At 39.1% G+C, this 69465-nt stretch overlaps 3 protein-coding genes across 3 annotated transcripts; 2 read left to right on the forward strand and 1 right to left on the reverse strand.

Moving 5' to 3' along the window:
- The first annotated feature begins 9993 nt into the window (after window positions 1-9993).
- Window positions 9994-16489, forward strand: AGR3 (anterior gradient 3, protein disulphide isomerase family member). The gene is made up of 7 exons (XM_008920366.3): window positions 9994-10099; window positions 12214-12277; window positions 13436-13488; window positions 14139-14215; window positions 14473-14536; window positions 15533-15616; window positions 16396-16489. Exons 1-7 carry the CDS (start codon window positions 9994-9996, stop codon window positions 16443-16445), a joined length of 498 nt encoding a protein of 165 aa, XP_008918614.2. The 3' UTR covers window positions 16446-16489.
- Window positions 16490-42613: 26124 nt separating this feature from the next.
- On the forward strand, window positions 42614-47780 carry AGR2 (anterior gradient 2, protein disulphide isomerase family member). The gene is made up of 8 exons (XM_008920365.2): window positions 42614-42667; window positions 44290-44427; window positions 44706-44769; window positions 44852-44904; window positions 45837-45910; window positions 46292-46355; window positions 46763-46846; window positions 47453-47780. The coding sequence occupies exons 2-8, from the start codon at window positions 44298-44300 to the stop codon at window positions 47500-47502; spliced, it is 519 nt and encodes a 172-aa protein (XP_008918613.1). The 5' UTR covers window positions 42614-42667; window positions 44290-44297; the 3' UTR covers window positions 47503-47780.
- Window positions 47781-52113: 4333 nt separating this feature from the next.
- Window positions 52114-56893, reverse strand: TSPAN13 (tetraspanin 13). The gene is made up of 5 exons (XM_025895388.1): window positions 56726-56893; window positions 55636-55716; window positions 54686-54799; window positions 54274-54384; window positions 52114-53125 (listed from the first exon to the last, which is right to left on the reverse strand). Exons 2-5 carry the CDS (start codon window positions 55711-55713, stop codon window positions 53051-53053), a joined length of 378 nt encoding a protein of 125 aa, XP_025751173.1. The 5' UTR covers window positions 55714-55716; window positions 56726-56893; the 3' UTR covers window positions 52114-53050.
- Between the last annotated feature and the right edge of the window lie 12572 nt (window positions 56894-69465).

A 69465-nucleotide genomic window follows, 5' to 3' on the forward strand; every position in this document is an offset into this window, starting at 1 on the left:
GTTCTTATTCAAGAAAGGGAAAAAGATAAAGTCACTGGAATCTCTAACATTTTTTGTGCAGCATCGCCATCACAAATAACAAAGAACTGTCAGGTTATAGCTGTCTACTGAGACTCCTCACTAATTCAAGTAAAAATCATCCTTTATTCTGAAAAAACATATACGGAATGTGCCACAGCTGGAAGCTATTATGCAGGCCTTGGAAATGCTTGTCAGCAGGATATCAGTTAAACAGGTGTATGGTGATGGCTAGGGCATATAATAGACTCATTAAGGTTAGTTTCAGTATCAGTAATACAGAGTTTAGTGTTTCAGATATCTAGATCTTTGGGCTTGAAATCTGTTAAGAATTTTTTCTTTTTTTTTGGTACATCTATTGTGATGTACTTGCTAAAGAAGAACCCAGATATGATGCGATCTTCCAGAGATGTGACTGGAAAGATATCTAAAAAGACTAACATCAGCTGATAGGAGCCAGTCTCCTAGGGTGTCTTTATCTGGTGCCTCCCATCCGGGTCCCATCTGGCTTCTCCAGATGGTGATTTAGAGTAGACTTAATCCATATGCTTGCAGTCATCTCTGTTCATCTCCATTGCCTAAAGTAGTGGCTTTAGGGAGACTAACTGCTTTAGGCTAGGCATGGAGAGGAAAATGCAGGATGTTTCAGTTTTCCTCAGTGGCCTCAAGGCCAGTTCATCCACATCTTATAAAGATTGTTAAAGATGGAAAAGGCACTTATATAAAACATTCTCTTTACAGAGACTACTGGCAGATATTTCTGCTCAAAGTTTGAGCCCTGTCAGTTGGAAAAAATCCTGGAAGAAAAAAGATGTGGGTGTACATATGGTGAGATCATATTATAGATTGGTCATTAGTAACTAGTATATTAAAAAGAACCTGTAAGAGAAGCAAATGGGACACGAGGGGGTGTAAGACAACATATTTTCAGAGAGACAATAGTTGCACAGGCCCATGTAGGACCATATCTGGAACACAGTGGTACATCTCTGTTCAGGAACTCTGAACTCCTGCTCGTGTAGATGAAGAAAAGGGTAAATAGATGTGGTAAATGAAGGAACTCGAAATTTTTTCTTTTTTCCAACCAGAAGAAAGACCAAGCTGAGATGTGATTTCTCTGAAGAAATGCGAGAGAGAGAGAGAGAGAGAGAGAAACAGCATTTGGGGTAATGCTGGCAGAAGAACAGTTGATCAGAAGTTGTTAAGTGTAAGTTCAGGCTAATTAAATCAGAGTTTCTCCAAAGAAGTGAGTTTCAAAGGCAGGCTTGAAAAAGAAGAGTGGCAAAATTCCTAAGTAATTTTAACGTATATATAAGCAGGATATTATGGTGTGGCTGCCTCCAGTGGAAGACAGCACTCGATGACTCAGTCTTGTGTTTCTGTCTCCTATTAATCCTTGGCTTTAAAAAAGCAACAACAAGAAAATACTGTAGCTAGAAGCTAATCTGAAGCAAAAAAATTTTCTGCATCAATTATGTGGGCTATAAATGTAACAACCAAATAACAAAAGGTTATGCTTGGCCAGGCTAAAAATATATTCCAACACTAAAAGCAAACTGTCACTCATTGGAAGCCAGACTGTGATAATTAACAGTTTTTAATGGCCATGGAGATAAAGAAAAGCTAGACCCAGGATACCTCTCAACATTTCAAGGTACTCCCATGTACTTTTACGTGTTTCCCATCTCCATCTCTGCCACTCAAAGTGACATTGTTTTCAGTCAGGTAATGTTAAATTCATTCTGCTTCTCAGATGTGAATTGTGATAACAAGAGGCCATAACAAGCCATAAAGGTTTTGTTTGTTTTGTGTTTTTAAAAAAATCTGATTAAAGTGTTCCGAATATACTAAATATTCTCATATATTCTGGAGAATAATATATGTGAAAGCAGCATGACATTTCAGGAATATGGAAGTCTGTTGTCACTTGCCTTTTTCAGACTGAAAGAAAAGCGCTCAGTGTGACAACAGGTTCCAGATGAAGGGATGACGGCTCCAGGGATCAGCTGCACTGAACGAGCTCCGACTTAGGGTAATGGGTGAGTGCCACCGAAGGGGTTAGTGCAGGGACTTCAGGTTGCAGCTCTATGAGCTGCTCAGGTGAGCAGTTCTGCATTGTGATGGCCAAAGCTGAAACCTTTCTGTTGGTAAAGAGTATGGTCTGCTCAGTCAGTGAGAAATGATCTGCTAGAGACCCTTTCCAGCAACTGGCTGCTGGGGATAAACCTGGCTGCACCAGGACAGGTCTGCATCAGAAGAGAGGCTTGTCTGTCTTCTTCAGGAGAAGCCTGCCTAGAGATTTGCCAGAGACCTCAATCCCATATTCTCTGATCCAGTGTAGACACTCGAGAACATGTTTAACTTTAAGCATATGAGTGATCCTATGGACATCAATGGGGTTGCTAATGTGCCTAAAGTTAAATATGTATCAAGCACTGTTCTGGAAAGGAACCAAGGACTCAAAAATTTACAGGATCAAGGTTTGGCTGAAGAACAGAGAGTAAAAGAGGAGACAAAAGTTCAGAGATACTGAGTTGCTCTCATGCCCTCTTGCGTCAGTCCTTCACGGAAGTAAGCCCTAAGATAAACTTCTCATTATAGTAAAAGTTAAAGGAATACCTGTGCAGAAAGCTGAAACACTAAAAGATACTGTAAACACTCACTTTACAGCACACAATGTCTTTTGATTTTTAGATGGCAGTACATTTTAAAGCAGATACAGTGATGTCACTGCAGGAAAACATCACAAAAACATTGCAGCAACAGGATCTCTTTCAACAGAGGCCTGGTTGACTCACTCTCACAGCTGCAGCAAAGTAGTCCAATGTGTTTCTGGAGAGCATTCTTGCTTGTGAAGTCTTTATTGGGACACTCTGACTGCAGGGAAATGCAGCCGCTTTTCATTTCTTGTGGCAGTCAGAAAGTTTCATTGAATATTTCTGAGCTCTCAATCTCTTCCAAAACACATGCTGAATTTCCTGGCTCTCCTCCTTAAAATCTGGTCTGGGTTTCTACCCCTGTCACCTCTCAAATTACTTTATGTGCACATAAATTAAAAACAAACAAAAAAAACCAAAATAAAAAGCATTTTGATTTTTCAAAATGAATTTTCAACTGTTTTTCACAACTTCACGAATTTTTATATGCAGTCACTTTTATGTTTAAATTATCCGTATTATGAATTTATAACTGGAATCCAGCAAAGTTGAAACAGAAAGATTTGTTCTTTTGCTATTAGTAATGCAACACTGCCAACTAGAGGCATTGGTAACAATCAAATTTTTGTCTTACTGGCCACATCAATAAAGAGATGCATAACCTATAAATACTAAAAGATCATATTTGTGCCAGAGAAATCCCACCCAAGTCCTCCAGCTACAGCAGTACTTGCATTTCATTTTCTTTAGATATTGATGTTTCAGTATACCATTTATTGAATCCAAACACCTCATCACATCATCCAGAAACTCAAATATAATCATGTCAGATATCAAACTCTTTGGCTTCCTCAAAGAGTTACTGAGCCATTCTAACAGCTTTTGGAAATATGCCTCCAAAACACACTGTGAATGTTAAAAAAAAAATTAAAAATTATAACTTTGAGGGCAAAGTAAATTCTAGATATCATTTTCTCAGCCCACAATTTCAGTAAGACTTCATAATTTGTTGGAAGAAACCATAGTCTATTCAGGTGGTCTAAAAGGCAATTTCTGTATAAGCTTTCAGCTCTGTCAGATGACGTACATTTTGAGGAAGGTGTTTGTTCACAGCTGAAGCAGTGAAAGATTGAAACACAGAGAGAAAGACTGAAACACTGAAAATAGAGAAAACATGCCCTTGACCAGAAAGGCTCAGCCACAGCCTGCTGCATGTGGTACCCTGACATATATGTGCTTGTTAGTTCCCTGTATGAGAGGAAACTTGATGTAAAGCCATCGATGTTCATTTACCGTGCAGAGACTGGAGCTGCCTGGGCTCCACACCACTGCCCTTGCCCCTCTTCCCTGCCATGCCCATGATGGTGGGGAACACCAGCCCACAGCTACCCAGGATGCAGCAAGAGGAAGCTGGAATAGAGGAGGACAGGCACGTTCTGCAGGTCCTCATGCCAATCAAGGTCCAATGAAGCCTTGGGGAAACAGCCATTCCAGCTGCCCCCATCCCTCTGCTGCCATATGACCAAGTCAAATGCAACCCTGTGTGTAGGTGGAGTCTGCTGGAAGGGAGAGAACTGAGAGCCTTGAGCATGCAACAGTCTCATTGCCACTCTCCAGACTTACAGCGTGCAGGACATGCAACTCTCCCCTTTTCTAATTTAGGATTGCAAAAGGTGGCAAGCCTTCACACCCCTTTTCAGCAGCCATGGGCATGGAGTGCACTGTACCCCTCCTCTGGGCTGGCAGTGTGTGCCCTGAGGTGCACCAGCAGCTTGGGAGGCCAGAATGGCTTCCAAGGCTTCCCCTGGCATGACTAGAACCACACTGTAAGAGGAAGATCCACTGGTAGAAGGGCAAGCTCTGCCTGCCAGGGCTCACACAACGTTAAATAAACAGTCCAGAACAGTTTGTACTTTTGGACTGAAGGGAGGAACCAACATCTAGCACTGGTTTCCTTTTATTTACCAAAACACATTTATTCCGTAAATCTCAGCAAAATTTATGAAAAATAATAAATTACATTTTTCCCCTTGAAGTCTTCAAAGCTTTGTATCTATAAAAAGTTCTGGGAAATCTGAGAAGCCTAGAGGGCAGGAAAATAATCTTGTTGGGAAGTGGAAGCCAATGGACGGTAGTGACTCACAGAGGCACAGAACTGCAGACAGCTGAAGTAAGGCACCAATTAAGCCTGAAACCAAGTTTTCCAGGTGCTGTGCCACAGGGTGGTGTAAGGATGGAGGGGTTAGTTTCCAAAAAAATGCAGAGTAACCTCTGGAGGAGGTTGGAGGTTACAATACTGGAATAAGACGTAGACTTAGAAGTGAAAGCCTGGACATTGGCCTGGGAAGTAGAGAATAAGGGTTGCAGCCAGCATTAACCACTGTAAAAACTACTTCAGTAAGTGTTTTTCCACTTATATTATTATGCTTGTGTTCCATAACAGTGTCTTTATAGGAATACAAAGCTACAAAAGTACAGTGGTCCAGTGAAAGCAAACTGTTGGGGCACAGATAACACTGGAGTAGTTTGTTCACTTGAGCAGTACCTGGAGCTTTCCTTTTAGGAAAGGGGGCTGAGGGGAAGTACATCTGTTGTGAATCAGCTTGTAATACCAGAAGCCCTATTTCCACAATTGTGACTATTTAGAAAGACACACTCAGAAACAAACCAGCATGTCATATCTAGATTTCTCTAAATGACTTTGTTGAAATTATTCAGAAATTTTCTAATAATGGTTTTTGGCTGTCTGTCAAAACTTGAGTCCAATAGACTTTTGTAGGGTTTTTCCACTTATTCCTTTTTGGCAGTGAAAGCTAATGCTCAGCAGCCTAAGCTTGCAGTTCTCTGCTCTGGTACCATGTGCTGCTTGAACGCACCCTGAGGTCCAGACCCACTCCACACCAAATACCTGTGTTAGGAGCCAGAAGTACCTCTCATCCATGAAAATATGTGTTCTGTGAAGCTTTCTCCTACTGTTTAGTGTAAAAATTTTGGGCATTTGTGGTGGTGCATCTCCAGGCCACACTACAATCTCCCTGTGTAATCTCCTAATTAATTTTGTATTGATTTACAGAGACAAATTGATCATATAAAAGCCTTTTGCAGAGTTATCAACAGAGGTTGCAGGAATGACTCTGAATTACACCTGTCACAGGAGCTGTGATCTTATCCCTTGCTCACACATGAACTAAGGCAGAGTTGGACAGAGTAAGAACTTCATCAGCAATGTCATATGTGCAGTACTGTGTAAATTAAAATTTAAAAGTCAGCTTCACTTTTCATAAATGGGCTATCCAATGTATGGATACGTACCTAAATCTGCTGCTGCATGACTCACATGGAAGCAGTAGCGTGTGATTTCAAGTGTCAGTTATTCTGCAACATTTTTCTCTTTCTAAAAGTCTGTCCTCTTCACATTCTTTATTGCTGTTTTGCTCTGCCCTATATTTAGCCAATTGTTACATTTCCTAATTTTGATCTGGATAGAAATGTATATACACAGTTAATCCATAATTACTTGTACCTCCAAAATTACTCTTTTAGACTAGAGAAGAAAAATGCAAACACCTTCCACCCACATTCCCCTGGAGACTAAGTTGGCCAAGTTCAATGAGCAAGAGACACTAGTTTAATGAAGGAGTATGGAAGCATGTGCTCTACATTTCAGAGGTTCAGTATTTGGCTGGTAACTGCTGCTGCACAGGTCGGCCTTTTGAGTGTCAGGTAGGACAGTTTTGGCTGGGATGGAGCTCTGGCTTCACACTCTGGTCATGTATGGATGCTGAACACATGCAGAAGAAATTAAGGACAGGGAGCTGATAAGATCCCACTTAACAAGCAGTGACTGAATAGGTTTACTGAAGGCATCCAGCTTGGATTTATAAATTATTACAGTCATTCTCTTTCAGCATTAAATCTTGACAAGGTCTTTTTCACCAGGGCTGCCAATCTCTCTGGTGCAAGACTGACAAAGGCTGAAATTGTGACCTTCAAATACAGAGACAAATAGCTGATCATCCTGCCAAAGGGCACTCGCAGGTAGCTCAGCACTAATTTTAGGCTGATTGAATATCTACCCCTTTACTTCTAACAGTAAGAAACCTGTGCCATGTAAAACACAATATCTCAGGGATGAATAACACAATATGTCAGGGATGAGAAACAATACACTTCGGTAATTTTGGAAAATTTCTGTATTTCTAACTATAAGAAGTGTAACCATACAGTCCATATTAACAAATGCCTGGGAGATCAAGAATCAAAAGGGGATTGCTTCTGATTCCCTTGCAAAAGCTATCCAAGGAGGAAGGAAAAGATGATCCAGCTCATTCTTTCTTTGTGCAAAAATGGTGAATAAAGGACTTTTCCTGTATTTGTCAAGTTCAGTAAAATTATATCAAGCATCATTTTCAAAGAATCAGACAGTTTTAAACTACAACTCCCAGGAGCAATGATCAGGATAATCAGGTACTTCGAACCATATTCTTTAAATAAGTAATTTTATTTCTGTCTCAAAAAAAAAAAAGTTTGTTTTATTTGTTAATTACACTTCTCTACACAAAGTAACCCTTGTGTCTTCCTATTAGGTTCATACCTGTCTTCAAGCACCAGTGAACCCTGCCATTCACTGGGAACAAAAGCACCTACAGTTCCCGCTTTCGTTGGCAGTTTCTTTTTACACTGGCTATAAGCCAGAGTCAAACTGTTTGAGGGGGGAAGTAGCAGACACACATAAGCCACTATTTATTTCCAATCCTCATAACAAGACACCTGATACAAGCAAGATGAAGAGAAATGCAAGGATTCAGTGTATAAGCATGGGAACTCACAAGGATGAAAGTTGGAAGGATGGCAGAAAAGGAAGGGGGAGGGTGGAAACACACTAATTTGGTTTTCAGCTCAAAGGTTCCTCTCATTTTTTCCCAGGTGAATGCACTGTTGCTGTGACACAGAGACCTGGACAGCTCAGGTGTGCTTAAGTCACAGTGTGCTTAAATCACACTGATTTTTAACTAACCAGTTCCAGGAAGAGGACCTTCAATCAGGAGAATTGATCGCTGCTGGTGAGCAAATATTTCTCATTCTTAAGTCTCCTTTAGTACAGCAATGAGGTTTGGTTCACAAATACTTTACAAAGTTAGTTATACAAAAAGACAGTTGATAGATGCATAGAGATTAGCTAGCAAATGTTTGTTCTGGCAGAGAGTTGAAGGTAATCTATATGGTGTTATCTGTCATTGTTTTCTCTAAGTCAATTAATTAATGTTGTATCATGTAGTATCAAAAATTCAGATTATTAAATTTAAACTATCTCCAGCTGCAGCTTGATAAATTATCCTTCCAAAACCCTACTGATTTTCAATAGAATGATAATCAAATATTAAGCTTCAGATAAATATACTTGTGATTTGAAGAGATCTACACTTTGATTTTTTCTGAATACATAATGAAAGAAAGAACTGATTTGCACATTCCATGTCTGCTTTAGAAAGACATTATCTGGTGTGATTTCAAGCCATATCTATTCATGTTTAAATATAATTTTAACATGTTAATAGAAATGATAATTTGGTCAACAGCTAATTAGTAAACTGATACTAAAGATAGTTGCTGATTTTCACATAGAGTTGCTACAAATACTCATTTTTCAAGACTATAGTAGTATGGTGTAATGACCGGCTTTAGCTGACTGAAGTTAGTGGTTTGCACAAACATGGGGAAAACTTGAATGGAATTTTTGTTGAGGATTTATTCAAAAATTCTCATCCCCCAGACTTAACCAAAAATTACAGTCTCCCCTTAGGAAACACTGGAAAACTTCTCATTTTCTCATTAAACATCAATAATCTCCAATCATCATGTTACTGAGCATAATAAGTAAGCTCCAAAGGAGACTCCTTTCTAAAACTCAATCAAGAGTAGCCAACATGAATGAGCCTAGGGGAGTATGTAAAACAAAGAACAACTCTACAGTTGTGATGCCGTGTGTGGGTAAAGGGAATTGTTTTGGGACAAGACTGAAGAGAAAAATATTATAATGAATATACTGATTATTTTACCAACATAGGGAAATTTTTCAGAAATATAAGATTCTTACTACAAGATGATATTTTTTCCTAAATTTTTGCATATTTTAATATACAAATTTTTCTCCACATGAATAGAATTCTTTTCTCGGATTGAGATTGCCAGTTATTGGAAACAGAGTTTTAACTTGTTCACAAGAAACTTAACTGCTAACAATGATTCTGCAATGTTAAGAGATTCATTAAAGCATCACTTTTCTTGCTTTTCAGTCCTAAAAAACATGACGCGTTTTCTTTTGCCAGTGCTCAGAGTCATAATTCTGCACTGAGTATCATTCCTCCAAAAAACGGAGTCTCTAGTGAAAACTGATAAAACTGGGTAGTATTCTGGGCTATATGCATTACATTTTTTAACTCAGTTGAAACCATCAGGTATCCACCTGAATATCAGAGTTTTCATGCCTAAATATGATTGCACTGGACTGAAAGACCTATTAATTAAAAAAAAAAAATTGGATTTTTAATGCCTTTCTTCAACTCTTCCTTCTGTTCTCTGACTTTTATCAAGGACAGATGTTACTGAATTTCTTATAATGATCTTTGTCAGGAAGAGAATACTAAAGCAGCCAGGAGCACAGATGAATTGTTTTATTCAGAAGGACTTCAGCTGAAAGTCAGTGTAAGAAAAGCTGTGAAGAATAGGGAAATTTTTCATTGTGAGAAACTGATGAAAATTTCTTTGACATTTATCTCACAGTCCCTAACATCCTAGTTCACAGAGTGCAGACTTTAAAAATTATGGCAATTTCAACATTTTGGATGGATTTGCCAATTTAAAATGTATTATACTTGGAGGCAAATATTTGCCAATTTTCCTATTTGATTAATGAGGATATCATGAGACATCTTTTGCCAAAAAAACCCTAATATAAAACAAAAAAAAAATCCCATGCTCTTATGTTCCACTGAAATTAAGAAACCTATAGCACTGTCTTGGAATTGTCATGATCCAGCATTACAATATTTGCTAGTTCATAAGAATCAAATGAGAACAGTCTCCTGCAACCTAATTTTGACAACTGATAGCAGTGTTTCACCGTAAAATTAAGTATTTCCATTTTGCATTTTTCTCACAAAAGCAGGCATTTCTAGAACTAACCAAAGCTGTCTCTGAAGTATAGATTGTTAGAATGCCACTAACACATTGATTTACACTGTGTGAGGTGACAAAAGCATGTGACTAAAGTTGTTGCTTTGTTTTCCAGTTTCCTTGCTGCATTGAAAGGGAAATAATGCTCCATTCAACATTGGCCTTGTCCCTTCTGTTAATTGCAGTTACTTCCAACCTTGCAATGGCAATTAAAAAGGAAAAACGAGCACCTCAGACACTGTCAAGAGGTATTGTATATTTATTGTATGTAGTTACGTCCTTACCTCGCCATATGGGCCAGCAAATATTTTTCTTTTAAATGTACATTCACACTTACCAAGGTGTGTTTCTCTAGTGTTAAGTGACACTCTGAGTAATGCATGTTCGTATTTTATGTCATTTCACTCCACCACTTTACTCTTAAGGATATGACTGAGAGCCTCATATAAACTGCATAATTTATGTAACTCACATTGACCCAGCAGAAGCAAATAACCCAAAGTGAGTCTCTCAAATCAGGATGTATTTTGTAGGACTATCAGTGAAAAAATATTCTTTCATGTGCCATTTGAAAGATATTTTATTATGGCAACTTACCAACTGCTGAAACAGTTTCATAACTTCAGTTGCTATGGGACAATTTTTCTACAGACCTATTTTTGTACACAAAACCATTTGAACCATTGGTGTGGTTTTCTGCGTGACTTTTTTTTTCCTTTTAATTTTTATCAGATATCCACTGCAAAGCGTGACTGTGAGTAATTCACTTCCTCCTGGCGCATAATTTTCAACCTGATTGTTAAAATAAAGACCCTGTTTTAAGTAATTTAAGTCTGACCAATCCTTAGAAATACAAGCAGAAAAAAAGCTCAGCAAGCTCTTTTCCCCTTCTCCATATTCCATCTCCTTTTGGAACTATTAAGCACAAAATATCTCCATCTCCCTCCCTGACCTCTTCTACAAACTGTGCAAAGCTTGCAGATCCCACAGCTCACCTCTGAGGTTTCCCTATTCTAGCAAAGTTGCACATGTCACAGAGGTTCCATCTGAGCCTAATTGCTCCAAGACCACTTAACAAAATCATGCAACACCTGGACTATCCAAAGAGAAATTTCAAATCACTTTTTGTAAGCAGTATCCTGGGGGAAAGTTTATAATCAACCTGGTATGTAGATTAGGATTTATTGTTCCCACTAAGCCTGAATGCACAGGAAGATAGAAAAAACTCTTACATTCTGGTGGTTTTGAAAAAAAAAAAGCAGTGACAGAAAGCAGGTGTTGCTTTTCTAATTCTGATTTCAGGCCCTTCGGGATGCCTTGCACACTTTACAAGTAATTTTCACAGATCAAAGGGGAATACTTAAACCTGCTCGAAAATGACTCCTACTCCTCTATGTAGATGCCTTCAGCAGCATCTGACTGCGGCCAGGGTTGGGAAGGCACTGGTCAGCATGCCAGAATCCCATCATCAGCCAGAAAGATCTGTCTACTGAAGGAAGAGGTGATCCAGTAGAATCACAAGCAATTGTCCTGTGAGAAATCTAACAGCAAATCTGGGCTGGTTCAAGCACTGTCCAGACCACACAGAAGAAACAGAGCTCTAACCTGATCCAGATCCAGAAATTGTCTACAATTCCCATGAGGGCTGTCATGAATGGAGCCACACTGCCTAGGATGCAGGGATTTACTACAGAGGGGTTGAGACCTTTGGGAGCTGAAGGCGTAAAACCAACTAGACAATTTGCTTTTTGAGATCTCTGCTACAGATGAGCTATGAAGCTGATGATCTATTGGGATTTTGTTTTGGTGGAGACTTTTATTTAACAGTCATTCTTTTATGAAATTATTTAATTAAATTACATACTTGCAACTCCAGGGATTGAAGTTCATTACTTTGGAGTGAAATTTATAACCCAAGACTGTTCTAATGACATTCATATTAAAGCTGATCTTATTCGAGCTGTCATATTTTATTTTTCTCTTTTATATGCCAGCTTCTCTTTAAGTCCCAGGGTCAACATGAAATATGGAGCAGATAACAAAAAGATATAAAGGATTTGGGTGCTCATTTAGGGACTTCTGAGCATTTAGAAAGATAGCCAGCTAGTCTGTCAAAGAACCTGAGCTGGATACACAACCAGCTGAGATTTTTTGGGGGGTTGGTTGTTTGGTTGGGGTTTTTTAATCTTTCAGTGTACCTATCAGGAGATGTAGAATTAGTATATCCATAATGTTAGAGAACCTTTGACTAAAAAACCCAAATCTTATTTGTGTACAAGTGTTGATAAATATTAAAAAAATAAAGGAATTTGTTATTAGTTACTTTCCTGGCCACCAGCTAATCTACTTGTTATACTTCTAGGGTGGGGAGATGAAATTACCTGGGTACAAACTTATGAAGAAGGGCTTTATCAAGCAAAAAAAAGGTAAGAGATTAAAAAGTAGTATGAAGACAAAGTTGTTACTCTGACGTGCTGGAATACACTATAGTAAAACAGAACAAAGAAACACCGTGGCAGCTGATCTGCAGACCACCCAGTTAAATAAAACAGACTGTGTCTATAAATAAAAGCCCTTGTAGGGATGACTCTGAAGTAACATTATGGGCTGACAATGTAATGCTGTTATTTCTTTGTCACAAGAGCAGTGTTGTCATTTGAATTAACAATGATAAATAGATACCATAATTCTTGCAATTACATCTGTTGTGTTTTAATATCATGTACCTTTGATTACTTCCTTGAAATCAGTTGCGTTTGTTCTTGCGTGGAGATATGCTGCCTCTGATGTTTTCCCCAACACTTTATTAGTTGGAATATGTCCATGATATACTCACAGTTTCTCACTGTCTTGGTAGAAATGGAAGTTCCAATCTGAATTTTCTCTGGAACTCTGCTGAAAATATATTTGAGAATTCATAACGACACCTATTCAAATATATTTTACAGTTCATTTTAAATCACAATAGTGTAGCATCAGCTATTGCTAAATTAAAGGCAAATTATTTTTAAAATAAAAGACAATTGATATCATGTATCATAGGTGAAAATGGCTAGAAACTAGCAACTCTTGACAGTGATAGCAGATCAAGGATTAGTAACTGATTTGCTGAACAGTAAATATAGTTTAAAAAAATACAGGAGAAAATGCAGAGATTTTTTTTTTTACATCCAAAATATAAATCTTATAAAAATTATTTTATTCCTGTTCATACAGATTATTTTTATTTTCTTAATCATGGAGAACTTCATACCCAAGCAACATTAAATGGCTCTTCAGTTTGATTATTTATTATCTGGGAATGAAATTATGGAGGAACTGTTGTTTCTTTCTTCTAGAATCTCTTACTATAGACAACCTATTTAGATGTAGAAATTCTATTTCTCTGTTTCTCTTTTATGAAGTATTTATGCTCCCTTCCCTTGCTCAAAAATATCTGTAATACTTTACTGAATGTCTGTATGGTTTTACAGTGGGGTAACATGGGATTAAACACAACTTGCCTTTTTCAGTCTGCTAGTAAAATCATCTGTTTGCCTACTCGTCAAATCATCTAACTACATCTTTTATTCTTATTAACAAAGTAACAAGCCACTGATGGTAATTCATCATTTGGAAGACTGTCAATACTGCCAAGGTAATTTTGATTTTTTGTGTGTTAAAATGTTGTGAATATTTTTATAAGAAATTGAACCTATCTATATATTTACCTTACACTTAGGAAAATTTTTTAAAGAAACAGGCAAATGAAAATGTATCTGAAAATTGAAGAATTTATTACCGTTATCTACAAAAACTCCACTATGAAACTAGCCAATAAAGAACATGAAAAATACTCAGCGCTGCTGCACTGCTATCCCAAATGCAGCACTCATCAGTTTAAATTAGGAGGCACAGATTTGCTACTGACTCATTAAACAGATTTAATATTGTTTGGGTCTCCTGAACTGGTAACTAAAGAAGGAGGCGAGGATAGGGCTGCTGAAATTGATCTAACAAGAATTTTCTGAGAATAATGCACTTTTGTCAAGCCAAGACATGGTATCCATTGAGATGACAGGCTTCATAAATAACAGAAGAGAGCTTCCATTTTCACAGCTGGGACGTTGTACTGCCATGGGTCAAAAAACCCCCAAAAGCAGTCATAGAGCCCTTAAGTGTCTCCTCAGGAATGTGAATCAGCAGAGTCAGGAACAATGTGGCCAGTCTCTGGCCAATATGATGCCCAAACGCAGATGGAAAGGCAGAGTTTGAGATGGACTTCAAAGTTTATCCTGTCTTTTCTAGCGCTGAAGAAAGCTTTTGCAGAAAATGAAGAAATACAGGAAATGGCCCAAAATAACTTTGTTATGCTGAATCTCATGGTATGAAGGGTTTGGGGCGATTTGACTGGTATCTTTTTATGGTCTGTGTTTTCTCTTTCTTTGTCTTGTTTTTTCATGTCATTTTAGCTAATATCTCTGGCATTTTAGTTATATAAGTAGAGGCATTTGTGCATGCGTATTTACATACAAGTAATGCCTATCCAGTTTTGTCCTCTGGTACAGGGTTATTCACAGGTGGTACTACTCAGGAAAATATACAGAAGTATTTTAATAACTAGCTTTCATTTTTCTGCCAGCATGAAACCACAGATAAAAACCTGTCACCTGATGGACAATACGTGCCTCGAATCATGTTTGTAGGTATGTACATTTATGTATCTTCAAGGATGTGATATCTGAATTATGCCAGTGTTCTTTGGGGACATCAGAATCATTAATTTTGCAAGAGGTAAACAGATCGCTGCCTCTGTTGCATACTTTGACCCTTGTAAACTTCCTTAAATTAGAGATGTGTTCTGGAGGGTACCTAATTTTGACCTGGGGACAAGATGCTTAAAAATCTATTAACATCTGGGCTTTTGCTCTTCGTGCTTCTTCCTAGTGCTGTTACAAGACAAAGTTCACTGAAAAAGTCAAATATCTGACTGAATGTAGATGTCTATAGTGTGGATATTACCACAGAATAAATCAATAGTCAGTGCCATCTAAGGAACGATTTATCCCATTGTAAAGCAGACTTCTGGAATGGATCAAATTAATTATGCCCCAGAGTGCCTGTTCATTTTCACTGATTGAACAGGAAGCCTAGAGTGACTAGCTCTTTGGTGGCGGCCAAAGTTCAGTGAGATGAAGCCCACACTCAGACAGAGAGCAGTGCAGTTACAGGAGTCAGTTAATTACCAAAAATCTTGTAAGGGAAACTGGAAGAAGATATGTCCATGATAACCTGTTCCCATGCTGGGAACATTAAGAATCATGAGATTTTGGTTCTGAAGTCTCTAGGTAGGTCATGCTAATATTGCTGTAGGGATGCATGACCCTCACTGTGTATGCATCCAGCCAAATTAGCTTCTCCTGATGTAAACCCAGAACTTGTAAAACAGGATATTTTCCTTTAAATATGGATGAAATGCATGTGTAACCTAGCACTTAAAAATAGCTGCATAATATAAAAATGAGCATAAGCTTTTGTTCAGGATTTCTCCAAGTAAAGAGCAGTTGGCTGGAACAGAGCGTAACGGCCTCGTAATTGCCTCATTGATGAAATCAGAAACAGAGCTGACAAAGCAGTGCCTCACAGTCACCCACAGCTGTTGTGGGAATGGAAGGCAGTGCTTAATACAATTACTTTTTCAGACCCATCTCTCACAGTACGAGCTGATATCACAGGAAGATACTCCAACCGGCTTTACACGTATGAACCACAAGACATACCATTCTGTAAGTGCCCCCTTTGTTGAGTTTGCATTTCACATTGTAAGCAGCCAGGTACCCCATCCCAATCATGTGTGCGTGAGAATCCATTAGGATCTCAAAGTAAAGAATAAATACTGTGGGTGAGCATTTGCAATAAATTATAATGGTCTAACCTGTTCCAGCAAAACAATCACACCTATTGTCCCACGGAATTTATTGGGGCTACTCAGGCAAGAAAAATTGAAAGATCGTGGGTGAGAACTTTCAGGATCGAGATCTGAGCAGTTTGCTGAAGAACAGCGAAAGTTATACTTATGCAAGTCATACTTGGACATTCAAAAGTATCCAACTGCACAATATAAATAGCCAGTGGTGGGAGGGAATCAGTAAAGAAATGCTGGTGCTTACCTCGGTATCACCTAACACACATATTTCAGGAAGGAATGTGATTTTTCAGGTTCAGCCAGTCCTCGCTCTATATCATCTATCTGACACCAGTGCAATATCTCACCACAAATATGCACATCACATCTGATTACCAGGCTTGCTGTTGAGAAATGAGGGAGTTGAAAGGGGCCTTGTCAAATCCCTTTAAGTTAAACATTCTAATGCATTAAACTTTTTACCTTCTGCTTTAGGAACAATGCCAGGATTTTCACAATAGAAAGCTCTAAAATATAATGTGTGACCATGAATTAATTTCAATGTGAACAATTTACTAAATCAAAGTAGGAAGGGGTTTTTTTAATTGTACAAATGCACTTTTAATATATTTTTACAGTTCTTATTTATTTTTCTTTCAGTAATAGAGAACATGAAGAAAGCACTACACCTCATTCAGACTGAACTGTAACCAGCAACAGTGACATTACCATAACCTTTACGAGGTGAAGCTGCACCTCTGTCTCTACTAGAGTTTTGAACTCTTACCAAGCAGTTTGGTATATCAGATTTCTTAAGAACAATCTGGAGAACAAATACAGAAAGACTATCACATCCATTTGCAAAACAAGAAGATAAATACATTAAACACTTTGAAATTAGTTATCTGAATAACTGGAAGTGATGGTTTAAGGTGCGGCAACTTTGAGCTGTATTTTATCAATCCAACTCTGACCCTATTAAGTCAGCTATGACTTCTGACCAGGAATTATAAACAATCTTTTGGATCTCTATTTGCAATTTATTACATAAGTGAATAGCTGCATGTTGGCTCTCCATTTTAATTTTTATTGCAAGAAGCTTGTTAGTTGTTAGTTTACCTCTGCTTTATACACTTATTTCTTGTTAAAAGAAAATAAACTTTGGTGTCAAATCAGACAAGAAAGCTCTCCTGATAGATTTTGGAATAGCTTATACAGAAAAAAAACAGTGATCTGGGCTTAGCTTTCCCCTGTGTAATCCTTTAACTATTGTTCCGATAGCTGAAAACAGGACAGACATTCCAGACTGAGCATGTGGTCTCAGTGAGGTGATAACCATCAAAGAGCAACTACAGGTTTTGCTATGATGAAGATACAGTGAAGCAAGAGAGATGGAAGGAAATAGTCCCAGAACCCCACTCTTAAGTGAGGATAAGTGATGCTTGTAAAGTCTCATATAGGAAAAATGAGGAGGCTTTTCCTAGCTCTTTTCATTTAAACGGTGCACTTGAGTCATGGGAAACCCATCCCAGGTCGTTCCCTCTTTCTGTAGCATTCCACCATGAAGGTGGCAGCTTATTGAGAGAATCTGTAAATACAAGGCCTTTGGAAAATTTCCCTAGGATCACTGTATGCAAGGGTGAACACTTGTTTGAGTAAAAAGCTGAAGTAGTTTATTATCCCAGCAATGTAATTTTTTGTTAGAGCAAAATAGTCATCAATTCACCTGCAGCAGGACCGTGTATATTGTGTGACATGCAAAACACCAGCGTTATTTGTGCTACCTACCATTTCCTATGGTGCTGCCTGAATACACACATAAAAGATGAAGGAAGGACTTCTGCAGCACAGCCTTGCTAATTTATAATACCTAGGAGTTATTTGTCATAAATTAGTTATATTGCACCTATCTATGTCTCCAGAATTACTTAAAATTTGGATATAAGTGTATATTCCAACAGAGTGGTGATAAATTACCTGTACACGAAGAGGAAAAATTATTGTATGAGTCATTAATAATAACAATATCTTAATAATCAGTTAAATGATTTTTTTAACCTATAGGGAAAATGCTAGAAGTAAAATTAAACTGGAAATCACATTTCTTCGATTTGTGTTTAGCTCTACTCATTTTTGTCTTTATCTATTCCAGATTTGGCAACATTTCCCAGTCTGTAGGCATTGCTCTTGCAGGCATGCCAGTGATGTTCAGGAGAAAGGGATGTGAGCTAGCTGCCAGAGATGACACAGGGTAGCCGTGACAGCCACTCAGCCTCCTTTTCTCCAGGCTAAACAACCCAGTACCCCCAGCTGCTCCTCATGACACTCGTGCTCCATATCCTTCACCAGTTTCGTTGCCCTTCTCTGGACACGCATCTGCCCTGCTGGCCTTCCTCTCAATTCTCACCAATAAATACTCAACCCTATCATCAACATCATCAAGCTCTAGACAATCAAAAAACTCCCCAAAAAATAGGGCTGCCCCACCACCTCTCCTTCCTTGCCTGTCCCTTTTGAAGAGCTTATAGCCATGCATTGCAGCACTCCAGTTATGCAAGTCCTCCCACCATGTTTCCATGGTGGCAACCTACACCACAGTTTCCAGCTTCACAGTCTTCCAGCTCTTTCTATTTGTTGCCCATGCTGCGTGTGTTGTGTAGACACACCTCAGTTGGGCTATTGATCCTGCCACATTTTTAGGGGAGAAGCCCTGATCCCTACATGACCATTCTCAGGCACTCCCATATTTTCTAAGACATCAATAACCCTTGTGTCTTTGCTGCTGTATGGATCTCCATCCCCTATCTCCACTGAGACCAAAGGACCTCTCTAGCACACCATCCCTCAAGTATTTGTGTGCCACTACCAGGCTTATCTCTAGCGAACATGGTTTTATCCTCTTCAAATCTAATTTAAAATTCTTTATTCCTTTAGTGGATTCACTCATAAGCAAAGAGATGTCTGGAATCCCAAAAGATTTGTGATACAGAACCACAGTCCAGAACTTGCTTGGGCTCAGGAAAGCTAAACTCCATAGTCTGTCTTACCTCAGTGCTGCAAGAGAAAATAAATTGTAGAATTACCACTTATTTGGATTGTGGAAGAAACAAGCAATGAAACGTCTGGGCCTAGAAGGCTACTGTTGTTTTGCTAATTTTTGACATTTAATATTGAGTCAGCAGACAGGAAATAAACTGTGTGAATTAAATAAAATAAATAACCAAATTTTCAGAATAATACATTGATTACCTACTTCATTGTTGAACAAAAGTTAGTCTTTAGATCTACACTGCAATGCATGTTATTTTAACACTTGAAGAAAATCTGGATGAATTTCCAAAGGTATTATTGATACTGATTACACCTATAATCTAGAACAATATTATCTAATGTTTGTAACAGTTTTAACAAACCACTCATTCAAGCAGAGAGCAGCCACTTTCCAGATGTCACAGGCACATAAGTACCACTGTGTCAGATGAAATCTCTTTGGTGAGTGGCTAAAGGGGATTTCACTCTCTTCTTTCCTTTCTAAAATCCCTGTAGGTAGCTGGCTGAAATCTGTTCTCAGCCTTCCAAAATGAGACTAAATTTTTGTGATGTAGATCCAGTCCTTTTGGTGGAGCTAGATATTCAGGTAAAAAAAAACCCTGTATGTTGCACACGTACTTTTTATTCACAGCTTCATTCAACAATCATCCTTAATTTTAGAGCTGTGACTGTATTTCTGTCTTCTCCTCTTTGAAGACTGTTTTGCCAGGTAATATTTCTCCTGATGGAACAGACACTCAGATCTCAGATTAAAGTCCCATTGCTCCAGGAGAAGATAATAAGACTGTAACCTGTGCAGTAACCTGTGCAATAACCTGTGCAATTCTTTCTCCTTTTTTCCTCTGAAATAAACAGCATAACAAATGGCATGATACACTAGTCTCCCTTTTCTTCCTTTTCTGTCTGCTCGGATGCCACACAGATTTATTCACAATATTAGTGGGCAGAGTTTTATTCATATTCTTTACTTCTCTTTTTCTTAAGAGAGTTGGAAACTGTTCCTTTTGTTCCTTGGTTATCTGGAACTAAACCAACTGGGTTTGTTTAACCTCCATTGTTTGTGTTAGAGCTGAAGGAGGAGAAAACAAGACGGAAAATGTTCTGTGAGAGCAGAAGTTGTTTTACACTGAATAAATTCAGTCACAGTATAAGGACCAATAGCTGAGAAAACCTACCTATGTAGACTGTGTGCTTTTACAGAATTCATATCCTGTATGCTATATGTTGGATGTTAATATCAACATGAGTGTAATATAGCATCACCTGTGGATGTACATGTTTTACACAAAAAGACTTCTCTGAGTTCTGCCTTCACTATGAACACCACACATTCTGGGAAACAAACTTTATTGCCACTTGTTCACATATCCGTGTCTATTTTACTGTCTGAACTTATCTGTTGTAATCAGACCAAGAGTAGTCAAACAAACGTGGACTTAACGTCAGTGAGGTGAGGCACAGGAATCTGAGAACTGACAGAACAGGATCCTCCCCTATGTATCCGTCTCAGAGCAGAAAGGCGTTGCCTTTTCCAGACAGATGGCTGATCTATTGGTCTGCAGAGCTAAAACATTTTCCCGTGTGCAAATATTTGCGCTTGACCAGAACAAAAGGAAAGGCACCATACCTTTGTGTACCATGGAGGTGAGAAACTGTGGGACACCTCAGCACTTAAAATGCAAAAGTGACTTGATCCTGCAGAATAAGTCTGATATAATTTGGCTTGTTTCATGTACTACACGTGTTCTTGCCAAAAGCTGACACAGAGAAATTTCCAAATGCTGAGGTGTCCTCCACAGGGTCAGCCAAGTCATTGATCTGCTTCCTTTTATTTGTTCCTTTGTTCAAACGGATGTACAGATCTACAGTATGATTCAGGTGGAAATAAATAGTCTGTGGCAATTAAAAAGCCCAAAACCACCAATCAGAAGGGGAGGAATATTTACTTTTTCATCAGAAAATCTACAGAATTTGCACTCTATATAGTTATTACCTTTCTTTGATGTTCAAGGTTCTCATGTTCATCACTTGCCATCTTTGGTTGTTACCTTGTGTTGTAAAGTCACTGACACACTAGTCAGTAAAAGTGATTCTTTCAGCAGACTGTTTTCACTGAAGAAGTATCGGATATTTTCTATCTCTTCAGAATAAGAAAAGACACACAAAAACAACAGCTTCTCCTATCATTGTATAATACCAAAGAACCCAAATATAGCAGAGTGTATGCTGTCATACTGCATTTTGACATTTCCCAATAATTTCAACTACAGCTGTTCTTAAGTAGACATTTATCAAGTCACCCTTTGTACATGTCTGACTTGTGAGAAAAAATACCATATGCAATAATTTTTCAAGGTCATAACATTCATGTGAGAACACTCCTCATGGGGTGTTTTGGTGCTTATACTTGGTCATTGCTTCAGGAAAGAGCCTAAAAGTACTTTAAAAAGATCTACTGTGTCTTCTGTTACCTTTCTGAAGTATCACTTTGCAAACCCTGGCTACATGTCCTCAAGTGAGTGTTTGTAAAAGGTTGGCACACATGAACCCCCTCTGTTATTTAGGGTTCAGCCAGCTGCAGAGAAACAAGTTCACAGATATATACAAACCACTGGCTTCATTGCTTATGTTCACATACAGGGAAGAGGACAGGGACTGCAGGGAGAAGAAGTTACACCCTAAGGTGAGAATTATTGTACAGGATGAAAAGAACAGGAGCCTTGCTCTGCTAAGGGGTTTTTTTTTGCTCCAAGCCTACAAGCAGGTGCGTGTGTGATTTTAAACAGCTCTTGAGCATTTGTAACAGAGGACCATAAGAGCAGAACAGAAGTTCACATCTTCAAGACCTTCACTGCTTCACTTGGAAGACAACTCCACATCCAACAGACGTTACAAATTACTTTCACATATCCGTTTCCACTGAGAAGGATTCTTGCCCTAATTGAAAAAAATATTCCCTCATGGCCTCAATGGCTTGATTCTCGTTAATTCATATAATCTCAACCTTGACAGAAGAAAAGACAAAAATTCCCAAATCCCATAATGAATTCCAAAAAGGGAATTCAAAGATTCAGAGCAGCAGTTACCCTGGGCTTGGAGACTTAATCTTTCCTTCCTTGGAAAAACGCCCTTTCTTATTTACCTACCAAACAAATGAATACACAGGGAGTCATACTCCAGTGAAAATGTATTATGGGCTGTCCTGCATTCTTTGACTAAAGATATGGGATGTGGAACAATTCCATTAAAGAGAAAGAAACCTTTAGTGTTTGTTTGGTTGTTGTTTATAAAAGCCAAGAAACGTCTTTGTTGATATCTCACAGAGAATTTTAAATGAATAAATATTATTTCATATGCTATTTCTAGAAGGCAACAGTGCAAATGTTGCACTTAAGAACCTCTCTCAAGTGTTTATGTGGTATCCACTATATTAAGACCAGTGACTATGACAACAGGGGACACATTGAGGCTGCCCTTCCTGACCAAATGTGTTGTCTACACAGATGGTGAGCTGAGCTCGTACAGCCCTAGGTACAGCTATAGGGCTTTTCTGGAGCACAAAGGACCAAACATCCTAAGCATTAGGCAAAGCTGTATCCACTGGCAGGTGTGCTGCCTGAAGGTTCCCTATGATACGGAAGTAGCATTAACGAGATTGATAGTTCCTTTGGTTACTTACCCTAAAGAGAGCATACAGAATAAACTAAAACATAGGCAGGTTAAGAACACACAAAAAGCATATGGCCAGACAAGGAACTGAAGGTGCATTTATCCAGCTAATATAAATTAAAATAAGCAGAAACTAATTAGCATTACCTCTTCCTGACTGTTAAATGTGTTCAATTCGTCATTTGAATTCTTGAAATTAAGAGGGAAAAGGCATTGTGCTGAGAAAAATAAAAGAGAGCATCCACAATCTTGTATCCAACACATAAACCTTAAAGCCTTTCCTTCCTGCAGTGAAACAAATCAAAGGATACGTGTCCTTCAAGAGAGAGGATGACTCACCAAGAAAGTTAAAGAAAATTCTTCCTGCTATATAGTTTCATAACATGGCCTGCTGAGCCATAAAACCAGTAGTATCTTTGAGAAAGAGTAGATTCCCAAAATATTTGTGGTAAACATAATTCCACAGAATGGTAGAGGTTTTTTAGTAGCTACCACGTCTCCAGGTAAAGTTAAAATTCATTTGAAGAAGAAACTGTGGTTCCAAGTTTGACAATAGCAAGTATTGCTGGTGCCAGTAAATACTCTAGCATTATACAATGTGTATATTTCAGTCATATAGACTTAATACATTTGTGGTGCTATGCTGATATATCATAGAAATATTCAAACTACATAGGGATTACAGGGACAACTTGCCAAAAAGATGTGAGGCTGGTAGCCACATTTTGAAACAGTAAAGTTGAAAACCAAGTAAAATCTATCATAAAAGTAACTATAATCTAAAACAGTGCAGGAAAAAATAAAAAAACTCATCTATTTGTATGTACAGTTTCTGAATGTATTGGATACACTTGCAAAATCTGGAATAAAATGTGTACTCCTAAGGGTATTTCATTTATGGAAGTGTAGATTGCTTTTCCTGCTGATGCAGGGGTGGGGGAAAGACAGGTGGCATGATTTTGGCTTCCATGCCTTTTGCAGATAACCGGAACAACTGAGTGCCTCTCTGAAAATGCCTCTCCGCTGATGCACGTGGTATGAGGAACAAACAGGAGGAATCAGAGATCTGCATGCAGTTGCTGGGCTTACTAGGACTCCAGTGGAAGTGTTCAAGGCCAGGTTGGCTGGGCCCCTGGGCAACCTGGTCTAGTGGAAAGTGTCCCTGTCCACGGCAGGGGACTTGGGACTGGATGATCTTTAACATCCCTTCCAATCAAAACTATTCTATGATTCCATGGTGGGAAGTGGGGTGAGGAGGGGGAACAGTACTTGGCCCCAGTAGCAGAAATTACAGCTGACATGAACACATTTCCCCTTTTTGGCCATTATACCTCTCACATGGTAATTCAGGTAAGTGATTAATGCACAAGTGAAATGCACTTTTCCCAGTAGACAATACTGGCTCTGCCTTGATGAAGGGAAGCTATGGTAGCTGCTATTATTGTTCTTCTTGGTTCATTTTTACACATGATTAAACAATAATCATAATCCTTATCTGAGGTTTAACAAGTAGCTAAACGCTATTTGGGCTTGTCCAAATTAAGCAGCGAGGCTTATGTTTTGAAGGCAGAGTATCCACTACAGCCCAAGGCAAGCTGCAGGAGGACTGAAGGGTTGGCACTGTATCTACCAAATATGAAGCTAACTTCTATTGAGAGATCAACAATTACCTCAGAGCAGAGCCTTGGCCTTCAGTGTGCAGCTAGTTTCCAACCAAGTCTTGAAATTTCCTTACAAGTTCTTTTCTCTTATATTGGCAATATTACTGCAAAATCAGAGTAAGTGTTAGCATGAAGTGTTTGGATTAGAACAGATTCCTAAATTCCTCATTTTTACCCAAAGGTGGATGTGCACAAGCACCATGAAGACCTATCACTCTCTGTGTGATTTACCTATACATCAAGTGCTTTCATACAATTTAGGTGCATACTTGTAACATATTATCTCTTCTTTAATGGGTGGTAGTATTTTTAATGAGTAATTTTATAATGTAAGAAGGATATAAACTTACTGTATGAAACATCAAACACATTGTCATGTGTTTCATCAGAGTGGTTATAATCTCCTTATAAAATCTTGATATAGAAAGGCTGCCTCCTCCTGGTATATGTTAGCTTTAATCACTCCTCCACACACCTCTTCAGGCAATGAAACATATCTCTAATTATCCACATAGTTACTAAGGCCTTATGTGCAATGATTACAAAAAATTTTCAAATTTATCTCCTATATAAGCTAGACTTTGTGAAACCAAAGTAGAAGAGAAGATAGAAATTAGCTTGTTTAAAATAAAAAGGACAGCTTTTACACAGTTGAGGTCAATGCTAGGCAAGAGCAGATGCTGAATGAAAGCACAAGTTTCTTTGTTAATTTTAGGTTCAAATTCATGAAAATAAGTAGTGACTTGTATAAGTAACTTACATAAGTGTAGCCATTCGACATATTAAACTTGAAAAATATATTCTCTTTCTACAGCTAAAATTCTACCTAAAATTCTTCTTTATATTTCAACTCATTATTTGGATAAGATAGCAGGAGAGAATATAGTTGGGTGTGATAATTTAAACGTGCTACTAAACCATTGGTTAATTTACTGCAAAACATTTCATACTAAGCAACATGACAGTGATAAATTTTCTTAATTTGTTTTTAAAAAGCATACATGCATCTCAATTCACCTGGTCATTATTACCTTGTCTGCACAAAATTTTTATCCTCCCTTGATTTAAGAGGAAAAACATGAAAGAAAGCAAGTCAAAAAGTAAGGCTAAATTTGAACAACAGTGGAGAAAGAAAGGATAAGCTATTCACTGAAATATTCCTCTATATATCTTATATTTTCCTGAACTTGAGCCAAAATGAAGCCAGGAATTAAAGCCTTGAGGCTGTTGTTCTCTAGGAGAGAAGCATGAGCCAGCTGTCAGTGGCTCCCCAGGGGAGGGAGGGTCATCATTAACAGATATTTAAAAGAAATACCGTAACCTATAGTCTTGTCCTACTCAACAGAAGATGGAGTGACAGGGGGAAAAATTTATCATGGGTAGTAAAGAACAATATGCAAAACATGGCTTTTTAGGTTCTTTTCTCCATGCAGTCTATACCTGGGAAGTAAAAAAATAATTCTTTGCATCAAAGACACTGGTCTGAGTTATTTTAAGCTGCCATTTTCCAGCACAGGTTTGCTAAGGAAGGAGCTCAAGAATCTGGCCTCCCCATTTACAGTGATTACACATTTCTCTCTCTCTCATATCACCAGACCATGCAGCTTCCTTATGTAAGCAGGTTGTACCTATGACTTGGTCCTTCCCAGAGTGAAGAAGAAAAGGAATTATAAGCATGACCAAAGGAAGGACATCTGGATTAATTGAGCTGGTAAATTAATCAAAGAAGGTAAGAGTGGCAGCTTCTACAGCAAGGGATATAGATAAGGAAATACTTCTGCAGCTGATTTTTCTCAAAAGTTACTAGAAAATTATTTTGTATCATCTAAGTAATATTCATAAGTCAAAAGAATTTTCACAGTCATAGAATAACTGCTATAACTAACACATTTATTTTTAGATAAAACAATAGGTATGATGGGGGGGTTCCACTAAAACATACTTTGTCTTTTTCTGAATTATAAATCAGCTGCACAATTAAAATAACCCAGAAATGGGCATGTATCCATGACAGCAAACTTCCAGTCCCTGCATAGAGTTTTGACTGCTGCTCAACTCTTCTTTGTCATTGTCTGGTTTATTATATTACTGATTCTATTTATCTTCATTTAGAGATTCTTCTTTCTGAAACACCTGGCAGAACAGAAGTGAGCCAAACCCGTCACAATGCAGCTATTCACCGTGGACTGCACTAAGCAGTCACTCAAGGTTACTCAAGTAAGGAGTGGCTGCAATTGTTCCCACTGGGTTTGTGGGAGGCCTTGTCAGAGATAACAGCATCCTTTCCTATGCTACAGGAAGTTCACACCATGAGAGTGTGTATCACCACCCGGATTCTTCGCTTCCTCCTCCAGTGCAGAGGTGCAACTAGCCAGGAAGAGCTATCAGTGAGCATCACACCCTCCCTTTTTGTCACAGAAAGCACAGGGCAGGTTTCTCCCCTTTTCACAGCATGATGACTCCTGTGTTTCATCGAGGATCCTGTCCATGGCAGGCAAATCAGTCCAAGCGCCTATCCACTTTCCCCACGTCTCCAGCATCCACCCAGCTAGGCAAACAGGGCAAGGCAAAACTGTGTTCAGCTGCAGCGGCAGCCAGTCTGCACAGCGATGCCACTCCCTCTGCAGAGGCACAGCTTGAACTTAATTCCAGAACACATCTATCCTCCCAGGTTGGTTTGCACAAAGCAGTCTGTGTCCCTTAATTCTTTTCCACAGATACAAAAACTTCACTGAATGCACAGCAGGGCCTCACCCTGAGCAGTGAACTTAATGTGACCAGCTCAGGGATCAAAGGTCTTAGTGCACATTTGCAACACAAAAAGAGTGGTCAAACAGTATGACAAGAATGATCAAGCATTCAAGAATCATTCCCTGCCACTTTATTTGATAGGATATGCTGTTTCCTATGCTCCTTCAAGCCCAGAATATTACAAGGGCAAGAAGGCAGAATATTAATCTTCAATAATCAGGCAAGAAGGAAACAAATAGCCTGGGTCAGAATGACAGCCATCCCCCTGCGTGGGTCTGTTTAGGGGCATTGTTGAACAGGCTACCACATGAAAAACCTCCTGATACTCCCCCCAGTGAGGCAGCTTAGTGCAGTTGTTTCGTGTCTCATTTCTGAGCTCCTCACCACAGGAATACAATTAGAGCCAGCATTGAGGCACTCCTCAGCCTGGGTTGGCAGAGCCAACCCCCTGCCCTCTGCTTCATCAGAGAAGCAGTGATCTCACGGAGCACGAACATGGACATCACGCTAGGCACCGTAACGAGACAGTGTGTCCTTTGTCAGTGGGCAGATTCATCCAACTTGACAGTCCCCATTACCAGGCATGACTTACTAGTTTGGAATAGATTCACCTTTAGAGGAGCAGGGTTGCCTGTTGACCATGATGGAAAGATCCTCTGACGGATACTCTTAATGTCACACTGCACAAAACAAGCAGAAAAATACAGGGGCTTTTAAATTTTGCAGCAGCAAGCAGCAGTCTTAATAGATATCGAATGTTTTAAATGGCCATGCAAAAAAGCTTGTTTCCTCTTCCCAAATATTAAGTGAAAAAGAGGCCTTCTGCATCACTGCTTCAGCAAGACCCCTTGTCCTTTCTGGAATCTACATGTGTATAGTCATACATAGACAGATGTTTTAAAAATGTAGATTTAACAGACAGACACAGCAATTTGAAATCCGATCTGAATGATATACAGAGATTTGTATTTTTAGAAACAGGAAAGAAGAGGAATGAAAGTACACAAGATCTAGGATAGGTCTGAGATCTAGGACAAATTATTTAAAACTATCCAACCTATAAATAATTCCTTAATAGTAAAGGAAGTTCTTGAATTAGCAGCAGCTTGAGAAATGGAAACCATCATGGATAAATATAGCATGGGTATATTTAACCCCTGAAACTGTTCTTGAAATCATCAAGTCAGTAAGGAGTAGGGTGGTGGCCATTCACAATCTGACACGTTTTCTCACTATCAGTAAAAGTGTTTTGAAAAGGATTTGCATTACAAGAATTCTCAAGAGATTTGCTGTTGCTTAGCACAACCTGCTGCAAGTAGAACAGCATTTGCAGCAGACCTATTATCTGACCTAGGTCATCTCCTGATTAAACATATATAGATTGGAAGAGATTAGTCATTAAACAAAGTAGAAATGCAAGCCAAGCTACTGCTTACATGAAGAAACTATATCCAATTAGCTTTGCAAGTGAGCTAAATGCAGGAATTAAGAGAAAGGTAGTTCCAGGACACTTCTGCCAGTATATCCTGTTCAGGATGCCTGAACACATGCCTGCTCCACCCTTGCATTATATGGAGTTATATTTCTGTCCTACAGGAGCAGTGTTTCAAAGATTATTAAATCTTGACATCAGTATAATTGGGAAAAATGAAACATGAAGGAATTAATTAAAAAAACTTGAGTCAGGTAACAAAAAAGTTACCCTGCCATGTTATTTTAAACCAGAAGTTATAATCACATATATATATATATGCATTATCATGCCCACAGGTCAGGGGCATGATAATTCAGGGATCAGGCTGAGATCTCACTCTAAGCTGGTGCTTCAGTTCAAAGCCAGTCTCCAGGAACTGGGCAGGAACCAGGACACAACTGAGCATTAACACACGACACACAGGCCATACCTCAGACAGCTTAACCTGAAAACCATGTCCGGCAGGAGTGAAACTCCTTATATAGTCCTGGCAAAGGAAGGGCTAATATAGCAAAGCTCACCCAAGGAGAAAGGGGAAGTTCTCCACTGACTGAAAGGGACAGTGTGGAAATGAAGGCACCTGGCTAAGCAGTTAACTGATCACCCATAATGATGAGGCCAGTACATTCCATCTGTCAAAATGATGGTATGATCACTTCTGTCCCCCAAAGAACCTCAGTGGTGCATAGGCCAATTTTATTCCTTTGGGGATTAAAGTATCGCACAGTATTATATCAGATAAGCCAAGATTTACCACTCAAAAGGAGAATCTTTTCCAAACATTCATGTAGGTATGCTGTGACCTGCCACTTCCTTCACTGATGTGTTTCCTTCAACTTCACTCTGCTTTGGTAGGTCTGGCGTAGGGTACACCATCAACCTCACAAGTACCTTGTGCTCTCACATCTCCATTTATATTACTTCCCTTTTTGTTATTGTAATAGTAACAGTTTCATAACTGGTTTAATCTAAGTGAATCATTTTACAGGTTTACAGTTGTTGGTTATTTGGTTTCCTCTTTGGAGACATAATGGCAGAGGTACTAAGAAAAATGGGACTAAAGGTTTAGATGTCTTATTGAGATGCCCCACAAGAACTCTTAGAATGACCCAGGTTCATGTCCGAAACAAACTCCTTCCAAATGGTAAAAGCTGTAGTCATTGTGCAGAGCTAAACAACTAACCCATGTTTAACAAAATGTTTCTAATCAACAAGGACATGAGTGTGACAGTAGAAAGCCCTGAGTAAATTCAGTAACACTAGGCACGAAATGCAAAACTGGGTTGTGCATCCAAGTCTTGGGTCCAAAATTTCTCAAATTTCAGTGACATTTTGTCCTGGAGTTTTAGGTTGAGTGAATAACGTTTTCAAAAATTTGAATCTACTGCTCTAACATTTTTAAAAGCCTCACTAAGCTTCAAGGAGTACTTAAATTTGATTCTGCTATCTGATTTTCTACCAAAGGTGGGAGAGTCCCGTGGAAAACTACAAATTTCATCTGTCATGCCATGTTTTACCCTACCATCTGACTTAACTTACTTCACCTAACCAATCTTCCACTAGACTGTTCAACTGGTTGAATCCTTTCTAAAACATAGACTTTGTAACTGATTCATGCTTTCACTTAAAGAATTCTTCACACAGAATTCTTCGCACTCTCCGTTCTTACTGGATCTCCACAAGCAGAGGCAGCACAGGCAATTCCCTACAACACAATGCCATTTTGGGAAGTGAAGCCAAAATAATTACTTTTTCTAAGCAAATTTTATTTTTTTAATGAGAAATCTTTAAAAACTCTTACTTTTCATATCCAGATTATTTTTTTTCTGAAATGAAAATTTGACACAGTAGAAACCCCTATGTTTGATCAAGCACTCAAATATTAGGCACAAAAACATTAGTAGTCCCCAAAACACTTTTGTGATACCACTGTAAAGCTGTTATGTTTCAGATTGAACCTCTATACTGTGAAGTAAGTAGTGGAAAGCTTCACTGGGTTTTTTTTATGAGTACGGGTTTTTTGTTTAAAGTGTTTGGTTGACAATAAATAACTCTGGATCTACAGTCACCCCTTACAAAAAGCTTGCCTAAATCATAGTTTTCATCCCTCTACAAAAGTCTGGGAAAAAAAAAAAAGAAAAATGAATGAATGAAAAAAGTGGCCTGAATCTGACTCCACTGTTATTTTGAAGTTGCATGGTGCAGAACCAATGAATAGGCCAAAGGGCGCGGGCACCTTCACCAAAACAAAGAACTAGTGTAATTATTACAGCTTCCAAATATGCATTTCTCTTCCAAAATATCAACACTGACACCTGCAGCTAATGGGGAAAGAGATGTTGCTGGGTCTTTCATTAATCTTTGGTAAGTTCCTGACTTAGCATGAACTGGAGGGTACAATGATCTTAAAAATGTAGAATAATATAACAAAAACCCCCAAACTGTAGGGTGGAGCTTTTATTTACAGTTAGTTTTATATCCAATTCACTTCCTGTTAGAAGAATTGCAATCATACTCTTGGTACAACTTAGCTGCAAGCTATTGTTTAACCAGCACAGCAAACCCAGCATTAATTTTCAGCTGTCTCAAAATTGCTGACTGAAAACTGCGTTCCTGCATTAGGATGCCCTCTCTAGCACATTCATAATGCAATACTGTCTTGCAAAGAACACACACAGAGAAAGGAAAAGGGTATCGTCCTTCATGGACAGAATAAAGCCTTTGCCATTTATCTGCCATAATATTTAAACCTCATTACTGTGTTAAGCCACAGGTAGGCTCTCTCTCCACTTCCCTAGTCAAACTAAAGGCAGAAAGTAGAATATTTTGATTATTAATTAAACAAAGCCACTCCCAAATTGCTATGGTACCACAGAGCAGAGAACCAACACCCAGGGCTGCTGCTATTACAGATTCCTGTTTGCCAGCTCTGTGAATCATCCTGGGTGAAACACAGTTACCAGGCAAAATCCAATGAAACCGAGCAAATTGGAGAGCAGCGTTGACCTGCAACTGGCTAGAAAGCTTTACAAAATTCGGCTCTCACCATGATGCATCTTCCGCTTGAACCAAAACATTTTATCAAGTAAGGTTGGTTTCTCTACAAACTAGCTTGCAAAGAGAGTTGAATTTATCATACTAGCTGATGCAGTCAGAAAAAGTAAATGGTATTCAGTCTGAGAATCACTTGAGAAGGGATCACCTGTAAAATCTGAGATGCTTTCAGACTCAAGTGCCCTAATAGACCACTACAGTAGGATTCCTGTGCAAAAAAAAACCAAACCAAACCAAGCCAGAACTTTTGACAAGGGGTCAAGAACAAAGTTTGGTTTTAATCTAAAATTTTTAGAAAATGCAGTAAGACAGATGTAAGAGAGAGCTGGATATAGAAGTTCAAAGGTTAAGTCTCTCTGCTTAGTGTGAACCGGATCATTGGATGAACTCACAGAAGGATTGTTTGCTCACCAAATAGGCAACAGGAAAGAAACATGGCAACATGGTGTGCTCTCATGAAAGCAAAACTCTTGTGACTTTCCTGGAGGGGTCCTTGCTAACAGATTTACCTTGCTAACAGAATCAGATGCTGCAGAGCAAAAGGAGTCACTATCCTTTATATGAGCAACTTTAGTGACAGAAAGAAATCCTCATGATTGTAAAGTAAAAATAATACTCCTGGAATAATTTTTCTTTTTAATTTAAATTACCTGTAAACACAAAGCACTGGTTTCATTTTCTCCAGACTCTGTGATTTTAACACTTCTTCCCTTAAATGAACATCTTTAATCTTTTAACACGAACATAGAATGTTCTGCATTGGAAGGGACCCACAAGGGTCATCAAAGTCCAGTTCCTGACCCTGAACAGGACACCCCCAAGAATCACATCATGTGCACCTTTAAGTATCTTTAGTCTTCCGAGGCACGTCTCTCCAGTTATCTGGAAAAGATTTGTTAAATTAAACTCTTTTTTTCCCTCATTTTCCAAGTCCAAAGGAACTAAAAGGACTGTGAGTCTTGTAGACTTGAGCTCTCCTAGACAAATGCACATGCAACAAATGGCCCTGCTGACTTCACTGGAGCACCTCAGAATGTGTGTATACAAGACGTTTTCACACCACAGGTTCTAGCAGGGCAGGCCCATACAGATAGATTCAAACAATATGGCAGCTCCCAGAAACTAGAGCTACTCACATTAGGAGTTTTATATTCCTACATTTGCTGTATTTAACAGAAAAAAATGGGTGGTTTTACTTCAAAACCACTCCAACTGCCTCAAAGAGACAGCTGGAAATTTCTTGTTATTATGATGCATTCATGCTCAAGTTTCATTAACATAGCAATGTCAATCACCAAAAGGATGGTCTCATAGTTCAAAATGCAGCTTGCTACTGCTTACATCAATTCTTAGGCTTTTATGACTACTCTTCTTTAATTAACCATTTATAAGAATGTTATTTGTTTTTTGGGCTTAGCCAGGACAGTTAAGAGCAGAAAGCAGGACTGGTTCTGCATAGCAGCTACATGAGAGACAAAGTCAAGCAAACTTGATGCTGATCTATTGCACACATCAACCAGGAAGTTTGCAAGGAAAGACAGGTGTGACAATCTTATTGGTCAACGGGGAAAGGAAACATGAGTACAACATACATCTCTCAAAACAACAAAGGGCATCTTAGTTGGACCCACTGTCCAATAGACTCAATATCTTCTAAAAGAGTAGAAAAAAAGAAAGATTTTACAGGAGATCATGCCAAAGGTCTCAACTCCTAACCACAGAGAACAGCTTTGCAAATACACAAGTGTGACATTTGCAATGTCCAAATGTCCACACGAAGCTCATCCAAAACTGAAAGTAATTTTAAACTTTTTAGGATTTTAAAATAGAAAGTATGGGGAGCTAGAATAGATGGTGGAGCGCACAAGCTGTCTACAGTTTATTATTTAATCGTCATATGAAACAAGAGAAAGTAGCACCTATCATGTAAACCTTTAATGAAAATAATAATACTACTACTTACAGGTTCCCATGCCTGTGGTCTTTTGGCATATGGCACCAATATGAGTACAGCATTGAATTACTGCTTCTCTCCAAGTAACTGACATCATCTACCTGACTGCTGTTCATTACCCTTAGTTTGCTTTTTAACTTTTTGATAAGATATCTGACATTTAAAATGTTGAGTCAGTGGACAGAGCAGCACTGTGTATGGAATTAGCAAGTTGGATTCAGCACTACCAGCCAACCCACCAAAATAGCAGACATCAGATCTTCACAACAGTCAAAGACAGGCACTTCCTCCATTCCTCCTCTGCTGCTGATTTATATCCCCTCCACCCATGCCAGAAAGCAGGTGGGTGCTACCAGTTGGCCTCTGGTTATTTCTGCCCAGCAACACCTGCAGAATGTAGCAGGCTGGCAGCTGCAGGCAGCTTTCTGCCAGCTGCCTGTTTGGTCTGCAGCTCCAGCAGCTGCATGATATAAAATATGAATGCAGGAAGTGAAACCCCAAGCTGCTAGTGTTCATAATGGCTCAATGCTTTCAACTCTGAAAAGTCAGCTAGCCAAAGCAGGTTAGCTATACAGATCCTTCAAGAGAAAACAAGAAATTACACCTCATTTCTTCTTCTCATTCATACATGTTCAAAGCAGAAATGGCTCCTAACAGACAATTGACACAGCAAGTCTAGTTTGTGCATTTTTACACATGTATGGTTCCTCATGAAGTGTTAAGTGGTCTATTTTCAGATCAAACTGCCATTCCCATCTATTTCCAGATAATTTTTTTTGGCATACAGAGATTACACCACCTTCACCATGTGGGAATTCCCTGCCTCCCAGGGAATCTCCAAGGGATGCAGCTAGATCCAGGGAATGGCTGGATGCAAAAAGACCACATTGCCTAAGCTCAATTCTGTTTTGGTCATTCTCACAGCTACTGGAATCACCTTATGGAGAGGGAGAGCAAAGGAGATATGGCTGCTCTGTTTCAGCTTCTGAGCTTCTACGCTAAGCATAACTGAAACATATCTCAGTGCTTGCATGACTATAACCTAAGCATTTCCCAAGATTTGGGATAGCATTACCTATGCCAGCTAGTAAAAAAAAAAAATAATAATTTTAAATGAGCATTTTGCATTTGAATGCCAAGATAGAGCCACGTTATCGTCAAGCCACCAGTTGGAACTGTGCCAGCAGAAGAATAGGAACACCCATCCTCTATCAGCTCCCCGTGACTGCTACTGCTTATTTAGTGTCACCACCTGTGAGAGTGTGCTTACCATGTCCAGGCCATAACGTTTAAACAAGACTTTAAGTACACGTTGCCTTAAGTCACTCTGATTGGCCTGAACAGCCAACCTAGCTATCCTGATAGGGATATTACAACTATATTTGTACAGTGTATGACCACACAGTGGGGAAACATGAGCACCTCATGGGTAAAAGTTAATAACCATTCATTACTCTTCCAGCAATAATATCCTAATTTGTGAACATAGTATGAAATCTTTCCATTAATTTAACTTATATTGGGCAACAGGTCAGCTGTAGCTGAGAGTGGGATATGTGTGGGTTCAATTATAAGTTCACCTTTGTATTATTTAATCTTTCTTTCATATATACTACATATGTAAAGTCACAAAATAAAAGAATTGTTGAATTTGGAAGGCACCTCTAGAGGCTATCTTTGTAGCCCTCCTCTGGACAAGGAGGTCCCCACATCAGGTATTTACACACATTGATGAGATCCCCTGAGCCATCTCTTCTGTAGGATGAACAGTCCCAGCTCTCTCAGCCTCTCCTTGAATGACAGATGCTCCATCTTTTTACTGCCTTTGAACTCCTTTGCTGGACTTGCTCATATGTATCCATATCTCTCCTGTATTGGGGAGCCCAGAACTGGACCCAGCACTCTGGATGTGGCCTCACTTTCTTTGTCCTGCTGGCAGTGTTTTGTCAAATGCAGGCGCATGGGCTCTTGGTTGCCTTGCTGCAAGGGTGTGCTACTGTCTAATGTCCCATTTGCTGTCCACCAGAAACTCCAGGTCATTTTCTGCTAAGCTTCTTTCCACCTGGTTGATCCCCAGCATTCACTGGTGCCTCCCTAGGTGCAGGACTTTGCATTGGCCTTTGTTGAAATTTATGGGGTTCATTTCTCTGAGCTGTCAAGGCCCCTCTGCATGGTATCGCAACCATCTCATTTATCAACCACTTCTCCCAGATTTGTGTCCCCTTCAGACTTATTGAGGGTACACTCTTTCCATCCATTAATAAAGATATTAAATAATATTTGTCCCAGTATTGACCCCTGGAGTACACCATTGGACTGGGATCCAGCTTGTATGTTGCCAATTACAACCCCAGCAGTCCATGTCACTCTGCTCACTTAGTCCATACTTTATTGTTTTTCCCATGGAGATGTTATGGGAGATGTATCTTCTCTCATGTAAGGTCACTGTGTTGTGATACATTCCCTGACTCAGAAAACAGCTCAGTTCCTTCCAGAAAGATGGTCTTTGAGAAGCCACCATCATTGATCCTGCTCCTGTGCTGGTTTTCTTCACAAACACATTCCTTAGCAAAAAACTCAGGGTAGTTTACAGGTAACATATGCTATGAAATTATTAGCAATAAAATGTTATACTTCAAAGAAATAGAAGGAAAGATTCTCAACCCTCTGGGATGGACTACTTTTGTGGTAAGCGGGGTTTAGGCAGGAGGAATATTGAAAATTCAGCAAAAGGTTTTACTTGCACAGTCACAGAATTCAAAAAGAGGGAGATTTCTGTTCTGGGACTATACCAGGATTTGTAGCTCTGTAGGGATTTCTAAAGGTGATCGTGGTTAAGAACTTTTAAAGGTATATGTCCTTAACATTTCAGTTAAATTGGTAAATAAATGATTACTTTAAGAGCCAGAACATAACCGCAGGAGAGCAACCTAAAAATAAAAAACGAAAGAAAAATTTGAATTTTGAGGCATTCTGCAATAGAATGACTTTATGCAATGGGAAGACAAATCAGTGGTCTATGACACGTCGTTAGGATACTGTGTAACAAAAGGAACTACATTATGTCAATATTTGCAGACAAGGATTGTATGAGAAGCCTTCAGAAGTATATTCAGCATCCTGCATTAGGAACTACCCTACACCATGAACCAGCTGGAACAGGCTGCTGTGTTATTTCAAAGTTCACACTATAAACAGTTGAAGGTCAGCCAGGACGATGCTACTCTTTCCAGCCCCATCCCTCTGCATGACCACTGAATAATGGCATTAATAATCAAACTTTGTTGAAACAGCTCTTAGAAATCTGACAGCAGAGCTGTCCCACCACCTCTCTGGGTGACTTGTGCCAGTGCTACACTGTCCTCCTCATGAAGATGATTTTACTGATGTGCACTACAAATCTCCTAAGCCACAGCTCATGGTCCTCAAACTGATGGAAGAGTTTGGATCCTTCATCTGTATAGCACCCATGCAGTTGCAGGCTGCTATTATACAGTCCCCCATCCTCCTCTACAAATTAGACAAGCCCAGCCAACTTCTTGAATTTTAGTAGAGGAGCTCAGTTGTTACACTGGACAGAAAGGTAGAGTACTGCACTCTAGGGGACAGGGGGAATAAAAAAGAAAAAAAACATTCCCTACACTCCTCAAAAAAACTCAAACCAGCAAACAAACAAACAAACGAGAACAAAACCAAAACAAACAACAACAAAAAACAAAAACAAAAACAAAGAAAAACAACAACAACAACAACAAAAAGAAAGTAAAGACATTTAGACCAGTTTATTCCTGGTCTAAATTTGGATAGTTAGTTTTACAACTCAGTGGCTAAGATGCAGAAAAAAAGATAATATTCATGATCTTAGAAATCCAACTCAGAAATGAGACTGCTAAATCCCAGATTTAACCTTGACCAGGCAACTGACACTGTCCAAGCAAAGACCCTCATCCAGACTGAAGCAGAGGGAGAAGAAACGGTATCATGGTATGGACAGAGCGGGCACATGATAGAACATCTGAGACATGACAATTGTGAGATCTGCTGCACAAAGGTGGATGAACCTCCACACTGGAGTCCCTTAAAACTGTGCAGTCCGTGACTGACGAAAACTGCACATTCTGTGACAAATACACAAGCCAAGGCAATGTCAAGAATTTGGGAGAAGATGGAGGGTACTGTGATGCACATCATGCAGGCCAGAGAGTGCCAACACCACAAGAGTCTGCACAGCTTGGAGAAAAAGACCAACACTATCAGGAACAGAGAGAAACTTGGCAGAATGCATACTCTTCATTTCAGAGGTAATGCTGATTGGGATGTTAACCCCAAAACAAAAGCAATATTAAATAATGTGACAGTAGCACACAAGCAACAGTGAGGCTAAGAAAGAAGTTGTGTCAGTGGGTTCAGCTGGAATTTCACTGAGCAGATGTATTTACTGGTCATTCATTAAAAAAACCAAGCAAACAACCACAAACAACCCCAAACCATGACAGAATCCTTTATCTTTGCAAACTTTCAGGTGAGCTAGTAAGAATAAAGAGACTCCCATCCCTTACTACTTAAGGACCACCAGTTCTGGAGTCAGAGGTGGGACATCGTGTCGCTGGTACTCACTAGAAACCAAAGTTTTCTGATCTTTGAGGTAAAGTATTTGGAAAACTGAGAGAGTTTGGTGTACAGATAAACAAATATAAATTTGACATAAGAACAATGAATACAAAGGAGGCACACAGAGAGATCACAGCAAGGTAGCAGCTCTGAAAACTCACTGAATTACAGATGCTGTGGCTCAGCTATTGGCCTGTAACAGAGTTTATCATCCAAGGACCAAAGCAGGCCAGAAACAGAAGGGCGCTTAGTTAACAAAAAGGGGTTAATTAAAAACTGTCTGCTAAAGACTGTTCATGTGGTACTAAGTACAAAAATAAGCTGTCCAAAACATTAAGGTCTTCCCACCATTCTCATATATTACAGTACATCAAAAATAGGAAACTTTTAGCTTACAGATTTCAAGCAATACTCAAAATTAAATATCAGTTGCTCAGACAGGGGAAGAGTCATTGGCTTTAATCTTGGAGTACAGCAAACTTTCTGATTTCAGACACAGTTAGTTATTTCAATTAATTAAAACACATTTACTTAAGTACAAGAATTTCAGGCATGAAGCTTTGCTGATCATAATTGACTTTCCCAGTTAAAAAGACCAGATAAACAGGCTGTGGTAGACCTCCAGCTTACCAGTCCCTCTCATCACAGAATCCCTCTTCACTCATTCGCTGCCTCGCTGTGGAGGCTGCCAGGCTTTCTCTTACTAAACACAAGCTGAGCAATTAAGTCCCACATATGCTGAAAACCTTGACACTCCTTGGTGTAACAGACCATGACAGCTTCCTTATTGTGTGAAAAAGGGCACTAAACAATGCAAGGGCAAGTATATTTAATATGGGTCTTCAAATGACTTAGTGATTTTAAAACGTGTCATTCAGCAATGCCTCCCAGACATTCCAGTATTTCAGAGCTCAAAACAGAGTATGGTATAAGAACTGGCTACATGATAAACCCATATCTCTATCTAAAATTATGTAAGGGATGCTCCATGCTTTTCATGCCAGCCTATATCAAGTGGTGGTGATTTGTATTACAAACATCCACATATAAGTGAAAAAGAATGCCTTCAGAGATACTAAAATCCTCATGGATTGGTCTTTTGTTTTGCAAGCAGCTATTAAAGCATCAGAATGTCATATTTTAAGTCCTCACCACCTCTTCTGCTAGCCAATTTGAAAAGTCTTACCAATAAACTACAGGTAATGCAAGTTAATTGAGTAATTCAATCAACAAAAAAGAGGAAAGTGCTGGGTTGACATATTTTGGGAAACCATCATCCTTCAGAACAAATCATCAGATTCTTAGCAGATATTTATCTGAACTCCAGTTACCAGCTTTGAGCATTCAGCAATAGAAATCTGCACAACTTCTGAGTTTTCAGCCCTATATTGAAATGTGGCTTTGTACTGAAAATAAAGTAGAAAGGAGATGGTTGAACCATGGTCTTCCAACTCTCAGGAGAATGTCTTCACCACTTATAAGACACCAGGTCCTTTCTAGTCTCTCCCTTAGTAGTGTGCACTCCATTTGCATGTATTAGCAAACATTGCCTGAGCCAATGTGAAAAGAATTGCTCTCTTGCCTAACAGACCACAACTAAGCTGGGAAGTGGGGTATCTGGGGTCTGGTACCTGCTCCAGCATAAATGACTATTATACAAAAGAAACAGTTTTGACATGCATGACCGGGGACATCGGTCATCATGCCATATCCCAACCCAGACGGCACCTACCCATAATATTCATGATAAGGATTTGAGTTATTTCAGGGCAAGAGAGAAATAAAACGGGACCTGCCTCTGTTATAGGTGTCAGAGGTGTTTCAGCTCCTAAATTTTGGGTTGTAAGGCTTTCCAGAAAATTTCAGTCACATTTCCTCCAAAGAGCTTTTAGATGATGAAAAGGTTACTAACCAGTTCACATGTGGTTAAAGCACTGACAACGGAAATTTGACCAGTTCTCAAATAAATTTGTTCTGCTTTCAATCATGGTATCTTACAATATACTACTACTTTAGCACTGGAAACTTGCTGATTCCCAGATTTGGCCCAGTCTCTGGCTTTGACTCAGGGCGTTGTTAGTGTGGGATTGACTATACATATCTTTCATTACTTCTCATTCACCCAATGTAAAGTTTTGATATTTATTCTGAGCACTAGATCATAAGACTTCAAAGTAGGTGTTTATTATGAAATTAGGAGACACAACTGAATTCTAAAACTTATGTATTACAAAACACAAGGAAAAACAAAGCACTTCAGAGAATGCTTTCAAAACAGTTATAACATCAATCATCTGAAGCTGTGCTGATTTGTGCATAACCTAACGAACAAAGGTACCTGTTCAGGTGGAGGAATCAAAATCATATTAAAAATCCAATTACTAGTTTTGTAAAGGGGTAAATATTAATGATAATAGGGTCTACCCTGTAACAAACGTGGATAGTGCCTTCCTAAATCTTCGTTCGCGAAGCCTAGCCATGATGAATAGGGTCTACCACATCTTAATAGCAAAAGACAAAAAACCTTCTGGAATAGTCCTATTATGTTCCAAGCTCTCTGGGGTAATTCCTGAAAGATTTAGTCAGTAAGGTGGAGAAAGTAGTTCATTATAAACTGCCAAAAGCTCACTTAGTGTCTGGGTACAGTCTCAGGGTCCAAGCAGGGAGCTGTGGGAAAGGCTGAGTTGCCCTCTCTCTTCATTAAAAAGGTACAAGGTTGACTTAGATAAAAGTTTAACTGTCTGAATTGAGATCACTGAGTTTGAGCTAACAGGGAAGCCCCTGTGAGTAGCTGTATTTGAATTATTGAGTTTCCTGCAGGAAATAATTCTTTCAAAAGGCTATGTGGAAACAGGCTAAGGTAAATGCATCTCCCAAAACCAGGAGAAAGCAAAGGTGCAAAGGAAATGGAGGCACATCTGAGACTGGAGCCAAGGAGTGCATGGGGACTTAGTTTTGAGGATGCATTTTTAGACAAAATCCAATTTTTTTAAAAAAGTGTGTGAGAGCCTACCTGCTCATTACCTCTTCACATCACCAGAGAGCAACTAGAACTTCTGTCGCAGGTTTTAAAACTACAAAATGCTCTTAGATGTGACCTGAGAAGACAGTCAGCAAGAACATGTAAAATTACAATTATGAATTGTCTGAGCTGGGACAAAGATTTCAGAAATGGGTACACAAGGTTTACTTCGACATCTTTACTAAGGTCGATTAAGGGTGTAACCTGATTGAGTGAGTGAGTGGTCCCATATCCAAATATGGATCTTGGAAACTTATTTTGGTATATGTTTTGAAGAAAACCTGAATGGATGTGGTTTGGATAGACAATATAGAAGTTAACAAAACACACCTCTAAATCTTCAGGGAGAAGTGCTGGAGAAGAAGAAATTTATATGCAAACTCTCTCATTTCTTTATCAGGAAAACATACATGTATCATGAAATATACAGAAAGTGAAGTTTGAATGACTGATGTCACTAGGAGCTTTGGTTTCAGCCTTCTAATAAGTGAAGCAGCTAAGTAAAGCATGGTACTACTGAATGTTTGTAAGGAACAGCAATAATTTTTTTTAGCTTGAGTTCACCATCTGGCTTCTGCACCATGTTTTCCCAATTATTTATGAAAGAAAAAAAAAATCCAAATCCAGACTGTGATCCAAAGCTCTTGATTCTCTTAAGTATATTTGTAACAAATGGATGCTGTTCGCAGCCATCAGAGAGCACTGTGAATTAAAACAGGAAAGTCCATATCTGATGGATTTCATCTACCCAGCTGAGTAATGTTAAGTGCTCACTGCCCATGAACATGTGATTTTAATCTCACTGAAATATATGAGGCATGCACCAAGAAGAACGTACTGTAGTTTTAACATATATTGCTGAGGACAGAATCATACTGACCTCCCTGCAGAAGGACTGTCTGCGGACAGCACAACAGTAGGAATGGCCTTCCAGGCACCCTAAAAAGTCTCATTTTCCTGAGCATTGCACTGTATTATACATGTATCTGAAAGCTAAAATTATTGGTGTTGATGTTGTAGTTAAATGTCTAAACAACTAATTAATCCTGGAATTTGAAATAAATGCTGATTTAGACCCCTGCTTATGAACACAGCTTTTTGTTACAGCTTCCAAATACATTTTTGTGGAGATTTTTACAAACTTTCTTTGGGGTTTTATTACAATTTTTCTATGTGTTGTTACATGTGCATGTGTACACACACATCTGTATAATGTGCATAGTTAATTATCTAATTAACCTCTATAGTTCTGAGTCATCAATTTAACTTTTTCTAAGGACTAAAAGAACAGTGATCCATACTGATTTTCCAACCAATCAAAAAAAGACAAATCACTCTTCAGGCAAATCAGGAGTCTTGACTTCAGCTTACCTGGACTTGGAACTTTGCCAGCCTTTGAAAATCACCTTTCAATAAATATCCCAAAAGTCTACCGAAACATCTCTGAGCTTTAGATACAGTCTATGACAGGAAACTGTAATGTTATTTAATTATGAGATTAACTCTGAATGTTTTGGTGGGGAAAAAACTTGAAAGTTTAGCTCTTGGGAAGTAGTATTCAAATTCAAATCTTGTGGGTGGAGTTGAGTTGTCGAGGTGCATAAATAGGCAGTAGGAACAGCAGCATTCACACTGTAACCAGGAACACCTTCGCACCGTGGCAGGCGTCTGGGAGAGTAAATAAGGTAAGGCACTGCACGCTCAATGCTTCTGAAAGTGCTGGGGGAGCTGTGAAGCTGTGCTACCTGGGGCTGGGGGACCTGATCAGTGGAAAGAAAAGACTGCAGCAAAGCAGACACAGTCCAGCACAGTGTGATATGAAGGAAAATGTGTAGAGAAATGTTGGCTTTGCAGGCTAAAAGAACTAGCAGAGGAGGGGTTATTTTGGAAAACTTTTCAAAAGTGCACATATTCTTCCAGAGGCAAAGCTTTTAAGGAGCAGGTTTAATGTTCTGCTGTCCCTCTGCCTCCACAACAGCACAAAATGTGCCTGGTCTTCGATTTCCTGGTTGTCCTATACCTTTTTCATTTTTTTTTTCTTTTTAAAGAAGCATTACTTCTGCCATACAGCTCTAAGCCAAAACAACCCTTGAGGTAACCCTGACAATCCACAGAGTTTCACTTCATGCAATTTTCTTCCTTGCCAAGGAAACTTTTCTTACGGCAGGAAGGCCGTCTGATGGAAAAGTTGTATTTCAGACCCTTGAAACAGTGACTCTTTGGATATTTGAGCTCTACTGGACATCCCAGTAGCAAAGAGCATTGTATCACTAATGGAAATTCAGCTAATGTCTCCTCCTGCAGTTCCTACCCAGAAAAACACTTCTGTTTCCCTGGAGTTTAATTTTCATTGTCTGAACTTTAAAAACCGTCAGCCTGTTGGTTTTTTGATTTTGGTTTGGTTTTTTGGCATTTTTTGCATTTTTTTTAATTAATCTTTTGAATGTTCTGTATCACTTTGGGAGTATCTTAAAATTTCTTATTTCACCATTGTATTGGTTCTAGTTTCCAGGAGGACATGTAATGAGTAAACACAGGGTCATAAGTGCTTTACCCCTTCAGAGAAACAACCCAGCTGAAATGCTGAGGAGCTTCCCAGAAGACATGTCTCAAGAGTCTGGTTCAGGAAAAGTCCTCTGCTTTGTGCTGCTTCTACCCTCAACCTCCATTTCAGTTCTCACTGTGCCACACAGCAACTTCTCCCCACTCTTTTTATTACAGATTCTGCTAGTTTTAAGGATTAGATGATACTTTTAAGGGAGAAGACAGTTTCAACACCACCATTAAGCTGTGTCTGTGCTGATGTTCACTGTAAAGCCTGGCTTAACATTCTGACTTCTCATTTGAGTTGCTCCCACAGCCAAGACAAGTTAATTTTTCAGCACCTGCTGCTGGGTTACTATAGCTGGGAGATCGAGGTAGAATTGTGAAATTATTAGGACTTCCAAGTACTTCTGGAATTGCCAAAACTCAGTTATTTTAGTGAGCATATTCAATACATGTAAAAAGAAGAGAGATAAACTAATAAACACATACACACACATCCTAGAAGGGCCACAGCCCAATGGTATGAGCAGGGCAGTGAGAAGCAGCCGGTTCCTTCAGGGCACTTTGCTAAGCAAACCTCACGTTTCCTCACCATTCCCCCAAGCCTCTGCCTGGAGCAGTTTGTTTCAGCCCTGACTCCCCACACTGCATATTTGTGACTTGATTTACTGCCTACCTGTCCTTATCTGCTGTTTGCCTCACAGCCAGCACCAGCCTGGGAGGCACCACAGTGACGGGGAGTTTCTCTCATTTGTTCCAGGAGCAGCCATGGAGAAGAGTTACATGTCCATGTTCCTGCTGCTCGTTGCCATCTCCTGTGTTCTGGCAAAGGATGCAGGCAAGAAGGATACAAAGGAGACTACTGCTAAGCCGAAACTGCCTCAAACACTCTCCAGAGGTAAAAAACAACCAACCAAATTTAAAAAAAAAAAAAAAGTGCAATCGTGAATGCTTCGGTTACTATGCTGTTCTAAACAAAGTAATTTTCTTGCAACTCATTTTGCAAATACCTTTTCCTAGCCCCCTCTCCTCCTTTATTCCTGGTTTAAAGCCCCCTGGCAGCGGGGTTGTTCCAAGCCTCTCCCGGCAGAGGCTGGCAGGATTCATACCCCAGGCCACAGGCCCGGCTTATAAGGCTCTGTCTATGTGTGTGTCCCCTCCCCTACCGTCCCACAGGCTGGGGAGACCAGCTCATCTGGACGCAGACCTATGAGGAAGCTCTCTTCCGTGCCAAACACAGGTACCGACCCTGCCTTCCCTGTTGCGCCCAGCCTGAGCCCCCTGTGCCTCCCCTGTTCCTAACGAGGGCTCTTCTTTTCCAGCCAGAAACCCCTGATGATTATCCACCACTTGGAAGACTGCCCACACAGCCAAGGTAATCCCTTTGCACTGGGGGAAAAAAAATAGTATTGTTTTCAGTTTCTGGATAAATGCTGTTTTAAAAAAAAAAAAAAATCAATCAGCCACCACTCTGCTTGCTTGCACAAGCATGGGGAGTGTTCTTCTGGTCACTACCCCACACAGGTATTTCCTAATGTGCAGAAATAAAATAAAAATGTTAAGTCAGTATTACGTGATACAGAATGGATACAGAAATGAGCACAGGTCAGCAGGGTTTGACTTCTGACAAATCTGGTTTTGGTTCACGTCACAAACAGCCAAAACCAATAGCAAGACCAGGAGTAGTGAGAAACAATAATTTATTAGAAAGGACATAGTCAGTTCTCAGTATCATCAATGATTGAGACTGAATCCAGCCAGGGACTAAATCAAACCAGGCTAAAACTAAGCTCTTGCAGGATTTCTGGCAACTGGGACTGCTCTTTTCCCAGTGTCTCTGAATTCATCTGGGGGCCCTTACTCCTGCAAGTTGATCCACATGGCAAGACCTTTGCAGCCATCCAGAGCTCCAGTAACTCCAGAAGACTCTTTTTACAAAAAATAAAACCCTTCCAAACCTTTCGGGCCAAAGCCCTACATGTTGTATTGTCAAGTGCCTTAAGAACTGCAAGAAACTGCAATAGTAGAACAAGAGGTCGGAATAGTCAAATGCTCAAGTTCAAACCTAAGTAGACAAATCTGAGAGGCAGCTGCACTGTCTGAAGATGGGGCATTTTGTATCAATATAATTACTCTTTAATGCAGAATATAACTGAGTGGGTGAATGAACTGGAAACCTTCATTTGCTGCAATTGTAAACTGGGAATTCTCATTTTGATTCTGCCAGTTTGCTTGAATTTCTTTTTTTGAGGACAAACAATTCCAGGGACATATTTTTAATTTTCTTTCCCATTTCTTTCACTCTAGCCCTCAAGAAGGTTTTTGCTGAACACAAAGATATACAGAAACTGGCTGAAAAATTCATTCTCCTGAACCTTGTTGTAAGTTTCCCAGTTAAACTTCACTAAATAAAAGCGATAAAGTTGTATTTTTAATTATGGCTTCTCTAGCTTCAGTTTAGGAGCTAGAGTTGGCTAGGAAAATGGCCACTACTGAAGCATAATAGATTTAGTACTGAGTCTTTTTTCATTTGTAGCTATCATAAACTTAAAATGTGACAGAATTTAAAGTTTAACAAGAGCATGAACTGTTGTTATCAATTTGCAATTCCAGCTGTTAAAAAACTGCATCCCAGACAAATAATCTCTTAAACTGCACAATATATTGTTTGAGCAGGATTTCACAACACAAAGTACAATGAAGGAAAAAATATTTATGTAGCATGCTCTCCTTGACTGGGAACCTTCTCTGTTTTCTTTAAGTATGAAACTACAGACAAGAATCTTGCACCTGATGGCCAGTACGTCCCTCGGGTTTTGTTCATAGGTGAGTACCTCAAGCACCTGAGCTCAGAGCAGAGCCCCTGTTGCATCATACATCTCAAATCCTCAGGCTGATTAACATGAATTTATTCCATGAGAAGTATAAGGGTTCTAGTTGGTTTTGTGGATGAAACATCAAAGCAACCCCAGCCAGCTTTACAGTTCCAGCATTCCTCTCTCAATGACATGATGCCACAGTCCCTAGAATGGGTAACCCATCCCATTCCTAATAAACCCGCAAACACAATTGGAACATCAGTGACTGTGTAGAAGACTAATCTCTTGGTCGTTAGCAGAAGCAGATGTGTCTTGCAGAAACATTTAGGAAGCAAGCAGGTTGATTTTCTCTTATTTCTTTCCACTTGAAGGTTAGTCCTGTCCTCTACAACTTCTCTCATCCTATTTTTCCAGATCCTTCCCTGACTGTGAGAGCAGATATTACTGGAAGATACTCAAACCGTCTCTATGCCTACGAGCCCTCTGACATTTCATTGTGTAAGTAGTGTTCTGAAACATTCTGAAAATATTCTTAAAGCAGTCACATTTTTCATGCAACAAGGAATAACGCCAGGCATTACAGACTCGTGTAATCAGTACTTGCTGAAAGACATTTAACTAGGATTAAAATTAAACAGGATGCTAGACTTAAAATCAGTGAGGTGAAGAGAATGATGCCAGAGCCCTGGAGTCCTAAGCATCCATCTGTTTTAAAAGCAAGTATACGTCAGTAGGAACTTGCATAATTCAGCAGTGTTTGATGCAAGTAATGTGAGGACTCACACATGAGGCCTGCCAGGCCAGGCCAGGCAATGTGGGAGCAGGGAAAGATGTTTGCTACAGCCCTCCCTCACTGCTGCACAGCTCCTGTCTTTGCCCTGTGAATGCCCATGCATTTGCATTAATAGATGTATGTTCTCACCAGTCAAAATTAAACACATGACATTCACAAATTGCTTGGAAGAGCAGGGTGCATCAGAATCCCTGTAGCAATAGACATGTGACTAAAAGTTTTAATAATAATGACATTTTCTCCACAGCATTTGCAGTTGCTGGTAGAGTAAGCTGCAGCAAAAATAACATGCATGAATATTTCATTTCTAGTGTATTCAAATATGCAGAAGGCACTGAAGCTTCTGAAGACTGAACTGTAAGAGAAAGAAGGAAGCCCTTAAATATTATAAAGTCTCATCTTCCATCTCTTCTCCACACATTGACACTAGTGAAGAGACTATTTAGAGTGATATTTAGTGATGTGTAGTGATGGTTTCTATACATAAACACTACAGTTTTACATTAGCCCTTTTGTACTGGGCAGCATTTTTAAAAGCTGGAGGCTTTTAATTTAAGGCGTACAGAAGAATACTGTATGATCCAACTGTAAAAATGATTTTTTTAAAAATAAATCCATTTTAAGTGTTTACATACAAAATATTGTTGTGTTGGGTTTTTTTCCTTGTCTTCATCTACCATTATTAGAAAGAGTAAAATTACTGTGTTGCTTGAGACCACCGTTTGCATTTTACATTTAAGCACTTTGGAAGGAAAAGGGCTGTTGTGGGTTAATCCTGGCCAGCAGCTCAGCCCCACACAGTCACTCGCTCTCTTACTCCACTCCAGTAGGATGGGAGAGAGAAATCAGAAAGGTAAAAGTGAGAAAACTTGTGGGTTGAGATGAAGACAGTTTAATAGGTAAAGAAAAAGCTGCGTGCATAAGCAGAGCAAAACACGGGATTAATTCACTGCTTCCCATGGGCAGGCAGGTGTTCAGACATCCTCAGGAAAGCAGGGCTCCAGCACATGAGATGGTTACTTGGGAAGACAAAAACCATCACTCCAAATATCCCCCTCCTTCCTGCTTCTTCTCCTAGTTTATTAGAGTATGGCACCATATGGTATGAAATATCCTTTTGATCAGCTGGGGTCAACTGTCTCAGCTGTGTCCCCTCCCACCTTCTCCTGCAGCCCCAGTCTTTTCGCTGATAGGGCAGTGTGAGAAGCAGGGAAGACCTTGTCTCCATGTCAGTGTCAGCAATCGCCTTGTGTTACCTGCACTGTTTTAGTCACAAATCCAAAGCACAGCACCATACAAGCTACCACGAAGAGAATTAACTCTATCCAGCCAAACCCAGTAGAGGAAAGCAGCTTTTTATCTCCAGTTTCAGCAGCTAGCTAAGCTCTGCATTGCTCATTCTGCTTTATCTCCATTTATTTTCTCGTAGCACCAGCATATGTAGAGCTTTCCTTATCAGCCCTTCCTTTACACTTAAGATAACGGGAAGTGCAAACCTTTCCCAGAAAAGTACTTGAGACTAGAGAATGGGGTTGTTTGCATGGAGGGTTTTATTTCTTTTTTTAAAAAAACTGTCTGCATTCTGAAGTGATTTAAGATAAAACTGCTACCCTTAAAAGGTTCCTGCTTACATAAGATTTCAGTAAAGCCTTGAGATGATTAATAAAGCAATGCCATACTGAGTATGTGGTTGGTTTCATGACTGTGTTACAGCTTGTGATTGCTTATTTACAAGCCCAAAACGGACAAAAGAGAAGTCTGAACTAAAATTAACGCTGCAGATGAACACCATGAGAGGGCACACCACCTTAAGACTTAGGCAAAAAGGAGACTTTCCATCCCCAAATATCTAAGAACTCAGCAGCAGCATGAGTGAGAAAAGCTTTGCCCAGGACTGTACCTTCATTATCTTCTCAGCTCTTGGGCAATGACAGCGTTCTTATCACTACTATTACCCTTACTGTCACTACCAGTCATGGTGAAAACTACAAAAGAGGAAAACACTGGGGAAGGCAGGACAGGTGAGAGAAGGAAGAATTTCAGCTCAAGGGAATATCTCAGCAAAATTAGAAGAAAGGTACTTGTTAATATGTTTTGGCAAGCTATGTGAACCCTACCAACCAAAAAATCTCAAGTGGTACCTGCAAATTGTTCCAGACATGCAATCCAGCATTCCTTCAGCAGTTCAGTAAGATACTCCTTTCTATTGCAGCATCCAGAAGACAGAGGAAAAAGAGATGCAATGATGGGCAGAAATACTCCATATAAGCAGCTATCAGTGACAAAGAGCAAAAAAAGTGGTCACATCACTTAGCAGAGGGACAGCACAGAGGGAGGCTGGAGCAACTGGTTATCAGAATCATCTTTACCTACTCAACCCAAAGTACACTTGCTAGAGCTCTGTATCTGACCTAAAACAAAAGCTGCCTGTGCCATCATGTTTTACAAGTCTGTTTTAATAACACTACTGAAATAGACCATTTTCTTAAACAGATGTACTGATCCTATGAATAACATCCAGCGAATGGATATAAGGCATAACCTACAAGGGTCTAGTAGTCTGTCTACATGCTATAGCTGCAAATATCCAATAGGTCAGCCTACAAGTACCAAGAAATTAGTTTTTGAAACTGAAATAATCTTTTTGCACTCAAGGCTGTGCTTTTGTAGTTTGCTTTTCACCTTAGCCAAAGTTTCAAGAATCTTAATATATAAATGGTCAACTTAATCCTGCCTTTTTAATCCTCTCCTCTAAACACAGATTATTTAGGTTTACAGAGCCACCAAGCCAAGCTATCTATAAAAGCCTCCTTCCATGTCTTTGGAAAACCTAGGAAATCATTGCTGAAACACATACAGTCAATAAGCTGAAGTACACAGGACATGAGGTTTTTAGAATTCCACTAGCATTCAGACATTCATTAAATAATTCGACCTAAAAATAATAATGCAATTTATTAACTCTAGCACATTCCTATTCACTTGTCAGCTACAGCTTTTAAGGTACATTTTTACAGGTATCACTTCAAGTTATGCAAGCTTTTCCTTTTGTAATAGTTACCTTCATGTGAAAGGAGGCAGATACTATACAGTCATATCAGTATGTTAGTTAAGATCTGGACTCACTTTCTCACACAGATTCAGAAGAATGAGATTTTATTATTTTACAGCCAGTTATTTTAATATGATAAAAATGTGTGTTTTGGAGGAAGTCGAGATATCTTTCTACCTTATCCCAGAATAACAAACTTTGAGAGCATTTCAACACAAGGGTCAAAAGACATCCTAATGTATGCAAAATAAATGCTCTGAGTTAAATCACTCCAATACTTGTATACTCGGCTGCTGTAAATAGCTTCTAGAAAATCTGGTTACAATGAAGTTACAATATACTAAAAATTAAAATGCCTCTCTAGAAAACAAACAACAACAAAAAAATCTTTATATGGCAAAGACTCTTTTTTCAAAGAGAAAGCAGTGAACAACAAAAACGTCAATGACAAAAAGTATCTCAAATAGGTATAAATTATTTTTTTAAGTGCTCTATTTTGGCATGTCAGAACAGCACAGCATTTCTTGTATACTCACATGTGAGTCAGACCTCCCCTGAGAGGCTACCCTCTTCCCCTCACAAAACCAAAGTCAGAACTCAGTGTGTTTTATTGCCCCCCTTCAGAATCAGGTTCAGAAAGCAAATCCACATCTCTAATGGAAATGTCAATGTTTGTATGGGTTGTTTTTTGGGGTTTCTTAATCACAATCCTGAAGGGAAAAACTATTGTTAATATGATAGAAGAATTTTAATCAAACATATGATTCACTGATCTGTCTTTAGACCACTAAAACAAATTCACATTATGAGACATGAGAGCTTCTGAGGAGGCAGTATTTTCAGTATTTTCACACTGATGCATATTTGCATTCCAACATCATCTACCATATTTATGAAACCAGACCCACCCAAAACTAAGCATTGACAAAATAATCAGGAAAAAAGTCAAAACTGAAGCAGCAATATGGTATTATTTTAATCTTCATTAACTCTCTCTCTATGACTCTTCCTTGAATTTTTTACTGCAATGTACAAAATACACAGCCTGTCTCGACCAGGAGAATGAACTGTTCCTGAAGACAGCCACATCATCACTGTCCTCTTGACACATACTGAGAACAGCTAATTGTTTAAAAAGGACAGTAACAGTGGGGGGTGGGAAAGCGTTGCATACACTTACTAAAGTGTAAGTCTAAAGGCTCTTAAGGTCTGTCAGCACAAGAGTTCTTACCCTGAATGTGCAAGTATGTGCTCAAGCCAGATAACAGCTGGACAGGCGCAGCAGGAACTCAGAGCAGCACCAGGAGGTGGCGCTGCCCACGGATATTGAACCAGCTACACCTGAAGAGCAGCAGTTCTAGCAAGTTCCTGACATCCCTCTGCATTCAGGTTCCGCTCTTCCCCTTCAAAACCTCAGAGATAATTCCTTCTTCAGGAGCACTCAGCCCAGGAAAGTCTGAAAATTCTCTGTTGGGTATGTATTTCAATTTCTTTTTGCCTCCTCTGCAGGATAAGGAGGCATCTCCCTAGTAAAGGGACACTATGAGAACCTACTTGTGACTGCCCTCATTGATTTCCTTTCCACCTCACTCAGGTGCTGTATTCCTTGGCAGAGGGCCTTAATAGTCTTCCCCTTTTCTTCCTGCAGAGCTGTCTACCAGGCTACAGTAGCTGCCTACCACACCAGAAGCAGCAACTAAATGAAAGTGGAGTGCAGCTCTGCAGTTCAGTGTGATTAGAAACAAAAGGAACATTATGCAACTCAGGTGCTTAGATGTCTGCTGTTTCCAGCTGATGCAACACTTCTGGGACAGCCAGGAAGAGGGACCATGCTTTCCTTCACCTCAGACAACATGGATAACACTGTTCTAACTTGAATTCTTTTCTTTGTTATTAGAAAACAAACTACTGGAAACCATCTTTGTTTGTTTGTTCTTTCTTTTTTACACATCATTCAATCTCTCATGAAATCAAGACTGTTATCTGGATGACAGAGGAATATACACTGCTGAGTTATTACAACAATAATTTTACACCATCCAAAAAAAGTAACTGTACAACAACTTTCCAGACATCAAGTTTCTTACATCAGAGATGACAGACATTGATTCCAACATTGATTGTGCAAATACCAGACTTCATTCACTTGTCAAAGAAAAAAAAGTTTCAAGTTAATCAGCTGCAGATTACATTCTCCTGGTTTTCTTCATTCATTGTTCTCGTAGTGACAATATCCATTAAAATTATTTTTTATTCTCAACAAAATTCTAAAGCTACAGAAAGCCTAAACAAACAGGGAAGGGGAGGGGTGAAGACTACAGTAGTCATTAACATACATGTATGTGCACTACAGAAAATAACATCTTTAGCTTCTATTTTTACCTTAACAGGAAAATGGAGACAAAAAAGTTTACTAGTGTTCATCCTAAAACCTAGGCAAATCATACCCAACCATCCACCATACATTTTTATCATTTTAATGAGAATTCATGTGAATTTTTGTAATCAGTGAATACAGCAGAAAATACTTCTGGGGTTTTTTTGACACCAGATAAGCCAGTAGTGCTATAAAACTCACTGTTTAGAGTTTACTGTATCAATTAACAAAGTCTCAAGAGAGTTATTTAACCAGCAGTTAAACTCTGCCCAGCTACTGAATGCACCCATCTACTTTAAGATAGAGATTCTTAGAAGAAAAATAGCGGAAATTAAATATGAAAACTACACATTTCTTAGGGAAATTAAATTTTATTTTGGGTACACGTAGAATTCCTATTATGGAGAAATATCAAACTATGGAGAATCAGTATTTTTAAGTAGAGGGTGCAGAGAGAAGATTCAGTCCTTTATAAGCTTATCAAAGAAATGCACTAGGGTTTGCACGGGGATCCTTTTGGTTCCTGTATCTATAAGTCAGCCAGACTCCCAGAATCTGAAAATAAAAACCAAAGATATCATTAAGCAGAGGCTCTCCACCTCATCTTCTATCAGTTTTACAAAATTTGTTTTAAACACAAGTTTAGGATATTTTACTGCTGCTAAAACTGTACAGCCACACACCAGCTTTCTCAGTTAGAAACAAGAATGCACCTTCTCAGAAAAAAACTCATTCCTGGCAACAGAGAGAACAACAAAACAAAAAGCACTGTATCCACAATGCAATACAAAATATTACCTATAGTTATGTCTAGAGTTAAATTATTCTTCCCCTTCCCCAAATGATCAGTATTCACAAATCTGGTTTTAGTATAATGATAAACAAATCCTCTAAATTATTTCACTTTACAGTTACCACTTAACTAAAGTTATTTTTCTCATGTATTTTCAAATCTTGACATTTCCCCGACCACATCCCTCCTTCCCAACAGTTTCACTTTTTTTAGCAGGGAAACTGAGGGCTGATATCAGAGTGATTCTATATAAGTTGCTGTATCTCTCTGGCTGCTGTAGTATCTACAAACCTTCTAAAAACTGCACTATGCAGCAGGAGGAGTATTTTCACATGCTCTACTATGGGGTCACAAAAGACATTCTCTGAGGATTTTTATACACTAATCAAAGCAACTTATGTATCATCACTAAAGGAAAGAATCAAAGACCTTTTTTATTTTAACCTGCTTTTTCAATTCACTCATCCTGCAACTCTATCTTTGCACTACAGGTGGCACCAAAAAAAAAAATATCCTCAAAGACTACGTGTCTGGGTGAGAGGGGAGTAGGTGAGAAGAAGAGGGAACAAGGTAAATAAAGCAATGGCACTCTTTTTATTACTGTTGGAAAACAGTAAGCCTGAATAACTAATTTTCTGAAAAACTTAAAACTTTACAGCACCACATTTGAACATTGCCGTTTGTTGCCTAAATAACAGTTGCAAGAACATCTAGTGCTGAAAAAAAGACAAACCTTCCTTCTGGCAGACTTAAGAGAGCTGATAGCCTTGAAAAATTTGACCTAATTAATTATTTGACTCCTGAGATAGGACTGAAATTTCCTCTAATAAATCCCCTAAAATTAAGTGTTTCACAAAACAAAGTCTTAAAAGTCAGGGAAAAGCACTCCATTTTCTAACCTCCTACTCACCTCTGTGAAACTGAAGAAAAGTCCTATGCCTCCAACAAATCTCAGCACCATTCCAGAATATTCCTCTATTATCGGTGCACATGGTTTACACTGGCGAGTTCTAAAACAATCCTGTAGCAGATACAGAGAATTTCACTCCATTTTCTGATGACCCTTCATTGACTGAAAGCATCTAGTTTGCTCTAGAAGAGACTGCTAGCCATGGAGAAACTCTAACAGTTTTAAAAGGCTCCCAAAAAGCAAGCAACCTTTGCAGGGTGCTCTGTGATTGTCTTTCCAGTAAATTACCAGAAGAGCTCAGTATCACTTTAACAACTATTTTACACATTTGCTGTTTGTAACTATGAAAACAGTTGTAAATTTTTGAACACAGTATGAAAATGTTATGTTTTTTTACACTTGAAGAACTTACAGCTGCGCAGGTTTCATTCAGATGAAAAGCTCTAAATCCACAACAATTCAGATTTCTCTCAATATCTGTTCTTGCACTGTTGGTGTTATTCCATCCCACCTCTAGCAGTTCACTCTAGAAGGCATAAGCAAATACATATTATATTAGTTGAACTGTTCTGCACTGCAAACAAATATGAGACCAAGTTGATAATGCTCTAACTAAGACCTTCAGATATTGATGCTTAACAGGATAATATACTAAAAATTACCTGAGTGCCCAAACAGCCTGTGTAGCTAATGAAATAACAGCACCTAACAGCAGCACATTCCTGGGTATAATTAATTTTCTTTCTTTGTTTTTCCTAAACCCAACAAGAGCACTAGTAATGAGACATGCAATGAATTTAACTGGGACTGCTCAGACTTTAAACAAAAAAAAGCTGATTATTCAGTCACTGTACCTTTGCCCACCTCTTATGCAGTAAGAATTAAGTCTCATACCACATGGAAGACTGTTTTACTCTCATACATAAGGGTCACCTCTGTTCCTAATGCAGTTACAACCTTTTCAGTTACACAAGAAGAATTCAGTGGCTTTATCACCTTTTCATTATAACTACTGTAGATTTCATTAGCTTATCTTAAATTGCTGAACACATGATATATTCAAGATACAATGCTGCTATACCTGTGACCATAAACCTAGAAAAGAAGCTTAAAATTAAATCAATTTAAAAAAAAAAAGAACAACATCTGAAAGTCATTTTAGGACCCAGATGTATTTCTTTCTAGGTACCAGAGCCAAGCACTGACCAAAGTCTAGTCTTTAAATAATAGGATAATGTTGATTTTCTTCAAATGCGTTCTCCTCATTTTGTAAAAGACTATATACAAAGATGTGTGCCTGTGTACATATGTATTTATAGTATTATGCTATAGATAAACTGAGAAATCAAGACACTTTCTTACCTGCTGGTCCTTGTTTAGTGCCAAACAGGCACAGGAGACAGAAAACTGGACAATAAAGACTAGCAGAAGAATAATCATGTACTGGAAACAGTAGTTAAGGATATACTCTCAAATTAATTTTGCTTTTATAACATATACACCTAATGGTATTCAGTATTTCACTGGGTAAGTCTTTTGACACAAAAAAACTATAGAAGCAAATTCTGGCTGGATGTGGAAAATAATGTTCCCAGAACTCAATTACCATATATTGTCTCTTTTTGGCTACTACTACACATAGCTGGTATTTCCAGGTTAGATATTTCTTGCCTAACAAGAAAACATCAGCAGAGAGGTTAATAAGAGGAGCTTTGAGAGGAGAATCTACAGCCAATTCCTCCAGTTTTAGAGACTCATGTTGTCATTTCAAAATATTTCACTTAAATAAAGAAAATATTTTTCTGGGTGTTGCATATTCAGAACATTTCTTTTCAATTACATAGTCTTGTAATTAATTACAAAAAATAACTTTAGCCTAGGTTTTAAAAAAAAAAAAAAAAAAGCTAAGAGTTGCTCTTGGAAGACAGCCTCACACACTTTTGTACTACTGCAAGTGAAAACAATAAAAAACAAAAAGAATAAACTTTGACATTAAAGATCACACTTTGAAAGTTGGGGATCACCTTCACAATTTGGTTGCTGTGCTCAGAGGCATATACTTACCTCACACAATTAAGCTGTCTGTAAAGTGGAGGTCAGTACTCTTTCATAGACCGCAAACATTAAACATTAACAGTTCACATACTTTAGCTCTGTGTAGGACTGAGCACACAGTAAGAGGCACCTGTGACAATGTAAGCCACCATAAAGAGCTGTCAAAAAATTACAATATATGAATGTTATCTTCAGAGCACAGAAAAGGGAGGAAAAAAGGAAGCTGAAATAAAGTTAAACAGGAAGGAAGTCTAATTTAGACTGTACTTGACCAAAGTAAGATTGTGAATTTCTGTTCTGTTTCTGAGGCACGTTCCCCATCAGTCGCAGCTGACCGAGCAGGTTGTTTACAGGGCTTGAACCAAGCTGCAATCAATGCAATGCATCAGAAGGATACAAAGAATAGCAATACTTGATGATGTTTCACCGCACCGATCAATCCAACTAAGGCAATAAAGAAGAGGAAGACTCCTACAGCAATTACCACTCCTACAACTCGGAAACTAGAAATGAGGCCAAAGCCGATTCCCCATGCCGCAATTCCAATCAGCAGCAGGCTCACCAGCTGGAGGGAAGAGAAAACACAAAGTTAGTCTATGTATTAAAAGAGGCTCCTATACACAGATACAATTTTTTACATTAAAGTTGTTAGTAGAAAGGTACAATGTTTCTTTCCAGTGCAAAGAGAAGAAGCACAACCCTAAACAAACCAATCTTCCACTTCATTGCAGAGGTAATTTCAGTTCCAGATGTTTTAAGGCACACATATTCTTCAATACTGTTGATGTGGTAACAATTTAATCTACCTACAAGTCAAGCCATGTTGCACTATCTGTGACTGACTAGAGATACTAACCGAGATCATAACATAACAAATAAGCTAAAAATCATCGGCTTTAATTCAACAGTTGAATGAGAATGAAAATTCCAGATGTTTTGTGAAACTAAGGCAGTGTATTTAAAGAAAATGGAATTTACAGCTTCGCAGCTCTGAATGCGTAAGAAAGTGCTCTTTGCCCAAACTAACCGTAATCGGGTATACAGCTGTACTAATTAATTGGGGAAGTTTTCACACAGCTGATGATATAACACAACACGGTCACATAAAAATACTTCTTAGATCTGAATCTCAAGAACTTCATGCAGTAAAATAATAAAGGTGCCCTGTCTCTGCTACATATTTCTTCAAGAAAACAGTTGTACTATTAACCCAATCCTATTTCAATACCCAAAATACTTATGCTGTTTCCTTCCTTTTAAAGATGGTATTCGGGGAAGGCAGGCATAATCGGTTGCTGTTAGTTCACTGGGATTTATTGTTTATATGGGCAGGAAGCTCCAGCCTTTCCTGTTTCCATGCCAAAAAACACAGAAGCAAAAAAAAAAAAAAAAAAAAAATCCGAGATGAAAAGCTGAAGAGAAATCTGTAATGAGGTACAGCAGGAGTGATGCAGCAGACAAAGCCAACCCAGATGTCCAATACACTCTCTGGTTTGAAAGTGTAACACATCACTCACTACATTCTCTTTTAAATGACACCAATTCAATAGGCAAGTTTTAACTTTTTGGAACTCTGACCTCATAAAAAATATCCAGAAGTTGTATAATTATTTAAAAAAAAAAAACAACCCCCCAAAAAATAAAACAGTAAGTGCTTTGTCTAGTCCAACTACTTGGCTTTATTTGATAACAGGTGTAGAGCAAGCACTTGTACCTGCTCACTGGTTTCCATTCAAACAAGGCATATCTCATGACATTTATTGCTTACCTAGAGGTGGGGGAGGAGATTAACAAAAAAATAGGCAATTTCCAATTTATCATTTCAGTATACTTACCCTACAGCTGGGTTTTTCTGTTGGTTTTAATGCCAAATACACCCACATATTTTTCAGTTTAACTACATTTTAGAAGACTGAAGTATGCAATGCTGCTTTTGAAACATAGAACTGCTTTTGAAACATAGAAATCTAGGATAACATCAGAAAAACTAGTAAAACAAGCTGAGATGCTCATCAAGATCAAAACCCAGGGGGTGGGGATTTTTGTGTGTTCACACAGCAACACATCCCAAAAAACTTTTTACCAAATGCCAGTAATCCACACAAGAAATTAAAGGGTCTGCAAGAACAAAAGTAGGATATTTGTCAGACCTACACTTCCCTCAATACATGAAGAGACAAAAAAAAAATTCAAAGGAATTGTTCAATACTAGCAGAGTTTTGGGATTATTTCACATTTGTTTTGCTTAAACAAAACACCTTAATTACCATGTTTATTTAAAAACAAAACAACAGGCCAAAGTATCATGAATCAAAATCACAGAGGAGGAAGAAAAAAACCAAACCAAAGCATCTAGGCTCTGACACACATAAATTTTCTGAATCCATTTTGCACAAGGCTATAAACTTTCTGATGTTAGTACACAAAAAATTAGCCTTGCTAAGCAGACAGTTATATGCAAGACCTGCCTGTTCCCATCTATGCCCATCCACTTTATTTCAGTGTCTCATTTCACCGGCAAGATTTATTTTTCCACGTAAGCACCAAAAACAAGCAAGCAACAAAAGAAATTCCATAACTCAACTTCAAATCAAAGAAATGCTGACTGACATCCCATGCTCTGCATCAACTTCTAAGCATTGAACTTGCACTGCCATTACACAGCTCTTCAAACTGTTTTAAAAAGCTCAAAGGCAATGTCAAATTTCAGTTTATTTCACAAAGACCAGATGAAACTTTGTTGCTAATGATTTTCACCAATACTTTTCTGACTGAGCTGAATGTAAACCTTTACTTTTGACCAATTTATCTCCAGGATACCAAAACATGTTCAGTTCTTCACTCATCTGATAAGAAGTCCAAAACAATTAGATGAAACTAGTTTTACTCTTAAAACACTGGAAGTAAAAGAAGAGACAGAATCTGTGCCTATAACACCTACTGGATAAACGCAGTGCATGAACTGCAGGGTACCAGTTCCTTCTTGCTGCTGTTACTCATCTCATCTTATATTAATCTGATGATATGTGCATGAAATTAGTCATATGACACTAGAAGTTATTACCATGACCCCCTGGCACAAAAAGCTTTTCTGGTAGGAACAGTCACATACAGAATTGAGACCAGCTCTGGTTTTCAAGTGGAAAAAAAAGCATCTCTGTTTTTTAAACACATTACTGAACCCCAAATATTCAGGAATCAGTTAAATGGCTTTGAGAAATAAAGTAACATAGTTTGGTTTTCCTTTGGATCACATTAAAGTTTTAGAGCCATCAGTTTCCTTTTCAAGTGCTACCTCCATAACACCAAGTCTGTATTTTTTCTTCTTTCACTTCACAAAGTTGTCCAATTTCTTAAAACATCTGGAAATTCAGTGTGATCACAGACCTGTGCTACTGGTCTCTGGTTGAAACTATGTGAAAATGCTGTATCCAGTTAGGCAGATCCATGATATGGATCAAAACCATTATTGGTTACATTATTGTTTTGCCACTTGAAATCATGGAAAATTGACTCTGTGTTTCAAAACTGAAATGGAGACTGCAGGTTTACAAACCATTCCAGAAACGGATTCAATATTAAGTTCCTGACTCCTCCATGTGTTGACTGAAAGATGAAATTATGGTTATTCTCTTATTATCAGGTTTGGAATGGACTATATGATTGTTGAGCAATAACTCTAGATATAGTTTTATAATGCCATAAGGTGAAAAACTTAAGTAAACGCACGCAACTATAAACAGGAAAAATGTCTTAAGCTGTTTTGAGCACAAGTTTTACAAGTCTGTAAAACAATGCAAGGCTCATAGCATTAGACACTGTTTAACCACTAGAAATGACTATTCAACAGTGCTTATTCCAGTGTTTTGACACGAAAGGATTTAAATGCAGTATTTCTAAAAGTGAAGCTGCTAAGACTTCATAGTAAAACATACGTGAAACAAAGAGACTCTAACTACTAATTTTGGGCTGGAAGTCAGCTTAAAGAAGACAGAAGTTTTCTATCAACCTGCACATCAGGAAGTCTTCCTTCATCCCCATATCACCATTGGTGAACCAGTGCTCAAATCAGTCCAGCAGTTTAATTACCTAGGTAGCCTCATCTCCTCGCATGGTAAGATTGATGGAGAGATAGACAACAGGTTAGCAAAGGCATATAGTGCTTCTGGAAAACTCCATAAAAGAGTTTGGTGAAATAAACACCTGAAGAAAAGCACAAAGATCAGTGTTTACAGAGCCATAGTGCTGTCTACTGAATCATGGGTCACCTACTGCCACCACCTGTGTCTCCTAGAACGCTTCCATCAACGCTGTCTCCATACAATCCTAAACATCCACTGGTCAGATTATGTGACCAATACATCTGTTCTAGAACAAGCAGCAGTCACAAGTATTGAGGCCATGCTGCTGAGAACACAGCTGTGATGGGCAGGGCACGTCTCCAGGATGAAGGACCACCACCTCCCTAAGATCTTGCTTTATGGTGAACTAGCCACCGACTGCCGCAAAAGAGGAGCCCTGAAGAGGAGATACAAGGACTCCCTGAAACAACATCTCAGCCTTGGCCACATTGATCTTCATCAATGGTCTACTCTGGCCTCCAGTTGGGAGGTCTGGAGGCACACTGTCCATAATGCTGCTGCTTCTTTTGAGAATGCACGCAGGATCACTCTCGAGGAGAAAAGACAATGCAGAAAAAATCGTGTCTTGCTGATGATACCACCTAAAGAGTCTTTCTGCTGTGCCTTTTGCAACTGGACTTGTCTATCTCGCATTGGCCTTTTTAGCCACCAGCGTGCTTGTAACAAATGTGGGTAGAGCCCGTCCCAAATCTTTGTTTGTGAAGCCTAGCCATGAATGTAATGTACATTCTAAATGTACAAGCTTTACCTACATACAAAAAGGTCATATATTTCCACTAAATAAGGGGAAAAGGACTCTCTATGGAGCTTTTGAATGTCACATTTTATTTTACTGAGACCGCATTTCACAGTACCAGAAGTCCCTCAAAGTAATCAGTCTCATCTTTGGAAGACTGAAGTACATGTGAAACTCCATTTTACCTATAAGAATTTACAAACATAAAGCTAGCTTTGGCTACAAACACTTCAAATATTTGCTTGATATATCTACCAGAAATAAATGAAATCACAGTCCAGTTTTTAGTGATTAGGGTTGATCCAGTTTCCCACAGGAGTCTCACTACTAAGTGGAAAAGGCATGGGTTGGAGAAATGGCCTGTTACACTGGATGGTAACAGGGACTGCCAAGCTTAAAGGGCAATAATCAATGGCTCAGCATCCAGCTGGTAGAGAGTAAGAAGCACCACAAGGGTTGATACTGTGACCAATATTATACAGTATCTTCATCAACAACCTGAGCATAAGACAAAATGAATCCTAAGAAAATTTGTGGATGATACTAAACAAGGAAGAGGGACTGACAACTCAGAGGGATCTTGATAAAACCAAGGAATAAGCCAACAGGAATCTCATGAAGTGTAAAATTCTGCTCCTGGGGTGCTTCAGTGGAGCCTGGGATCAGACTGGTTGAACAACAGCCTTACTGAGATAGATCTGGAGATCAAACTGGTTGCTGAGTACGAGCCAAGAGTCAGCTCTCACTGCAAACAGGGAAAGCCAAGGAGTGCAATCAAAGGAAACTCAATGCTAGTGAGACTGAAGCTCAAATACTGTGTTCCATTTCAAGCCTCCCAGGTTGAAAAGGAATTTGAGAGCCTGGTAAGAGTCAAGAAAATGGCCTGGAGCCTTGAGGATGAGAAGCAGGTGATGGAGCTGGGTTTGTTCAGCCTCACAAAGAGGCAGCCTAGGGATAATCAAAGAGTAACTAAAGCTGCAGGCACACTACAACAACCATGGAGGCAAACTCTTCTGCGTATCACAAGTAACAGCTTGGGAGGTTCAGACTGGACATCAGAAACATTTGCAAGGTGGTTTGGTGCCTCACTCAGAAAGCTGATAATCTGTGTTCTAAGAGGTTTACAAGATTCCACAGACTATGCCACAGCTGGCAAGACAGTGTTATTCATAAACCTGCTCTGAGCAGGAGCCTGGACTGATAAGCCTCAAAAGTCCCTTCCAACCAACACTCCCACACATCACAGCCAGCTCTTCCACATGGAGACTCTGGCACTCTCCACATCAAAAATCAAAGTTTCAACAGGCAGATAAGAGATGGATTTAGCACTGACAAAGGATTGTTCTGTACCTTCTAGCTCATTACATAGCTCCTAAATCCTGTATCAACAAAGCACCTTCTTACAATGAAAGGAAGTCTCTCAATAAAAGAGCAATGAATGATTCTCCAGAAGTACTTACACACCTTCAAAAACACAACTACAAGTCTTGTTCTCAGAAGTGATTTAGAAGGTCATATTCACTTAAGGCACGTTCACATAGAAAACCAATAGGTATTAAGAGCAAAAGAATTTATAATAATCTCAAACTGGAGTAATTTGTGTACAGGATGATGCTGCAAGAACATACTGTCCACAAACCAGAAAAGCAGCACAAAGCCATGGGAAGCATATGCATGTGGAGGGGTGTCAGTATTTTAAAAATTTAACATCCTCATTTACTATATACTATCTCCTTCATCAATATAAACCCTAGCAACCTTACTTAAAAAGCACACATGCAAATGCAGGCAAACAAATCCATATAAACTCATAAATTTGAAATTAAGAAAATGCTTTACCAGAACAAACCTATAGGTAGCACAAATCCTAAGTGAAGATCAGTAGTTTTCCACATGAGACAAGAGTATTTCTTCCTTGGAGTCAAAAAAAAAGAAAATCAAGCATATTGTCATTAGACAAAATGTTACTACCATGTCAGTATCTGTACAGGGAAGATTTTAAGGACTGTAAGTTGAAGATGAGAGGAATGGAGCAGACTCCACTTTAGGGGATTTCCTTTTTTTTTTTTTTAATAATACAGATATATACAAACATTTGAACTTCAGAGATGTTTCAAAAATAACAAAAAATCTAATAAATCTCCTAATTTGCTATACTCTTTAAATTCAAGTTCACTTGTGCACATAGCTGCTCGTTTCCTCACTCCTAGAAAAAATGTATTTCTCTTCACACATACCCTTTGTATACTTATGTACAAGCTTACAGTCTAAATTACAAAGAGAAACCAAGATATCAACACGTGATTTCTCCAGACAATGGAATTGAGAAACAATTCAAATGCTAAAACCGCTTCCTCCTTCCCACAACAGTAAGCCACCAGAAAATCTGCTGTTTTGACTAACTGGCATCTTTTTGATATTTCAACTAGCTTGGATTGCTGGCTAGGAAGGAAGTCATATGCAGAAGTTCATGTTCCCACTGCTTTCTTACAGCCTCAGCCCAAGGAGGTAAAAACTGCATTTCAGAATTTAAATTTCATGAAATACTGACTCACCATTCCCAGGTAATGAGATTAGATAGCGTTTACACTGGTACCAACAATGGAAATATTTACAGAATAGCTCTTAGGCTGGATATGGAACAGGAACTAAACCCAGAAAGATTACACAGATGATGAAATACATCCTCCCTAACCTCCCTCTCCACATGAACGTGTAAGTTCATATTTCACTACTTTTAAGGAAGCTTTAAAGCTTAAACCTCAAATGGCATATATATTGAAAGTAGAGCTGTTTCCACCACTCTCCCCTTCAACTTGGTCGTTTCTGCACAGCCATAGAGAATCAATGAGAGAATAGAGAAGACAATTCTGTTTCCCTGCACTTCTTCATCTAAAAACATCACATTAAAACAGGCAAACAGCAGTATATGGTGGTGTATCTTCAGCAAGTTAAGACTAAGTTAAAATGGTTTCTATCACAGCTGTAAGCTACTTCACCTGTAAGCAACTTTATCTCCTTACAGTATTTCTTCAGCTCTATTGCAAGGAAAAGGAAAGCTTTGGTATCTCCAAAGGGTTTCTAACAGAAAGCAAAATCTACTACATGACTTACTTAAAGGAAGAGTGACCAGCAGTCTGGTTACTGAACAACCTTGAGACACGAAGTGTGAAAAAGCAATTTATGTGAAAGGCAGCATTCCTGACTCTTATCACAAAAGCCTGTTCTTTCAGTTTCAGGCCTAGTAAAGAGTTATGTTATTGGCCATGTAACTACTTTCATGCTATAATGTCAGTGAAATTTAACCGTTTAATATTCCCTGGTCTGTGGAAACGAAAGCTTTTCACTAAGTAACAAGAACTGTCTCCTAAAATGTTTACTTGCGTTTTCGTATTTGTTCGTTGTTTTTTAAGAGGCTGCAAAATGTTTTCACGAAGTCTGGTGATCCCACAGATCCTTCTTCCATACATATATCTCCCTCAAAACAAAAACAACACTACAAAGAACACAACTAATGATGTAAGCTACGAGGCTACTACAGGGTGCTCAAAGGGCTTTTCAATAACTGCCCTGGTTTCAAGGTGTCTCTCATCTGCACCACTTGGCTGAAAAGATCAGCAGTATCAAACCATACCACGCTCCATATTGCCTCCTTCTCTGTGCCCTGTCATTCTCCTGTTCCTTCCCTAAGGACAGTCTGCCTTCATAGCTCTAAATGCTACTGTGCACTGTATGCAAGACAAGTGAGAAACCAAAACCCACTCCTGGGTCTACAGACTCAGCACACGACTCGATTCTGAGATGCCACCACAAACTGTTGTCACTTTGGCTATAAGATGACACATGGTATAGCTGAGGGGATTCCCAAGCAGTGGCAAAACATTTCCCAATATGTATGTGTAATTTTGCTGTACTCTTATGTGTTCTCAAGTGTGAGCATAGAAACCTTTCCAAAACGCCAAGGAAAACAAAAACCATCAACCTTCCTTGCCAAATACCTGGCAGCTTCTGTACCACTGTTTTATTTACATGTCCAGGCTAGATAGCACAGCTTATACTGCCACCTTCAACCCGTCCTTGAGAGCAACAGAAATGGCTCCAAGGCAACCTGTCCCATTTGCTGAGCATCCAGTCATGATGCTGAGCTAGACCAGCACAGCACTGGCTGGTGCTGGGGCAACCTTTTGATGCTGAACTCCTAAATGCTGACTGCAGACTGTCAGACAGAGCAAACAGCAGCCTATTTACTTCTTACAGCCAAAAGCAAACTTACACAAACCAAAACAGAACTGCACTCAGAGATCACAGATCCACTCACCACTGTGAAATAAACTGCCACTTGAGGCAAGAACTGCGTCTCTCTTATTCCTGGCTGCCTGTACCTGGCTCCATGGAGCCACCACGTTAGTCAGGAATTATCAGATAACACAGAAGACAGTCACACTCTCTTTCCCCAGGAAAATCCAGATGTTCACCCTGCCTCTTAACACCAGGTTTCCCCCCTATGCAGCAAAAAGATGGAGCAGACAGATTTGCATGGAAGATGTAACATGGTCACTCCTCTGCATTAGGAACTCTGCATGTAAGACAAACATTACAAAAAACCCTATGAATTAAAAACTCTATTAAAATCTTCAAGACCAGGTTGGTTGGAGCTTTCAATAACCTGGTCTAGTGGAAGGTTCCTGCCTATGGCAGAGGGATTGGATCTACATGGTTTTTAAGGTCCCTTCCAACCCCAAAAAAGTCTATGATGCCAAGCACATGTTGTGTGACAATCTGAGAATTTCTGTACTCATGTTTGCATATTCCAATAATACCAGTAAAGCAATTTTGATAAAGAGGGCAGAAGGTACACACCCAGAGAACAAGAGGTAGTGATGGGGAAAAAAAAAAAAAAAAAAAGAAAAAAAAAAAAAAAAAAGAAAAAACCAAACTTCCAAGCACAATGCTTTGACAATGGATGCAAAAACCAGGACACTTAATAGGCAAATAAAAAAAGAGTTTCAGAGAGTAAAGTAATGTAAAAAGAAAATTACTTTGATAAGTTACTTTGTAGCATTAAGAGGAAAAGTGGATGCTTTTGGAGGATGAGCTTTGTGCTAATAAAAATGGTATTCTAATGGTAAAGGTACCACACATTTTACTTTAAGTCAAGTGGCTGCTCTAGGTATAAGAAAAACTGAAAGCCTGCTCATCAAAACAAATATGTTTACATACTGAAACAAACATTTCATATTTGGTGCTGCAGCAAAAATTAAGTAGTTGCCTGGGTGACAAAACCAGCACACAACATTCAAATGAACTGTATTTTTTTAATATATATTTAAATATTTAATCTTGTGGCCCCCCTACCACTTCAATCTTTCACCACTAGATAGGACTTGGGAATTTCCCTTTCCTCTCTGAAAATCTGATTTGAAATTGGATATTAACTGTTCACACTTAAACACAATTACTGAAGACTTCCTTGGAAGGAACACTGTCCTGAAATCCTTGTCTGGTTAAAGTGAGCAAATATCTACTTAAAGTGAGCATGTAGAGTTCTCATACCTGGAAGATTAGAAGTCTTTAGCTGCAAATACATCCTTGAATTTGGATTAATTTTGAAGACAGGCATTTTTAGCAATTTGTATAGATTTTCCATTTAATGAAAAATGTAGATATGACCAAATAAATAAAGACAAAATTGCTCAGATACCCAAAACTATATTTTAAAGGTCCTTGTATACAGACAGTTCTTCCATGTAAGGCTTTATTCCAGCAATATATGTCATTATATGCACAGAGTCAATAAACAGGCTCAATTTTTTTTCTTTACTCTTCCTCTACCCATAAGGAACCATACTGAAGTCAGCAAGGCCTAGTATAATGCCAGAATATAAAATAAATTTAAAAATAGAATCAGGGCTTAAGGACATTAACTTAATCCAGAGAAGAACCAAAAGTCATCAGCAAAGTAACATCTGAAAAAAACATTAAGTGAGCAATAAGGTTACTGGGTTTCTGGTTTCTTGCCTTAAACCAGTAACTTATTACTGCCAGGAGATATAGTTTTACTGACGTACTACTATAAAAAGTAAAACAAGACAGCACTTACAAAAAGAAAAAAAAAGAAAAAAAAGCTCCAATATAACATCCTATCCTAGGAGTGTTTTAAAGAAAAGCAAAATATAAGCCGTAACCCCCAATATACAGTTCTGAGGTTTAATTCATTCCAAGTATGTCATACAGACATTAGTGCTTGCTACAAAAACATTTAAGAAGCGTTACCTATCCCTTCTTACACCCACTACTCCTTTCTCACCACTTATTAGTGAATTAACATTGTTTAAAAAGATGAGGAAGTTACTGGTCTGACTGCCTTTCATATTTTTTTTCCAGCTGAGAGAAGATAAGCCCATGATTCAGTGTGCTGTTGTAACCCAAGTCTTGTATTTTCAGGTTTCTGTCTAACCAAGGAACAGAGAAGCCCACACATTTTACTAGATCAACCCACCAGGCCAAGTAAGCACCTTAAATATTATTTCTGCAGCTCTGAATTTAAATGTGTTAGTCTTTTAACTTATCTGTAACTTATAAACAAGACTAGTAATAACAACTGGATATTCTAGTAACTATCATTCAGAGAAGTCATTCCTTCTCTTCAGTAAAAATATATGTTCTGCACAGGTCAAATGACAGAATACCAAGTGACACCCACAAAGTAAATTCTACTCATCAGAGCAAGACTGAGATCACAGGTGCATTGTACAGGTATCACAGACCGAACTACAGAGGTCCGAAAGATCAATCCACCCTTGATGAGGCCAAATATACCCAGAAGACCTAGCAGACTCCTGACACCTGGTTAATATATGGCTGTAGGAATTAAGTGATGGAGTCTTTCAAAAAAAAAACACCTGCTGTGCATAGGACAGTACAATGAGATTTGTGCACTTATTATACGAGAAAGATCGAGATTTCTCTCGCTCTTCTGTCACTCAAGGAATAACAACAGTAACAAAGGAAGTCTTGCATTAGCCTCTTGTTTACCAAAAAGTGAAATTGGGATGGGACAATCCAACTATAACCCACCCTTTGAGACTGGAAAATCCCACAAAAACTTGATCACAATGATCAGAGTCCCTTTCAATCTGATTCTAACTTAGCTGCAATCATGACAGTATACATACCCTGAACTTACCTTCAGCTATAGATACCAAACAACACCATGCCCATCTGCTCACCTTCATTCTGGCTGGGGGTAGCATGGGCAACAGAAAGTATCACAGCTGATTCCAGCTGACTTTTACAGTGGGTAGGCTGGGCTGCCTAAGCATGCTTTCTCAGGGACATATTCCACTCTGCAAGCTCCTTTAAGGAAAGGGGACAAGCAGTAGTGCAGCCTCTCCTACATGAAAGTTTCTGTTCTGCTCTTTCCTGAGGAAAGGGGGGGGGGGTGTCACCTCATACACCAAAGAATATAACAACAACTAGCTATGGCTTCAGCACAGGCACTTCTACATCCATTCATGCTTCATGCTGGGGATCACCATCAGGTCCAGTAAACACCAGCTGTTCTGTTTGTTCTGACGAATGGCATTAGACCTGTTTGTTCTCCCCTCTTGCCTTCGGTCGAGGTCAGGCAGTGCTTTTGGAAAAGCACCTACAGAACTGCCCACAAGGACCGGCTGGCCCCAGTCTCAGTCTGCTGAAAGTCATCCTCAAGCACAGTTGTTAATTTGAAACTTTAGAGGACATACTACCTCTCCAGATGTGCTGTGAGAGGAAGCCATTACACTTACTCCTGTTTCTTCCTATTTCTGTGTCATTTAAAAATAGATAGTGAGGGGAAAGAAACCCACAGCTATACCACAATTGGAGATTTTATTCTTCTCTGTTGAAAACAGGTCCTCCAACATGCTGGAACAAAACCAGGCACCTGTCTGGAGCTCCTCAGCACGTCAGTTATTTCAGTTTAACATACGACTTTTTCCCTCCCTCTCACGTATGTTCCCACCACCCAAAGCAGCCGGACTTTGTTGCTCCCAGGGCCATCCCAGGGGACAGCGGGAGGGGGGGAGGCCTCGGGGCCTTGTGACTAACCGAGCTGCACTTATGTCGGCGCTGCTCCCTGGCTGAGGAATAACAAAACAAACCCTTCTCTGCCTCACGCCTGGATTGCTGCAGCGCCCTTTCCAGATGGAGAAAAAGGGCACGGGCGGGCCGGGCCCTGGAGCCGCTCTTTCCGGGAGATGAGACACCCCCCCCGCCGCC

Source organism: Manacus vitellinus, unplaced genomic scaffold, assembly GCF_001715985.3.
Source record: "Manacus vitellinus isolate BGI_N305 unplaced genomic scaffold, ASM171598v3 scaffold_3_pilon, whole genome shotgun sequence".
NCBI lineage: Eukaryota > Metazoa > Chordata > Aves > Passeriformes > Pipridae > Manacus > Manacus vitellinus.

Excerpts from the sequence above, each read along its gene's own strand:
- TSPAN13 (XM_025895388.1), bottom strand. The coding sequence starts at position 55,713 with ATGATTATTCTTCTGCTAGTCTTTATTGTCCAGTTTTCTGTCTCCTGT. Across the intron at positions 54,385-54,685 it reads TGAATGAAACCTGCGCAGCT|GATTGTTTTAGAACTCGCCA; the intron begins GTAAGTTCTTCA and ends TATCTGCTACAG. Across the intron at positions 53,126-54,273 it reads TTTTCTTCAGTTTCACAGAG|ATTCTGGGAGTCTGGCTGAC; the intron begins GTGAGTAGGAGG and ends TTTTATTTTCAG.
- AGR3 (XM_008920366.3), top strand. The coding sequence starts at position 9,994 with ATGCTCCATTCAACATTGGCCTTGTCCCTTCTGTTAATTGCAGTTACT. Across the intron at positions 13,489-14,138 it reads AGACTGTCAATACTGCCAAG|CGCTGAAGAAAGCTTTTGCA; the intron begins GTAATTTTGATT and ends TGTCTTTTCTAG. Across the intron at positions 14,216-14,472 it reads TTGTTATGCTGAATCTCATG|CATGAAACCACAGATAAAAA; the intron begins GTATGAAGGGTT and ends TTTTTCTGCCAG.
- AGR2 (XM_008920365.2), top strand. The coding sequence starts at position 44,298 with ATGGAGAAGAGTTACATGTCCATGTTCCTGCTGCTCGTTGCCATCTCC. Across the intron at positions 44,428-44,705 it reads GCCTCAAACACTCTCCAGAG|GCTGGGGAGACCAGCTCATC; the intron begins GTAAAAAACAAC and ends ACCGTCCCACAG. Across the intron at positions 46,847-47,452 it reads GCCCTCTGACATTTCATTGT|TGTATTCAAATATGCAGAAG; the intron begins GTAAGTAGTGTT and ends TTTCATTTCTAG.